Source organism: Stenella coeruleoalba (assembly GCF_951394435.1).
Source record: "Stenella coeruleoalba genome assembly, chromosome: 1".
Taxonomy (NCBI): domain Eukaryota; kingdom Metazoa; phylum Chordata; class Mammalia; order Artiodactyla; family Delphinidae; genus Stenella; species Stenella coeruleoalba.
In genome coordinates this window covers 124,506,677-124,573,535 of record NC_137169.1, presented here as the reverse complement: position 1 = coordinate 124,573,535, position 66,859 = coordinate 124,506,677, and the positions used below count along the sequence as shown (strand labels likewise).

At 62.7% G+C, this 66,859-nt stretch overlaps 4 protein-coding genes across 5 annotated transcripts; 2 read left to right on the top strand and 2 right to left on the bottom strand.

Annotated features, from left to right (window-relative positions):
- Positions 1 to 20,183: 20,183 nt before the first annotated feature.
- Positions 20,184 to 23,912, top strand: GPR37L1 (G protein-coupled receptor 37 like 1; the record flags this gene model as incomplete). Its single annotated transcript, XM_079940830.1, has 2 exons — positions 20,184 to 20,771; positions 23,087 to 23,912. 2 exons carry the CDS (start codon positions 20,184 to 20,186, stop codon positions 23,891 to 23,893), a joined length of 1,395 nt encoding a protein of 464 aa, XP_079796956.1. The 3' UTR covers positions 23,894 to 23,912.
- Positions 23,913 to 27,354: 3,442 nt separating this feature from the next.
- Positions 27,355 to 35,923, bottom strand: ARL8A (ARF like GTPase 8A). Of its 2 annotated transcripts, XR_013824809.1 has the most exons (8): positions 35,505 to 35,923; positions 31,241 to 31,321; positions 30,862 to 30,935; positions 29,439 to 29,532; positions 29,177 to 29,244; positions 28,875 to 28,945; positions 28,213 to 28,412; positions 27,355 to 27,770 (listed from the first exon to the last, which is right to left on the bottom strand). XR_013824809.1 is itself a non-coding variant. In XM_079902816.1 (7 exons), the coding sequence occupies exons 1-7, from the start codon at positions 35,625 to 35,627 to the stop codon at positions 28,363 to 28,365; spliced, it is 561 nt and encodes a 186-aa protein (XP_079758942.1). In that variant the 5' UTR covers positions 35,628 to 35,923; the 3' UTR covers positions 27,355 to 28,362. The 2 variants fall into 2 exon arrangements, 1 of the variants encoding a protein (XP_079758942.1); XM_079902816.1 differs by having other exon boundaries at positions 27,355 to 28,412.
- Positions 35,924 to 36,777: 854 nt separating this feature from the next.
- Positions 36,778 to 50,955, bottom strand: PTPN7 (protein tyrosine phosphatase non-receptor type 7). Its single transcript, XM_079902802.1, is given in 12 exon segments — positions 36,778 to 38,355; positions 38,515 to 38,655; positions 39,454 to 39,567; positions 40,873 to 41,030; positions 41,669 to 41,779; positions 42,097 to 42,234; positions 43,366 to 43,442; positions 44,585 to 44,669; positions 44,956 to 45,139; positions 45,548 to 45,624; positions 45,626 to 45,891; positions 50,777 to 50,955. Coding segments are annotated over 10 exon segments (1,086 nt in total). The 5' UTR covers positions 45,674 to 45,891; positions 50,777 to 50,955; the 3' UTR covers positions 36,778 to 38,355; positions 38,515 to 38,561.
- LOC307175082 (receptor-type tyrosine-protein phosphatase V-like) lies at positions 49,955 to 66,633 on the top strand (the record flags this gene model as incomplete). The annotated part of the gene is given in 45 exon segments (XM_079899927.1): positions 49,955 to 50,042; positions 51,744 to 51,811; positions 51,953 to 52,144; positions 52,316 to 52,474; positions 52,478 to 52,514; positions 52,705 to 52,989; positions 53,160 to 53,353; positions 53,357 to 53,423; positions 54,098 to 54,238; positions 54,241 to 54,323; positions 54,327 to 54,354; positions 54,452 to 54,694; positions 54,824 to 54,861; positions 54,863 to 55,077; positions 55,180 to 55,199; positions 56,051 to 56,121; positions 56,123 to 56,222; positions 56,225 to 56,329; positions 57,856 to 58,119; positions 58,279 to 58,377; positions 58,380 to 58,466; positions 58,737 to 59,018; positions 59,249 to 59,256; positions 59,258 to 59,393; positions 59,649 to 59,859; positions 60,304 to 60,368; positions 61,278 to 61,374; positions 61,451 to 61,498; positions 61,960 to 62,060; positions 62,063 to 62,079; positions 62,183 to 62,240; positions 62,243 to 62,272; positions 62,368 to 62,450; positions 63,261 to 63,395; positions 63,934 to 64,053; positions 64,498 to 64,842; positions 65,156 to 65,214; positions 65,310 to 65,421; positions 65,559 to 65,634; positions 65,726 to 65,802; positions 65,904 to 65,938; positions 65,940 to 66,024; positions 66,129 to 66,239; positions 66,323 to 66,395; positions 66,398 to 66,633. Coding segments are annotated over 45 exon segments (5,184 nt in total).
- Between the last annotated feature and the right edge of the window lie 226 nt (positions 66,634 to 66,859).

The following is a 66,859-nucleotide window of genomic DNA, read 5'->3' as shown; positions in this document are numbered from 1 at the left end:
CGGCCTCTGCTGCCCATGGGTGGTCCTCTGGCCAAGCCTTGGCCTCTCACAAGCTGAGAGATGCGGTGGGATGGGCAGGGGTCTAGGGGTCAGAGACGCTGATGGGAGGAGCGGGTGGGGGGCCCTGGGGGGGCCCAGGCTCTGGGCAGCAGGATATGAGGTCTGGCAGACCAGCGGGGGACTTTCTGTCTGGGGATGGGCAACCCTAGTTTCAGACAAAGAGGAAGCCTGGCTTCTACGAACCCCCGAGGGCCACCCTTCTCGCTGAGGCCGGTTGAGGGTGAGGGAGAGCAAGGGAGGGGAGGGGAGCATGGGAGCTTTCTCAGGGCCCCGGATTCCACCTTCGCTCCACACCCTCTCTCATCTGAGCCTCAGTCTTCCCAAAGGGACTTAATTATAATAAGAAAAATCAGAGCAGCTACTGTGTACTGAAAACCCACCTGGGCCGGACGCTCGATTACATGCCATATTTTAACTTTATCTCTAAAGTTTGCAACGACCTGGCAAGTTAGGTTTTTTTTTTAATATTTATTTATTATTTGGCTGCATCAGGTCTTAGCTGCGGCACGTGGGCTCTTCGAGGCATGAGGGCTTCTCTCTAGCTGTGGCGCACAGGCTGCCGAGCACGCGGGCTTAGTTGCCCCGCGGCGTGTGGGATCTTAGTTCCCGGATCAGGGATCGAACCCCGCGTCCCCTGCATTGGAAGGTGGATTCCTAACCACTGGAGCACCAGGGATGTCCCCAATTAGGTATTCTTGTACCCACTTTTCAACTGCGGAAATTGAGTCCCAGAGAAGTTATGTGACTTTCTCTCTTGGCCTAGGATTCCTTTAAAGCCCATGGGTCCTGGCTGGGGCTGGTCCTTCCCCCAAGGCCCGTCCATCCTTCCCGGCCGCACTGGGCCTGCGGGTGGCCACCCCCAGCTTCAGCTGCCCCGGCCTGTGTTCTCTCCCCGTGTCCCCATCCCCTGGCTGTTCTGAGCTTCCCCTCCAGACCACTGCTTCCCTCCTTCTAGGTCTTTCCATTTCAACAGCTGAAACTCTTGACCCCTTAACAGTCTACTTGCTCAACCCGCCCCTTCCTGAGGCTCCTCCCAGGACCTGTGGCCGCCCTGAGGGCCCCGCTGACCGTCCTGACCTCCAGGCACCATGCCCCACCCCCAACTCAATAAGTTCCCCCTCCCCCGCCCACGGGCCTCCCAGAGGCCCCTCCCCTCAGCTCTGCCATCTCTCCCCTGTTTGTCACCGCCTCCACCACCTGCTGGTTTCTTGGCCTCATTCTTTATGGATTTGGGGGCCTGCTCTGGGATCTCTCATCCTGCCATTATTTGGGTGATTTCATAGACCACGGAGAAACGCCATCCACCCAGTAACCTCCTCGTTCCTTGCCCTCGGCTCCGAAAGTCTTCCCTCCACCGTACGTCAGCCGCCCAGCTCCGGAACCACATCCTGTATTTTGTCATTACTAGGAACTGCCCTGCTGCTTAAATCTTGTATTCAAATGTCCCGTGACCACCCCTCCCCCACATAGTTCTGAAACCTCCAGACTCTGCATCTATCTGCAACTTTCTGCTTCTGTCCTTCCAAATCCAACGCAGACCCTCGGTCTGTCACTCCAGCCCCTCCGAGCCCCTTGTCCTCAGCTAGCCTTTTGCCTAAGTCTTAAGTGTTCTTAACTGCAGACAGTAGCATCCGTTCTATGTTAAGCAAAAGGGGATCTTTTGGCCGATAAAGATGGCTCCCAGGACTGTTGGGAGGGCCCAGATCAGAGTCCCGGCTCAGCTTCCAGGGAAGACCTGTCCAGAGCACATCCACGTATCAGGCCCTGTGGAGAAGCTGTGTCAGCCGAGGGCTGCCGCCTGCGGGGCCCCGTCTCCATCCACCAGCCAGCGCAGATCTGCGAGGAGCTTCTCCATGTCAGGAGAGGGACTGGCCCTCGGTCTTTACTTCAGATGCTTTAGTATTGCTCTGCTTTCAAGAACACGCGTTATTTTTATCATTAGAACCGATTTCAAGCAGCTTTGCCCGTTGTAACCTCTTTCTGTATCCAGTGCGACTTCTTCCGCTCGGCACTTCTGCCCAGCGCGCCGCGGTTGCCCGCTACCCGGTTTCCAGCCTCCAGCCACGTGCCTGTTCCCCAGTCCCTCCGACCTGCCTTCCATTCTGCAGCCCCCTGTGCCCCTGACCTCAGCACTCTTCCCTCGGGCCCTCTGCGGCTCCCCACTGCCCTCGGGACCGAGCCTGGATCCTGAGCGCCGACCTCTCTGGCCTCCTCCGCACGCCCCCTGCCATCTAACTCCTGGGAGCTTGTCGATCCCCTCTCCTGGCTCTGGGCTTTTGTAATTACATGCCCTCTGCTGGGAAGGCTCATCTTTGCCTGATGAATTCCTATCCTACCCTATGGAGGTGTCACCTTAGCCGGCACCTCTTCCAGGAAACACTCCCTGACCACACCCCCTGGATTAGCTGCCCCTCCCAGTTGTTCCACAGAGCTCCGTGCCTCGATGTTTCGTCATCGCCGGTCTCCCCAACCAGACTGCAAGCTCCCCAGTGTGAGGATTGTGTCTTGTTTGCTGCTTCAGGCCAACACCTAGTAGAGCCAGAGGACGTTCAGTGCCCGTGAAACAACTAAATTAACGAACGTGGCCCGAGTCTACCTAGGAAGCACCATATACACGTACAGCAGGTGCTTACCTTTGTGCCAGTTTTTGTTTTTAAACAATTTTATTGAGGAATCATCGACATACAATACTCTGCACGTATGTAAATTGTACGATTTGATAAGTTTTGACATTTGCATACACCCCTGAAACTAACAGCACGATCAAAAGAGCGGACACGTCCATCCATCCTGAAAGTCTTCCGCAGAGTGAGAGGCAGAACAATGGATTTTAATGTTCCAGGGCACAAAAAGTTCATCGATACGGTTTCCGATTCCTCGTCGCAGCAAACCTCTAAGAGACTCCGTTTGTTGAGTTTTGGTGTCGTGTCAGAGGCATCCACAGTGATACGAAAAGGCTGTTAAGATACCCCTTGCTTGTGAAGCCCCGTGTCCACGTGAGGCTGGGTTTCATTCAGACACACTTCAAACAGCCTATCGAATGCTGACTCCAGCTGTAATCTATAAAGCCAGAGACGAAAGAGATTTGGAAGAAATGTAAAACAATGCCGTTATTCTCACTAATTTTTTTGTTTGTTTGGGAAAATTTAGGTCTTTAAAAAAAAATGTTATTTCTGGGGCTTCCCTGGTGGCGCAGTGGTTGAGAGTCCGCCTGCCGATGCAGGGGACACGGGTTCGTGCCCCGGTCCGGAAAGATCCCATATGCCGTGGAGAGGCTGGGCCCGTGAGCCATGGCCGCTGAGCCTGCGCGTCCGGAGCCTGTGCCCCGCAACGGGAGAGGCCACAACAGTGAGAGACCCGTGTACCGCAAAAAAAAAAAAAAAATGTTATTTCTGTAACATAGAGTGGGTTTATTACTGTCATTTAAAAATGGATATTTAAAAAAATTCCTTAGTTCTAATTTGATAAATAGCGATAGCTGTAACCACATAAACAAAAGCTCTTCGGAGTCTTCCATAATTTTTAGGGGTTGTAAAGGGTCCTGAGACCAAAACGTTCGATAACAGCTGACATTCAGACCAGTACTTAGGAGAGCAGGCCCTTAGGCTGGGCTGCCTGTGTTTGAATCTGGGCTTTGTTCTTCAGAAGTTTGCAATAGAGGGAATTTGCTGGTGGTCCAGTGGTTAAGGCTCTGCACTCCCAGTGCAGGGGGCCCGGGTTCAATGCTGCAACTAAGATCCCGCATGCCGCAACTAAGACCCGGCACAGCCAAATAAACAAACAAATGAATAACTAAGTAAATAGGGTTTTCCCTGGTGGTCCAGCGGTAAAGAATCTGCCTTCCAATGCAGAGGACAAGGGTTCCATCCCTGGTCAGGGAACTAAGATTCCCACATGATGAGGAACAACTAAGCCTGTGAGCCACAGCTACTGAGCTCGCGCGCCTCAACGAGGGAGCCCACCTGCCACAAACTACGGGGCCCGCACATCCTGGAGCCTGCGCGCCGCAACTAGAGAAGAGGAAACCCGCACACCACAATTAGAGAGAAGCCCGAGCTCTGCAATGAAGATCCTGTGTGCCGCAATGAAGATCCCATGTGCTGCAACTAAGACCCGATGTGGCCAAAAAAAATAAGGGGGGAGAAAAAAGAGAAGAAGTGTGCAGTAGAATTTTGGGTAGGTTCGTAATCTCTCTGATCCCTACTTCCACAATATGTAAAATGGGGAGATTATAATGGTACCTACCACAGAAGGGTTTTGAGGACTAAATGCATTAATGCATAGAGAACATTTAGAACAGTGCCTGCCACATGGAAAGTTAGGAATGAGACCTAGAGATGTCTATGAGTGTTAGACATCTAGGGGGATCGGAACACGCCACCCCAAAATGTGCCACTTTGGCATAAAGATTACTTTGAGCTGAAGGCAATTGAAAAAAAGCAGACACAGGAAAGCTCTCTGCCTGTCCCCTGCCTGACATCGGGGCGTAAATTCCCCTGTGAAGGTGGCCACCTTGGTCCCAGGAAAGGAAGAACACTTTTAGTCGCTGGAGATGGAGATGGTGTCAAGATGCGTCTGCACAAACTAGATGACACTCATCTTCTGTTAGATCCCCGAGATTTACCACCCCGCAATTTACCTCTTTCTTCTGTCTTCTCTCTTCCCCACAATTTGTTAAAATGGTGTACAAGCCCCCAAGCTAACCACTTCTTTGCATCTTCACTTCTTTTTAAAATTAAGGCAGCTACTTTATTTTGAACAAGAAAGAGGCACGAGCAACTGTAAGCGTCTCCCTAATATGCCAGCTTGTCCACCACAGTGTCCCCCTGCCAGCCTCCCCCACATTTTGGGAGAAAAGCGTCTTCTCTCTGGCCAGTCCTGTTGTCCACTGTCACACATGCACACAAGGCAGGCCTGGCCTCGCCTGGTATCTGCTTAAAGTCCAAGAATCGGGTGCAGGGACTTCCCTGGTGGTCCAGTGGTTAGGACAGCGCTTCCACTGCAGGGGTCTCGATCCCTGGTCGGGGAACTGAGATCCCACAAGCTGAGCGGTGCGGCGAAAAAAAACGCCAACAACAAGAACAAAAAATAAAGAAACAAACAACCAAAAAACAACCAAAAAGCAATAACAGACAAAAACAAAAAAACAAGAATCGGGTCCAGATGGGGCAGCGAAGCGGTTGTGTCTGGGGAAACAAAACTCACTCAGTTAGAGCTGAAGGCGTGAGCTGACACAGGGCCACTGACCACTGATACCAAGTCAGAGAAAACAAGTGGATTCGTGCAGATTTGCACAGGGGCTTCCATGTAAATACAAACCAGCTTTATAGCTCCTTTCATTAAAACGTATTCTGATCAAATAATCTTGCGAAGGAAAGCTCACCTAGCCTCAAGCCTACAACATAAAAGCAAGGAGAAGATGACATATTTCCTGCGGCTACCACATTCGGGACCTTCACAAGGGGGACCGGGGTGTGCGAGGCCCCAGGGCACTGGCTCTGCTGTCCGTGCCAACACCCCATGTGCTGCCCCCGGGGCCTCAAACTGGTCAGCTAGCTGGCTCTGCGCCGTCCACACAAACAGCTGCATAACCTTCACGATGTTCTCATCCAGGTTGGAGCCGAAAAATCCCTGCAGGAAGAGCGACCATGTCTCCTTTTCCAGGAAAATCTGGATCTACTTGTCCCCTCATCTCTCACATCAAAGTATCCACTGCCATCCGAGATGTAGCGAGTGTCCACATCCAAGTGCCCATGCACCTCACAGAACATCTTACTCTTTTCTTCATAATTTGGTAGTTTATCTTTGTATATGGTTATTACGTCCACCCAAGAGTAGTTTCTATCTTTTCGGATCTTTTCTGGTTCTGGATCATCCCATCTGTCAGCGTCCAGCTTCCGGGGGCCGGGCTCTGTGCTGTGGGGCTGCCCTGGGAGGTCGGCAACTAGTCCGTGTACCAGGCCTGCACCACGGCTGAGCCTGGGACGCCGAGATCACCCTGAGCTGCGCCTGACTTGTACCTGTTTTGTTCGTTTGTTGGTTGGTTGTTGGTTTGGCTGCACTGCACAGCGTGTGGGATCTTAGTTCCCCAGCCAGGGATCATGCTCTCTCCCCCTGCGGTGGAATTGTGGAGTCTTAACCACTGGACGGCCAGGGAAGTCCCTTCACTTCTTTTCTATGAAGACCTTCATGCATATAAAAATTAAAATATTGACATCAAAGAAAAGCTGTATGCCTTTTCTCCCGTTAATCTGTCTTTTCCTAGTTTAATTTGCAGATACCAGTCACGGAACCTAAGAGGGTAGAGGAAGTTTTTCTCCCCCCGACACTCTCGCCGTCGGCAGCCGTCGTAGCACGCCAGACAGCCCAGAGAAGCAGACAAAAAGAGTCCTCGAGGTTTAAATCCTTTATTTGAAAGACCTCTCAGCAAGGCTTATCCTACCTGCTGTGGAATGAGAACTGCCCCAGTGACCGTCAAACAGAAGCACACGTTCGGTCTCTGTCTTCAAGGGGTTCGTAACAGGACCAGCCACACGCAGGACGGAGGGAGCCGGTGGGACGTGGACAAAGCTCCAGGACCGTCCCCCACTTACCGACTTGTGGCCCCTGCGGTGAAATGCCTTCATACGTGTTTTCTGACTGTACCCTCACAAGACCCCTGTGCTAGCTGGCAGGGACGGGGCTACGATCCGTATTTCCAGATGCAGAACCTGGGACCTAGCTTCTGGGACCGAACGTCAGTGGTAAAGATGAGAAAGGTCCTCAGGGGCCTGTATGGTGTTCCTTCTGAGACACTGGGTGATGTGCGTCACGCAGGAGATGGACGGTCTGAACACCGGGCTGAGAGCTGTCTGTCCTGACCGCAGGGCTGGGACCTGCCAAAGAAAGCCTGCTCCGCTGCAGCCGCCTGTGGACCCCACCAGCCTTCATCTCCCCAGCCCACCTCAGCAGGCACCTTCCTCACCCCTCTCCCTTCCCCAGCCCCTTTAAAGCAACCACAGGAGATGCCCGCTCTGCACGGTAACATTTTAAGTGTGGCTCACGAGTGCAATCCCGTAACCACCCCACCACGAGTTAGAGCATCTCCTCAGTTTCCCTGGCGCTCTGTCTCCCTGACGTCAGCCAGGGCACCTGATCCCGGAAGCCCAGGGTGTGACGTCACAGGGCTGGACCGGCTCTGCTGGGAGGACGGTCCAGCCTCTGTGCCCCAACGGCATGTCTCTCCCTCCCTAAACCTTCTCCTCCTCAGGCCTGAGGTGCAGGTCCGCTGCCCCCCGCTGCTGCTGCGTCTGGATTTGGGCGCTTCCCGGGTTCCCGCGAACCCCCAGCTGCCCTCGTCCCAGACCGAGGTCATCACTGCAGCGCCAGTCTGCCTGATTGGCTCCCTCAGGGCCACTGTCTTTTCAGTTTGTTTCTGGGGGCTTAGCCCACCCTGTGAGGCTGAATGATGGTCCTGATACAGAGCGAGGTGCCGGCGAGATTCGCCTCGAGGTCCAGGGTGGATGGTTGCCATGATGACTCATCCTCAGTCCCCCTCCCCCTCTCTCCCACCTCACGAAAGCCCCTGGGACAGGAAAGGCCTCCCCATCCGAGTGAGGACTGTGGAGCAGCAGGGCCCCTGCTCGGGGGTGCACGCAGCCCCGGGGGTGGGGGCGGCCCTGGGACACCGTGCACGTTTGAGGTTCACGTTTGTTCGTGTTTGGGAGGAGGGTCTCCAGGTCTCTGCCCCTTGACCCTGGGCACCTGGGGCTGGGGGTTCACTCCCTCACTCGCTCTGGGAGTAACAACCCACCCCTCCCCCCAGGGACTCTGAGACCCTGGGAGCTTGATTGATGGAAATTTCCTCCACGTTCCTATTGAATTTCTACTGAACTCATCTTTGTACATTTACTGCCCTTTGTTCTCGGCCCTCAGGGTCCCGGAGAGGAACTTTCCTCGCGGGGAGGCTCTGCCGCCCTCACAGCCAGCGTGGTCTTTCTCCCCGACAGGTTTCTCTCTCGCTGCCCACCCCCCATCCCCCGTGGCCCCCGCTGGAATGGAGCTCTCCATCAACACCCCAGAGCACAGCTGGGAAACGACCACAGGGAAGGGTAACACGAAATCCTTGGCTGGCGAGACAGGGCCTCCTGTCCAGGCCTCTCAGCCTTGGGGAGACTGTAACATTTATTCTTCAAACGCAGACACTCCGGCGGTGACAGGGACACTACGAATGACCAAGACAGGACAGCAGCACACAGCGCGGCTGTCCTGGGCCCCTGGGCTGTGCGGCCAGCCAGGCGCTCTCCCAGGCCCAGATCCCAGAGAGCCCACCCCTTCGTGCGTTCGCTCTGTGGACGTTTCCTCTTCCCTCTGCGGGGAGCTCAGACGCAAGAGGTCCCTGGCTCAGGGACGCCTGCAGTCAAACGTGGGAGGTGGCGGATGCTGGGATCAGAAAGGGGATAAGCCCCGGACAGACAGCAAGAAGGAAGGAGCAGAGAGGGCGGCTGGGAGCCCGCAGGAGGCCCTCACCCGCCGGGGACGGCTGTCCGTCTGGGTGAGCCCCCGGTACGAACTGTGAAGAGGCGCGGAGAGGAAGCGCATTGGTTTGGGGTAACACAAAGCTCCGTCCTTCTACTGCCACCCCGAGTGCCGTCTTCCAGAGGCGGTGGCTGAGTAAGCGGAAGGCAGGGACCCTACACTGTTCCGAGCTTTGGCTAATTAACGCTAGAGTCCCCTTCTGGGACATTCCATCGTCCCAAAATTGAGCCCTTGTTGCCACATGCCAGGCCCTGGGCCGGAGTTACACACAAGTCATTCCACTTGATCTTCCCAGCAGCCCTGCGGGGGACCTGTTTACACAGGAGGCTCCGTGAGGCCAGACACCTGCCCAGGGCTCGGCCGAGGTGACAGGCTGAGATCTGCTAGAATGACCCGAAACTCTGAATTCTCTGGATTCCACCGCTCCTAGCCACAATACCAGCAGAGCCAGGGAAGGCCGACTTTACGCTACTCCTGACTTGGCCCGGGAGCTGACTCAGTCACCCGTGGGAGCAGCCCCGGGAGGTGAGGGGAGCAGGAGGTGGGCAGCAGAGGTGCCTACGAAGTTTCGGGGGGCGGAGCTAGGTCGTGGGCCCACGCAAGCTCAGACCCGGATCCCTCGGCCCCCCTCTTCCCGGGTGGAAAGTTACTCCCGGCAGGGTTGGTCCAGCCCAGCCCGTGACGTCACACCACTGGGCGGGGCTTCCGGGGACGGGGGACACCCGGCTGATGTCAGCCCAGTGACCAGAGCAGCCCCGGGGCTTGACGGCATCTCTGCGATGACTGCAATTGCAAGTCTCTTTCCCCAGCGGGCAGCGGGTCTGACCCGGGCAGGGCAGGGCAGGCCTGCTGGAGTTCTGTTCCCGGCTCTGGGATCTGAACCCGCAGCTCAGAAGTCCTGGGACCACTACTATGCTGTGTGTCTATAGACAAGTCACTTGCCCTCTCTGGGCCATCTCTGGGGTGCAGCCGCCTAACTCGATGAAACAAAGAGGTTGTAGGAGAGATTTCTGAGGACCTTTCAGGAGTCCCAAAGGAGGGGGTGTGGGCCTGGTCCCCCACCCTCCCTCCCGCTCCCCTCCCTGGCAGTTGCGGATCGAGAACGTGACTCATACGCTCCCGGCACCCAGTTTCAGCCTTAGCCGCCCCAGCCCGGGGCCTTTCCTTTGCTGTTTACTCCAAGGAGCAGGTGTACCTGGGTCACCTCGCCGTGGGCGGGAGAGATGTCGGGCTCTGGGCCCCGGGGACATGGGCGCCATCTGACCCCATCCCTGCGGGTGGCCTGAGGCCGGCACGGGGGTCTGGGCTCCCCAACAAGGGGAGAGATGGGAGGGGCAAGCGGAGGGTGCCGCCCCCGCCAAGGTCCCTCGGCAGGTCTCACCCTCCACCCCCTCCCGCCCCTGCCCGGTACGGAGTCCCCGGCTATCTGCTTGTAATCTCTCCCCGTCTTCCGGCCTCTGTGGCCATCGTGGTTTCAGTTGTCACACGCGCAGGGACGCACACACACACACACACCCCAGAGCTGCTTCTCACGTTGAGCTGGGAAGGGCAGACCCACCCAGCCGTGCCAAGAAGGGAGGGCAGGGTGTGTGTGGGGGGGCAGGGGGCCAGCAGCCCAAGTGAACCTGGGGTGGAGGAGGGTCGGGAGAGGTGCGCTCCGGGAAGCCTGGAAGCTGTGGTCAAGGGCAGTGAGTCTGGGGCCTGGCTCGGCCACCACCTCTCCCTGTGACCTCGGTCACGTCATCGCTCGCTGATGCCTCATTCTCCCCGTCTGTTCGAGGCGGGGGCTCACTGGGTGAGCTGGGGGCGTGCACGGCCCAGAGCCAAAAGCTCCTCGTCTCTGAAGGGGGACAGACACTGTCGGCCGTCGCGGAACAAGGCGACAGCCGGCCCTTCCCGTGTGGGCGGCCCGAGACAACCCCCGCTCCAGACCACAGAGCGGGCGGCAGAGCCAGGCAGGTGGAAAATTCCCCCTGGCGTTCTGCCCAGACGCTGTGCCCGCCTGGCGGGCGGGAGCCGGGTCTAGGGCACCGGCGGACAGTCTGGCAGCCACAGGGAGCTGGCCAGGGCCTCCCCAGCTCAGCGGCGCCCCCCACCCAGACACAGAAATTGTGTTCTGCTCAGGTAGGCAGACGGAGGGCGAGGCTCTCGGTGGTTTGCTGAAACCTTGGAGCCTCTCAGAAGTTGCAGGCCGGAGTCAAGGTGGTTGTACGAGGTCCTCCCCGTTCCCAAGACGAGTGGCCCCAGGACCCTAATGGAGGCCTGGCGGCTGCAGCGGTTTGAGCGGCCAGGCAGACAGAGGGCTTTGTCAGGTGTGGAGAGGCGATGTCCCTGTGTCTGCTCCTACTGGCTGCCGGCCTCCACCTGGTGACCTTGGGCAGTGCACGTCCCTGTCGAGGCCTTGCTTTGTCCATTTGGGACGGGGGACAGCCGTCAGGCCTGCCCTCCTGGAAGGGCCTAGGAAGTGACGTGGGACTGGGAGGCAGGATGTGTCCCCTGGGCCGCAAGCCCAGGGGTCCCTTGTGTCTGAAAAGCCAGGGTGCAGGACCCTTGCACCTGCCTCTCTCCTCCTCTCTGCCAGAGCCTCAGAAGATTGCCGAGTTACCATGACAACACCTCCCTGCCCATCTCCCTGGAGGCCCTTCCCAGAGCCCGGAGCTGGTTTCTAGAATGTTTACCCACAAACATTTTTATGCTGCTGGTCCGTTCAGGTGGGTCTTTGGGAACTGAGGAAACCCCTTTGTGGCTTTGCCAGGTTTCAGTCAGCTGGCAAGCTGGCCCCTCGAATCGCTCCCATGCGAGGCCGTTGGACCCGGGTAGGCTGCAGCGTCAAGGCGCAGCGAGGTCGAGGTGAACCCACGCCCCGCCAGGAAGATTACCCAGAGGGCATGTCCCACTGACCCGGAGTCAGCAGCCCGCGAGTGTCACTGCGACACGGGGAACATTGTCCGTCTGCGCCGGCAGAGAAGGCAGTAAAGATAACGCAGGGCATGACCCCGGCTCCATGACAGCCGCTCCAGGAACCCAACCGCCGTGACTCACTGAGAGCCAATCAGGAGGCTGGGCCAGATGCCTTTTCCAGCCAGACACACCTGGAACATGCCAGCCATCTGTTGGACCACACCCCTGCCCCGGCCGTTCAGGAGAGAAATATAAATCTCCTTATACAGCTGCATGTGGTGAGCTCTGTGAGTCCGCCATGGAGGGCGACACACGCTGCCCCGTCGTGAGCACAGAGGCCCACAGACGCATACACGCGCACCTGCACAAGTGAGATGGGCGCTCCCTCCTGCCCCTGCCAGGGTTGCCGCCATCTCCATTTCCCTCCGCCCCCTGGTGGAGATGGGCAAAGAGAAAAGGTCCAGCAGGTTGCAGTGTCCAGTGCCAGCATTCTATAGACCGTTAGGCCAAAAGGGGTCCAGAATTCTCCCTCATCCTCTGAAAAAACAAAAAACAACCAACAAAAGCAAACAGGCAAAACGTCACCTCGGCGTCGTCCACGGAAGTTCCTCTGGGAATTCTGGGGTTGGAAGGGACTGAGAGTTCCCCTAGCAAAGCCACGTTTCATAGGTGAGGGTCGGGGGCCAGTGAGGGTCCTCCCCCCAGGGGAGGCAGGGGCCCGTGCTGTTGGCCAGGTGGTCTCGCCCGAGTTCCAGGATCCCAGCCAGACTTTGGCCTCGTGGGCCCACCCTGGAGGGCGTCCTGGGCCGTGGCGGTCAGACACCCCCAGAGGGAGACCTGGAGAAAGGCAACGCATCCTGGGACACGCCGAGGGCCAGGAGGATGGACCTCCTGTCGGTTCCGCCGTCAGAGGCCCAGGCCGAGACCAAGCGCTGCTGCTGGTCATACGAACGTGGCTGCACGCGGAGGGATGTCCGTACAGGGAGACGGCACAGTCGAGGTCGGTTTCAGAGTAACCCTGGAGGTTGAGGAAACCCGCACTCACCTTTTCAAGCCCCCGGGTTTTGGGGTGCTTTTGTTGTGAGTCCTGAGCCCTGAGCATGGCCTCGGCTGGAGCCAGCACGGCCCTGCTGTGTAGGAAGTGACACAGCGTCAAGATGTCAGGGGCTGTGCTGGGCCGGGTCAGCAGGCACCTGCCTCCCTGAGTCTGTGCTCATGTCGGCGCAGCAGAGGACCTCCTCCCAGCTCCTAAGATTGAGGACCGCAGACTTTGTGCTGGTCTGGACAGGAGAGGAAAAAAAAGCGAGTCCAGGGGGAATCAGGAGGGGGCCAGATTCGACCCCCGCAACCAGGGACGTCCAGAGTGGGGGGGTCTTGCGTGGGCCGGAAGCCATTCTCTTCGTCCACAGGTTGTCTCACCCCAGGTCTGGGGCAGCTGGCTTGGCCCTGCTTGTTCCTGCAAGCAGAGGCTGGGCTGCGATTCCGGGTGGGAAAGACCCGGCCGCGGTGAGGGCTTCAAGGTTGTCCCTAGCCTCCCTTGCATACAGGGAGGAAATCCACCCCGTCTTTCTCCCCTCCTTTGAAGCACTGCCCCCCTCTTCACCCCAACCTGGGCAATGACTGAGTAGGGCATGCAGTGACTTTTCAGCCTAGGAGGGGCCCTCAGGTGCTGGGCTCCTGGCCGCGTGGCCCCAGGGCCCTCAGCGCTGAGTCACAGCCCGTTTCCAGGCAGGCCGGACGGCAGGCCCAGGCCCTCCCAACACGGGGGCTCCGGGGGACCGCGTGCACATAAGGGTCCGGGGCCACCCGAGGGTGGCTCTTCGTGGGACCAGGGGATGAGGAGGGTGTGAAGGAAGAGGTGGGCGTTTATGAGGAGCCCACTTTGTGTCGGGAGCGCCCCTTAGCCATGCAGTTTGACGTTCAGTACAACACTTTGAGGGAGGGTTTACAGCCAGGAAGGCTGAGGGTCAGAGGTAAGGTGACTTGCCCCGGGCCACACAGCCTGAACCCTGCGTGGCTCCATCTCGGGCTGTGTCCGGACCACCCTCCGACCCCAGAGGGGGAGGAAGTGAGAGCAGCTCTTGGGCTCAGAAGGTCCCCAGAGCAGAAGCCCAGCCATCCTCCCTCAGCACCCCAGCCTGTGCCCTGATGCCAGCCAGGCAGGTGCCACCTGGGGGGGGCCGAGCCCTCCTCCTCGGCTCGGCTCCGTGTTCGTTTGTGCTGAGCCTGGCTGGCAGCTTGTGGCAGGACATCAGGGCGAGAAGGCCGAGAGGACACGGCCTGGGCACCTGGCACTGAATAATCTGCTCGTCTCAGCCCCGCCGCCTGAGGCTGTGTGAGTGGAAGGGGGGCGCCAGTGCCAGCACCTGGGGGCGAGGGGCGAGGGGCCTGTGCTGTCTGGAGCTCACCTGTCTCCCAGACCCTCACCACCCTAGCAGAAGCTGCAGTGGCTTCCTGCAGGCCCCCCTGTCACAGTCACAGCCGGGCCTTGGCTCTCCCGGAAGATTTCATTCTGACCCTCCCCGCCCACCCCAGGGCTCTGGAACCAGGTTCCGGACTCCAGAGAGCCCTCTAGCTGCCCAAGGATGGGAACCACGTAGAGGTTTCTGTAGGGAGAGCTACAGAATGCTCAGGGACTCAGGTGCCCTCCTGCCTGGGATCACTTGGGGGGGGGTGGGCAGACGGGGAGGAACAGGGTGGGGGGTTGCCCTGCATGGGCTTCCCAGGCTCCTCCAGCCTCACCCCACCCTTGCCCTGTCCCTCAGTTCCTGGTCTTGCAATGCTGGGAACCAGGCTCCCTCCTCCCGCTGGGTGGCCCTCTGCTCCACCAGCAGGTGGGATCTTTCTGGAATCACCCTTTCCTCCCCACCAGCCACCTTCCTGCTGGAACTTTGGCTCCACCTCCTTTCTGCCAAAGGAGCCTCCCCTCTTCCACCCAGACTCTGTTCCAGGAGAAACCCCTTCTTCTGCTTTTTTTGTTTTTTTGTGGTACGCGGGCCTCTCACTGTTGTGGCCTCTCCCGTTGCGGAGCACAGGCTCCGGACGCGCAGGCTCAGCGGCCATGGCTCACGGGCCCAGCCGCTCCGCAGCATGTGGGATCTTCCCGGACGGGGGCACGAACCCGCGTCCCCTGCATCGGCAGGCGGACTCTCAACCACTGCGCCACCAGGGAAGCCCATGGGAGAAACCCCTTCTAAGGCTCGTCTCTAGGAAACGTTCTTTGATTCCCCAAGACCGGCCGCTTGGCCCCAGCATTCCCGTTCTGGTCACCCTCACACACCTCCACCTGTTCTCCTTATGGAGTTGAATTTACGTCTGCTGACCGCTTCTCCCACCCGGATCCTGGGTGTGTTCTGCCTCCTCCAGGGGACACGTGGATTTTCCTGGAGTCACATTTCTAATAAAGGAGCAACTTCCACGTTCGAGCCGTCTAAAACTGGACGGGGCTGCCTGGGATGGAGGGACCTCTCTGTCAAAGGAGGCTTCAAAGGTGGCTGGTTGTACATTAGTAGCACGTGCTTTTGAGTCTGGAACATAGCAGGCATCGGTAAACATCTGTTAAATAAAGGCCAGCATCACTCACTCGCCTCCTACAGCGTATAAGTATCTCATAAAAATCTGGGATTTTGTTCTGATGGGGCCAGCCAGTTGGGTCCCAAAGTTATGCTGCTGTGGGAGGGTCCTTACCGGGAGACGCTAACCTGGAGGGCCGTCTTTAGGTAAGAGGACCTGACTTCACCACGGGAAGAGAGCCTCGTCTATGGTGAGCTCAGGGTGCTGAGTGCTGGCCGGAGCTCAGCGGAGGTGCCCTGGGGTCTGGAGGGCGGGATGACACGTTGCAGGCCAGATTAGCGGCTCCTCATAACAGGCTGTGCTTATCTCACCGTGGCATCCTGAGCCCTTCCCTGTGTTTGAACATCCCAGCCTCGCCTAGGCTGGGCTGTGGGAGACAGAGGGGAGGTGATGAGACCTGATTGGAACATGACAGTCTGGGAGAGCCAGCACCGTGCTGGGGAGAGTCCCAGGGAAGGAGCATCTTGGGGTGGTGCGAAGTCTTCCCACTGACCATCTGGGCCGCTGTAAGGCTTCCTTCTGTCGAGGAGGCCAGGGGTTTCCTTCACTGAGGGGACGTTGGGATCCCCGAGCAGGGAGGACTTGGTGAGTAGTTCTGTGCCTCTGCTGACTGTATGTTCTTTTTTCCTTACACACACGTTCCAAGCAACTCCTGGATGCCAGGCGCTGAGGAAGCAGACGGGGAGACAGGCCCTGCTCGTCAGAGTTGGGTGGGTCTGAGGTCCAGGAGCTCCCCACGTCAGCATTCCCTGTGTCTGCTCCCTCCTACAAGCTCAGCCTCCATTCCACCCTGTCTGTTCGATGCAGCGGGCGTTCCTGAGGCACTGCATCGACATCCTCTGGAGGCTTTGCTGAAGCGTGGGGTGCTGGTCCCGCCCGAGTGTCTGCTTGAGCCGGCGTATCAACCAGCTCCCCAAGGCGGGCGATCCAGGGACCACGCTCAGTACAGTGGAAACCTTGCCTTCACAATGCCCACATTCTACTGCAACAGCGTCCTTGTGAGACCTCAGGTCCCGGTGATACTCCTGACCTTTTACCCAAGAGAAGGCTGAAGGGCAGAGAGATTCCAGGATGCCACGGCACCCTCTCCTTTTCCCGTGTCCTTCCTCACAATTTATGGTTATGCTATTTGGGGGTTAGTTTGTTCAGTGGCCGCCTCCTTCCTTGAATGTGAATCTCGGGGGGGGCAGAGGTCATGCGCATGTTGTTCACTGTTTCCCGAGTGTCTACGACAATGCCTGGCGCACAGTAGGTGCTCAGCGGGCATTTGGACGAGGAATGATGACGGATGGCTGGCTCGTCCTAGAGTTGGGAGCGGGTCCTGACCATCTGACTTTTAGAAGCACACCTAACCATGGCCCTTCACCTGTCCCCCAGTGCCCCTGGGCCCCAGGAGCCCGGAGCCCAGAGGGCTGCCACAGTGGGGTCCCGAGGACACCCCGCCCAGGTCTGGTGCCAGATGGAGGGGAAGGTGTGCGGTGGGGGAGGACTTGTCTCAAATTTACCCCCCGCCCCCACCTCTTTGGCTGCCTCCTACCTCTCTGTCCTTCAATTTCCAAATCTGTAAAGTGAAGGTAATGACAGCACCTGCCTCGTGAGGCTGTGGTAATAAGCGAGTTACCATGGCAACAGCTTATCCTCATCTAGTGCTTCCTGTGTACCAGACACTGTTCTAGTGATGGACATAGACGAGCCCATTTAGTCTGTTACTGTCCCCTCGTTACAGCCGAGGCCCAGAGAGGTTCAGTACTTGCCCAAAGTCACACAGCTCGTAAGTGGCAGAACCGTTGAAGAAGTCATACCTGGACTGTGTGATTCCGTTCGCTGGACAATCCTGGCTAGTGGAACTTGTTCAAGAAAACGTCAACTCTGAACTGTCTTCTCAGGCGGCACCGCCCTGGCAGCCCCAAGGCCCTCAACGCGCTCCACGCCAGGGGACAGCCCCAGTCCCGCTCCCACCGCCTCCCGCCCCAGGACCTTCCCTGGCCAGCTCACTGGGGAATTCCCAGGGGGCAGGATGGGGAATTCCGGGGATGGAGGAGAGCCCATCCTAAGGGCTGGGAAATCTCCGCCTTCCACGTGGCCTGCCTCTGAGTAGGGGACCAGCTTGGTCCAGGACAGGAGTTTCGGCTGGGGAGGCCGACCTGCGAGGGGGCCGAGTTGGGCACCCCAGGAGGGTGGGGTGGAATGGCAGGTGCATCTCCACAGCCCCCGGGGTCGGCCCGGGGAACCCACCCGGTGGAGACTCCGACAGCCGCAGGGTCTGTGGGCAGGGCTCAGAGCGCAGGCAGTCCTGAACTTCCATCTCTGAACATTTGGTTCCACCTAGTGGCCTCTGACATCCCCACTGCCCCAAAGAGCCAAGGGAGCCCAGGACTGGCAGGCGGGGTGCCCTCGCAGCGGCCAGGGTTTACAGAACTCCTGCCCCGAGGTGCAGTCGGGAAGCAGCAGAGGGCTGACGGGCTGGGGTCGGCGCTGTGCTGGTGTGTGCCTGGCCCTGGCGCTCGATTTCCCTGGTTGCAGTTTCCACATCTGAAAAATACGAGAGGTGGTGTAGAGCCTCTTCAGGATCCCTTTTGAACTTCTGTCAGGCTACGCAAAGGAGTGGCTAAGAATTTCAGCTTTGGAGTTGGACAAACCTGCAATTTGGATCCCAGCTGTGTGTCCTTGGGAAAGTTACTTTCCCTCTCTGAGCTGGGGTAAGAATGTAAAGATGAAGTATGATGATTCTACCAAGCGTTTATGGTGGCCTGGCACTGGTGAGCGCTCACTAAATGGCTGGTGATGACTCTGTTTGCCCGAACCACCACGAGGCAGGTGCTGGGTTTCAAGGACAGCAGCTAAGTGCCGGGAGCCGCAGGTGTGAAGGCGCTGACTTGCTGCGGGGTGGGCTGGGGGGCAGCTCTCCAGGATTCGGGAAGCACATTCCGAGGGTGGACCCCAGGATGCTCAGACCCCGTGCATCTCCTGCAGTCCTTCCTCGGCCCTTTCCTGAGGCCGGAGAGGTGGAGGTAGGAGGCCTGGCCTCCCTCTGCCGTGGAGGCTGGGGCGGCGACAACGAAGGGGCCAGTTTGGTCCTTGTCTGATTTCTCGATGGGCCTCTCATCTTCGCTGTGACACTCTGAGGCCCAGACAAGCCCGGCCCTGCAGCCCCCATGTCCCTGTTCCCACACGAAGAATAAACAAGAAGAAGGCTGAAAGGTAAGATCTTCCAGAAGCCCAAGATGCTTCCCTTATCTTGCCTGAGGGTGCACGAGGTTTTTCTTCCTCCGCCTCCTCCGTCCCCTTTCCCTGGACCCCTGTTTTCACACAGCACGTTGGGCCTCTGTGTAGGACAGAGCTTTCTGGTCAGAAGGTCTTCTCGGAAAGTCAGTTCTGGGTTGGTCCCACTCCGGGAGCCCCGGCTGGTGTCTGCTGACGGACTGTGAGTGACCTTTGTCTCTGGCCACCCAGATGGCGTGCCTTCCCTCTCTGGCCTCGAGGGAGCGGGAACCCAGCCACTTCCTCTCCTCACTTTCTCTTCGTTTTCTCATGAGTGTGGGAGCTCCTGGGGCCTCATCCTGCGCCCTCCCCGCTAAGTGTCTGCACAGCCCTGGGCAGCCGCAGCCCCACCTCTACCCCCGTACCTCTGCATCCTGCTGCAGCCTTTCTCTTAGGCCGCAGGTGCCTCTTTCCTGCATCTCTACCCAGACCACTCACCTGCACAAGCAGAGGTTTTCGCCCAACCTCACACCAGACTCCTCACCTTTCCTGCCCAGGTGAGTGTCTCGCTGTCACCGCTTTGACCTGTCCCTCCCACGCACAGCCTTCGGCTTTCCTGGACTCCGCTTCTCACCATCTTCTAGACAGCTGCGTCTTGACAGGTGCCCCTGCCTCAGGCTGCGTGACCCCAGCCGTCATCAGGGATCCTCCCCAGGGACGTGCTCAAGCCACGTCCTCTGCTCCGCAAGCCGCAGCACCCCAGTTCCTCCAAGGTAAGGCGTACACCCCGGGCCTGGAGTACAAGGCCCTTCCCGGTCCTTCCTCTGCTCGCCTCCCAGGCTCCTTGCCCTCACGCCCCTCCCTGCTCCCTTGCTGGCCGCCTTGCTGTCCTCGAGCTGCACCCTGCTGTCCCACCCCCGTGGCTTTGCAAATGCTGCTTCTCCCTGAGCACCCTTCCTTCCCTGTTGTCTGTCTGGGGAGCTTGAAGCCGCTCCTCAAGGTCCATTTAAAAGTTGCCCCCTCTGGGAGGCCCTCCAGATGCCTCCAGCCTCCTCCGGGCTCCCTTGCCTTTCATAGCATCCATCCCTAAGCTATAATTATTTATTTACATATTTATTCCCCCCCCCCCCCCCACCCTGCACTGAAGGCTCCTTGATGGCAGAGGTCTTTTAGGTTTTTGTACTGAGTGTCTAGAACCCAGCAGGTGCTCAGGAAAGACCTGTTGCTGCAAACCTCCGCCCGCCTTGTGTCCGGATCAGAACGCGGTGCTTTAAGTTTCGGGCGGCCGTTCCTTTCAGGGGAACTTTGTGTGGTTCGCGGGAAGCAGGTGGACCCGTGCCCACTGAGAACAGCGATGGTCAGAAGGTCTGGAGTCAGGCCCAGGCCCCGGGCCAGCTGGGCCAGGTTGAGCTCTGGGTAAGTGACTGGCCACCTCTCCAGCCCGAGACACGGGAATGAGGGCGCTCGCCCCGCAGGGACGTGGTGAGGGTTCATCCGGAAGCCGGCTGAGTGTGGGATCTCATCAGGTTCAGTAAATGACAGCGACAGTGATTATCCAGCCTCCTGAGGAGGGGCCGGCGCCCTGCCTCCACCCCACCCTGCCCCCGCCCCCGCCCCCGCCCCCCAGGACCCCAGCGTCTGAGGCCGGGGGCGCCCGGCCTCTGGGGGCCCGCACAGGTCTGAGCGCTGCTGCCCGGGGGGCCCGGGGAGGCGTGTCCTGCGGATGGCACAGAGCGCCCTGTGTCCAGCAGAGGGCCCAGCCCTGCCCTGCCTGGTGGCTTAGGGGTGGGGATGGAGGGGGTGCCGGAGCCGGCTGGCAATGCCAGACGCCCGATGGGGGCGGGCCCACCGGCCAGCTGCCCGTCGAGTCGGCCCTGCACTCGGTCCGGCCTCGCCTCCGCTTGTGGGCAGCCACTGCCGCTCATCCGGCCATGCGGTGGCCGTGGCCTCTGGCCATCTGTCTCGCTGTGGCGTTAGCGGCGGGTCCCGGCAGGGTCCCCGGGGGCGTCCCCCTGCGCCGGGGCGGGCGTGGCACCGAGGAGGAGGCCAAGGGGGTGCAGCAGTATGTGCCCCAGGAGTGGGCTGAGTACCCCCGGCCCATCCGCCCCACCGGGCCGCAGCCCACCGAGCCCCAGGTGGCCGCCAGCGCCCACCCGGACCGGGCCGTGGTCCCTGGGGGCAGCAGGCAGGAGCCTCGGGGCAACACGACGGGGACGCCGGGCCGGCGGCTGCAGATCCAGAACCCCCTGTACCCGGTGACGGAGAGCTCCTACGGGGCCTACGCCGTGCTGCTCCTGGCCCTGGCGCTGTTCGCCGTGGGCATCGTGGGCAACCTGGCGGTCATGTGTATCGTGTGGCACAGCTACTACCTGAAGAGCGCCTGGAACTCCATCCTCGCCAGCCTGGCCCTCTGGGACTTCCTGGTCCTCTTCTTCTGCCTCCCTGTCATCATCTTCCACGAGATCACCAAGCAGAGGCTGCTGGGTGACGTGTCTTGCCGGGCTGTGCCCTTCGTGGAGGTGAGTGTGTGTCCCGCTAGAGCCCACGGGGTGGTGGGGGGGGGGCGCTGCCGGAGGTGGGCTGCGAGGGTGTGCGAGGCCCCGCAGGCCTGGGGCTCTGTCTCGCTGCTTCTCCCCCAAGACAAATGCAGGATTGGCTCCTGGGAGCTCTCAGGTGCCCGAGCGAGCAGGCGGGTGTCAGGGCCCTGGGGTCAAGTCTGTGTCCACTCCCGGGAGTGCAAACACGGAAGGAAGGAAAGACCCCCCCTCACTGCGACTCTCGTCGCCGCCATCGCCGTCAGACGTCTCCTCCATCCTCTGGAAGGAGAGAGCTGGTTCTGGGGCTGCAGCTAAAGCAGGGGCGCTAGCGTCAGCTTCTGTCCCTGGCGTATTGGGGCGTCCCTGGGCAGGTCACAGCTCCCCTCCCATTTCACTGTCTCCTGACCAGAGGGTAGACCACTTGGCCCTCCAGCTGCGGCTCCAAGGTGCCCACTGGCCCCACCTCGGGGAACTTGCACGCTGGGATGAGCACGTGGGTGTTGATAGATGTGCTGCTCACGCGGATCCAGCTTAATCAAAACAGTGCAAAGATACACCAATATGTGTGCATTTACGTGGGACACAGCGAGGCCAGCATGTCTGCCCAGGAACGGGAAATCAGCCTGCGGCATTCTGCATGTTACTTACGCTGTGGGAGGAGGAAGAATGAGCGCCGGGGTGACTGTGGCCTCCCTCCCCGCAAACACTGCTTTCCCCCCGAGACAATGGGAGATGCTGAGTGAGTGGGCAGCCGGCCTGGGTGGGGAAGGAATTAGGATCAGCGTCTGGACACTGTCCTATTCCCAGCTCTGTCCCCGTCCCGTGACTTAGCGATGGTTTCATATCCGGACAGACTGTCTGAGGCTCAGCGGGCGGTACAGCCCTTTCCTGACCTTCCCAGCCCAGGGAGACCACCTAACGGTGGCCCCAAGTTGCTCAGACCTGAAAGAGGCCCTCCGGCCGGGGACAGCCCTTGCATCTTAGTGACCTGGCACTCAGAGCCCAGGAGAGCTGTGGGAGGTCAGAGCCAGGGTCTTGGAACTGGGCAGACTGGGTCAGAGCCCGGGCTCTGCTGAGTGGCCGTGGTTAGCCACTTAGCCTGCCCAAACCTCTGCTTCCCTCTCTGTGAGTCGGGGCTGACCACCATCACCATAGCTGAGTGAGTCCCTGAAGGCTCACATGTGTGACGTCTACAAAGGGCTTAGGACTGAAATAATTCAGTACGTGGTGGATTTTACTGGGAAAGGTCTAAGACCCCTGTGAGCGCTTGTCTGCATGGAGCTGGCGGCCGAGGAGAGCCCGGCCCTGCCCCCTGCCCGACTGTGGGTCCCAACACACCTGATACGCAGGCTGCCGCCTAACCCCCTCCACGGCCTGGAGGACAGAGGTGACCCCTGAGCCCTCCCTGGAGGCTGGGGTGATGGGTGAGAATGGAGGGACGAATGCACCGCCCAGCACCCTTTTGTAGGGAGGCCCCAGGAGACCCCAGGAGGGAACAGGAGGCAGCTAAATACAGCTTGGGGCCATTTTTGAGATGCAGGAAAGGAGAGGGCGTGTTGTTTAGCCTGAGCCCTGGCCTGGGGCCTGCCTGGAGATGGGGCAGGAGCCAGCCGGAGAGGGGAGTGCTTGGACGGAGGGGGGCACTGAGCACAGCCCTGAGTGTGCCCAGCCATCATCTGAGCTGGGAGCACCGCCCCAGCCCCGTCACTTCTCTCTGCCACTTTCTTCCCTGCTGCTCTGGCTTCCTCTCTGCTCACAGGGTGGTTTTCCTGTGTGCTCTGTGAGCTGCCTGCGGGGAGTGGGCACAGGCCCATTGCATCCCCACTCGGGCTGGCCCTGGGCCTCTCCGGGCAGGGCGAGGAGGGTGGGAGATTGTATGCCCTGCACCCCCTGGGCCACTCCCCCCATGGACGTGGTGGGTGAGGCCATCCAAGCACCCGGCAGGCCCAGAAGCCCTACGTCTCCGTCCATGTTTGTCCTCAGAGATGATTTCCCAAAGTCTCAGGAGCACAAGGGGCTGTAGGGCCTAGGTCGCTCGTCCCTGGGCCCAGAGGCAAGGCAGTGGGCGCAAGAGTCGGGCGGCCGGCAGGGGAACCTCAGCTCTGCCGTCCACCAAGGCCCTGGTCCCGCCTGAGCCCAGTCTGTCCCGTCAGACCCTGGCCATGAGACCTGAAATGCCCCTGAAAGGCGGTGCCACCACTGTCCTTCCCACACCTGCCGTGCGCTTCCAGTCTGAGCCAGCCCCTCGGTTGCCTGGGGCTGACCCCCGCCTCTCCCTCCACCACACCCCCTCGCAGGTCTCCTCTCTCGGCGTCACCACCTTCAGCCTCTGCGCCCTGGGCATTGACCGCTTCCACGTGGCCACCAGCACCCTGCCCGAGGCCAGGCCCATCGAGCCGTGCCCGTCCATCCTGGCCAAGCTGGCGGTCATCTGGGTGGGCTCCATGACGCTGGCTGCGCCCGAGCTCCTGCTCTGGCAGCTGGTACAGGAGCCCGGCCCCGCTGCGGGCCCCGTGGATGCGTGCGTCATGAAGCCCTCCGCCCGCCTGCCCGAGTCCCTCTACTCGCTGGTCTTGACCTACCAGAACGCCCGGATGTGGTGGTCCTTCGGCTGCTACTTCTGCCTGCCCGTCCTGTTCACGGTCACCTGCCAGCTGGTGACGTGGCGGGTGTGGGGCCCGCCCGGCAGAAAGCCGGAGTGCCGGCCGGGCCAGCAGGAGCGGCGCGAGGGCCAGCTCAGCGGCACCGTGGTGGGCCTGACCGCCGTCTACACCCTCTGCACCCTCCCCGAGAACGTGTGCAATGTCGTGGCCGCCTACCTCTCGGCCACGCTCACCCGCCAGACCCTGGACCTCCTGGGCCTGGTCGGCCAGTTCGCCACCTTCCTCAAGGCGGCCGCCACGCCCGTGCTCCTCCTGTGCGTGTGCCGGCCGCTGGGCCGCGCCTTCCTGGACTGTTGTTGCTGCTGCTGCTGCGAGGGCTGCGGCGGGGTGGCAGCCACCGACGGCCCCGATGCCAAGCTCCAGACGGGGCTGTCCACCTCTGTCTACTTCCACAAGCCCCGGGAGGCGCCCCCGCTCCTGGCCCTGGGCACGCCCTGCTGAGGCTGGCCGGCCGTGGCAGGGGGAGCTCTGTCCAGAGATGGACTCGGCTCCCCCGGCCGGGGTCTGGGTATGTCGGAGCCCCCGGCCGAGCCCCTTCTCGGGGGCGGCCCGCCTGTCCTCTTGCTGGGGGGCGGTGATCCCCCAGGTCCTCAGAGCTGCCCAGAGACTCTCCATCCCACCAGCTGGGAGCCAGAACCTCACCTGGTCCCAGCCTCACTCTCCCCTCTCCATCTGGAGCCCGACTACACTTTACTTTGCCCCTCTCGGCATCGCCCATCCTGGACGGGGGCGTTAGGGGCCAGCAACCGGTCTCTTTTCTGCACAGGATGGGCCCAGCCCTGGACGCCCCCTCCAGGTGCCGTCTTTTCTCCAGGAGCATTTCTGTCTCTGTCCTCCTCCTTCTCTGACGTACCCTGGTTGCCCGGTCCCCCCCAATCCCGGTCAGGTGCTCCCCTGTAGAAGACCCTTCTTGGAAAACAATAAACTAGGTAGAACTACCCCTGTGCCCACGGGCCTTTCTTGTGCCACATCCCGGCAGTGCCCTCCTGGCCACCTTTGGCCCTTCCTGGCCTGTGGCTGGTGTCCTGTCCAGCCTGGGGTCCTGCGGCTTTGAGGGCAGAGTGGACGGAGGGGCTTGGGAGCTGGGGCACTGTGTCCTCAGGCTGGCCTGAGCCCAGCCGTCCCTGGGAAGTAGAAGGCTGCAAACTTATCTCCCCGGGAGCCCCCGCTGCTGTTCCTCCCTCCCCACAAAGCCCCCATTCGAGGGCAACCAGCAGCCTGGGGGGCTTCCAGCCTCTCTGAGAGCTGCCCTTGTTTGGCTTCTTAGAACAGACTGTTTAGCCTACAGACGGCCCAGCTGCCTGCCCCCCGCCCGCCCCCCCCACCCCCTTCCCGGCAGGCAGAGCTCCATCGACAGCCCCACAGAGCCTTCTTTCCTCTCTCTGGTCCCCCCCACCCCCCCCGACAGGGGGCCCTTCCAGAGGCCCCTTAGCCCCACCCGGGCCCAGCGAAGTTGGCATGAGGTCAAACAAAGGGACACCTTGGCCTAGGCCACAGACCACTCCCCGCCCCGCGAGCCCACCCTTCCCATCTGACGCGCAGCTCGGGCTCCCGCGGAGCTCCTGCTGCCAGCTCTGCCTGGATCACCTGCGCAGGGCCTCAGGAGGGTCCCCAGGGCAGGGTCGGGGAGGCACAGGCATTGCCCAGTGCCCTGGGCCCCATTCTCCTCTGCCCACCCCACCCATACCCCCTGGCCTCAGCCTGGAGCCAAGCCTCCTTCCCCCACTCCTGCGGATCTTAATGGCCTTGTTCTCTCCCCCTGGCACCCACCCTCAGGACGGGTGATGCCAAGAGAGAGGGAGGCCGTTGCTAGGCGATGGCGCACACTCTTTGTGCTGGAGAGACACCCACCCGTTTCTCGGCCGACCGCTGCCACAGTGACCAAAGCCCCCAGCTCTGTCTGCAGCAACTTAAGACGGTGGGGGGAGCAGGCTGGAGAGGAGACCAAGGGCAGGCTTGCGGTGCTGAGGTGACCGGGGCCCTTCCCTCTCCCCCCACCCCAGCCCCAGTCCCAGATGCACCAGCAGCCTCCTATGGGATGGAGGAGGGGGGCCAGGGTGAAGGCGGGACGCGCAGGCCGAGGATGGGAGGCTGGGGGCGGGGAGGGGGCACCGCCGCATCCTGTCTGGGGGCTCTGCCACAAAGGGGCCCCTGCCCCTCCCTGCGGTTCTGAGGCCCTGCCACCACCGCTGCCCTGGGCCCCGCCAACGTGAGTGGCTTGCAGGATTAGTCAGCAGGCCAGCGGGCCTTGGGAAAGAGCCACTGTCTCTCCGGCTAGGCCAGCTGGGGGAACAATGTGGCATTTGTTGCCTAGGGGTCCTGGGCTTGGGGTGGGGCGGCAGCTGGCAGTGGACTTGAGCTGGGTCTTTAGGGGACCAACCCTGAGCCCTGATGTCAGCCAGGTGGAAGGAGGGCCAACCCACTGAGCCGCCCTGACTCCGTCAGTATGCGCACCTTGCACTGAGAATTGCCTCCCTTGGGCCGGACTGGACGCAGTTACTGGACCCCATCAGTTAAACAGGAATAACCCCCCCCTCACAGAGGCCTGGAGTCATTGAATGAGACAAGATACATAAAGCTCCCGGCATGACGCCTGGCACCTTCCTTCCCTCCCTCCCTTTGGGGGTTCAATTCTCCAGAACTGCAGAGCAGGTTTGGCCAGGCGTGCAAAGGGCCCCCCCATGCTGGTGTACATATACGCAGTCTGTCCTGCGAAGCACCTGCTGTGTGCTGGGTGCAGGCACTGGGGCAGGAGGATGCCTGCTTGCTGGCGACCAGCCCATCCTGTCTTATCTCCTCAGAGGACGCAGGAGGCGAGAAAGGCATCTCATCCCTAAAACTCCCCATCCTGCTCGCCAGACCAGTGACTGTTGGTCCTGTCCCAGCCTCCCAGGCCGTGGTATCTCCAGCCACCTCAGCAGCCACGAGGGCCCAGGGGACAGCCCGGCCCCAGCTTCGACCTCCTCGACCAGGGGGCACGTGTCCTATCCTTTAGGGGTTGCAAGGAACCTGAAGTCATCTAGCTCCCTCCGCCAAATTCCATCTGCATTCTCTCCCCAAACTCCCCGGCAGTGGGGAAGCCCTCTCCAGGCAGGCCATTCCTCCCTGCGGTTCTGATGACCAGGAGGCTCCAAGAGGAAGCAGCGAGGAAGGGCCGGTGAGCTCAGAGCCACGAGGGAAGGCCCTGCTCCCAGGACGGTGCAAGTGGCTTCCTCCCTGCAGAGGTGCGGCGAGAAGGGGTGGAGCCTTCAGCAGGGCCGGACCTTCCGCAGGGCCGCTCCGTCTCCAGGCTGAGGGGAGCCAGGGGGCGGGGCTTACGGTAAAAGTGGGTCAAGATGGCCCCGGATTTGGGAAGCGGGGCGCAAGCCTCCGAGGCCACGGCTGCGGGCAGAGGGGACCAGCTCTAGGAGTGGAGTGGGCTGGGAGGGGCCGGGGGTGGGCAGGGAAGGGAGGGCACGGCCTCTGCCGGGAAGCCAGCAGCCTGGACACCAACAGAGGAGCCGCTAAGGGTGGTAAGCCGTGGGCTCTGCAGGCCCGGCACTGCCCCCGCGCCCCCCAGGACAATTCACCGGCTCCGCCACCTCTGGCTGCAGGTGGGGGCCTGGACAGACTCCAGGAAGCGGGCTCCGTCCCGCACACACCGGGTGCAGCCGGGCAGTTCCGGACACAGACCCCCTCCATTCCCCTGGCAGCTGCTGGCTCAGAGCTGGGGACACAGGAAGGTCCGACTAGAGGAGGCGGCAGGGCAGGAGCCGGCGCGCTCGCGGGGGCTGCTCTGTGAAGGGCCATTGTGCGCCCGGGCGAGCGCGTGCCTCCCTTTGGCTGGGTGCGCCCAGGGTCGGGAACCAGAGTCCCCAGCCTGCCGGGCCGTGGACGGAAAAAAAAACCGCACCGCGCACCCCCCCAACACAAAATTGTCATTTATTCTTGTTGTTGTTAGGAGGCAAAAAAATGTACAGTTACAAGAATCATTTTCCAAACAGAGGTTAAATATGAGCTGAAAAGTGTAAAAAAGGAAGAGGGACATCACTTTACAAATCATTAAACAAACAGAAAACAAAACCCAAAGAACCAACCCCCCATGCCGAGTTCTCTCCTTGTGCAACTCTGCAAAACGAGAACAGAAAATGAGGTGGCCCGTGGAGGTGACGGCCCGGAGCTGGGAGCCAGGAACAGGCGGGAGGGGCTGCTAGGGCGCTGGCCTCCTGCCCCTTCGGCCCCCGGTCTCCGGCGCCTGCTTGTGCCTGGTGGCCATGCTGAGGCTGGGGGCAGAGAAGGGCGTCTCCGGAAGCTCCCGTCAGCCTGTGACATTCAAACACTGCGGAGACAGGCCAGACTGGGAAGTGGAGACAAACGGGACGTGGGGACGGACACCCGCGCCTGGGCTGGTACCTGCCCCTGTGCCAGCCTCACCTTTCCTGATCTGAACCGGCCCCAGCTAACCCCGCTATTCTCCTTCTCTCCAGACCGCCCCCTCCCAGATCCTGACTGGCCCCTGCAGCATCAAATGGTTGATTTTAGTCTTTGCTTAAATTAAAAAATTAAAATATATATACATATATATACTGTACACACAGGACAATAACAGAAGTGTGGGAAAGGGAAGCAGGGAGCGGGACAGGAGAGGAGGCGGGGCTGTGGGGCGGGGCTTCAGAGGGGGAGGGAAGCAGGGCGGCGGAGAGACAAAGGGAGAGGGGAGGGGGGAGGTTAGAGGACCGGAGGGGAGCAATTTATTTTACAATAAAATCGGGAGTTCAAACCTCAGCAGAACAGGACTCTGGGACCCCCAGAGGGCCCCTCCCCACACCAAGTAAGGAGGGGTGGGCTTGGGGGGCGGCGGGGGGAGGGAGCGGGAGCTCGGCTTCAGATCCGGAGGGCGGTCCCTGGTCCGAGGGGGCGGGGCCGCAGTCTCAGCTTCTCCGTGACTTTGAGTGCTGGATAAGCCACTGTAGGGTGATGTCTGCGGGGCAAGAGAGGAGGTTACAGGGCTTCAGGGCTGGTTCTCCTGAGGGTAGAGCACACACCTGGCCGGGGCGGCGGGGGGAAGGGGGCGCGCTGCAGCTAGGGTCAACTCTAAGGGCATCACAAGCCCAGCTTCCAGCTGCCAAGCTCCGAACAGCCCCTGATGGGTGCAAGGGCGTCTGGCTGCGGTGAAAGAGACGGAGCCATAGGACGAGTCCCTCAGACCAGAAGGGTCCGACCCTACGACGTCACAGGCAGGGAGTGAGCCCCAAGGAGAGGGGGGATTTGCCCACGATCACACACCAGTTGACGGCAGAGCTGGGGTGATGCTCAGCATCGGGGCTTCCCGCTGCCTGTCCTGCCCAGGAGAGCCACGGCGCTCCGGGCTCCAAGGAGAGAGCCACCGGCTGCCTTCCCCTCCTGCCCCTCCCCGCGAGCGCAGCGACGCCCCCAGACCCACCGATGTTGTCCTTTTCTTTGCAGGAGATGGAGTAGCAGCAGATCTCTCGGTCCTGGATGGCAGACAGATTCCTGCAGGGGACCAGAGCTGTCTGCTGAGGTTGCCACTGAGCAAGGGGCTGGGGGCCGGGGGCCGGTCGGGGATAGAGGGACGGGGAGGGGGAGGGGCGAAGGGCGGGGCTCGGGCAGGCGCGCTCTAGCGGCACCAAGCGGTGGGCGCCGAGAGCAGCAACGAGCCCTCCGCTCTGGCGCCTGGGAGTTTGGGGAGCAGGGAGGAAGGACAGGGAAGAGTGGTCAACTCACATTTTCTCGATCAGCTCCTTCTCATCCAAGGCTCCCGGGAGGTCTCGCTTGTTGCCCAGGACTAGGACCTGCCGAGAAGGGAGGGCAGGGCTCGGTCCAGGGCAGCCACGGCCAGGCTGCCCCGAGAAGGGGGCTGGCTTCCGCAGCCCCGTTGCATCCACACCCCTCCCTCTCCCCACCGCCAGCAGTGTTTACCCCCACCTGCCCCCAGCGGTCCCCGGCCGGCCGAGCCCCCGACCCTCCCACTCCACTCGGGGCTGACCGGGATGCCCTGCAGCTGGGGCTTGTCCAGTAGGTTGTGGAGTTCATTCTTGGAGGCCTCAATCTTCTCTTGGTCAGCGGCATCCACCATGTACCTGGGGGGCGGCAGGTGGGGACAAGCTGACACCACAGGCTGCGGGGTTGGGGGGGAAGGAGCTGCAGCAGCTCTGGCTCGACACCCGGGGTCTCCGCCACCTGGGACGGCTCAGGCAGGTGCTCTGAGAATGTCTTCTGAACCGATGGGAGTGAGAACCTGCAGGGGCTGCTGCGGCCGGCCCTTGTCCCATCCCCCAGACCTCTGGAGAAGCTGCCGCTCCGGTGGCAGCGCTGGGCCCCATAGGATTAGACCTAAGTCCTTCCCAGAGTGACCCGCTTACGTTCTCAGGGCAGGGCTGGCTAGACAAGGGGGTGAAAACAGCAAAGGAAGCCCCAGAAGACTTTCCTGCATCAAAATGTTTTTTTAAAAATCAGGTTGGGGACTTCCCTGGTGGTCCAGTGGTTATAGGACTCGGAGCTTCCACTGCAGGGGGCAAGGGTTGGATCACTGGTCTGGGAACTAAGAGCCTTCATGCTGTGCGGCCAAAAATTTTTTTTAAATAATAAGAATAATAAAAACAAATCTGGTTACTGGGTGTAAGATAGGCTACAAAAACGTACTTTACAACACGAGGAATAGAGCCAATATTTTGATATAACTGTAAATGGAGTGTCACCTTTAAAAACTATAAAAAAATAAAAATACATAAAAATTTAAATTTAAAAATCAGATTAAAAACAACGAAAGCTGGGATTCCCTGGTGGCGCAGTGGTTGAGAGTCCGCCTGTCGATGCAGGGGACACGGGTTCGTGCCCCGGTCTGGGAAGATCCCACATGCCGCGCAGACTCTGGGCCCGTGAGCCGTGGCCGCTGAGCCTGCGCGTCCGGAGCCTGTGCTCCGCAACGGGAAAGGCCGCAGCGGTGAGAGGCCCGTGTACCGCGAAAAAAAAAAACACCAAACAACAAAAGCTAAATGATCTTTTGTTTGGGCATATATATACGTAGAATAAAATTATTTTTAAAAAGCAAGGGAGAGAATTCCCTGGCAGTCCAGTGGTTAGCACTCGGCGCTCACTGCCAAGGGCCTGGGTTCAATCCCTGGTTGGGGAACTAAGATCCCACAAGCTGTGTGGCACGGCCAACAATGAAAGGAAAAAAAAAAGCAAGGGAATGAACCACTAAATCATACAAAATTCAGGATAAGGGTGAGTCTGGGTTGGGGGTAGGCAGGGAGATGAGGAGGGACACACAGATGCTTCAGCATGAAGTGGTCAGTCCTCTGGTTCTCAGACTGGCTGGTGGGCGTCCAGAGCATGTGTCAAAGCAAAGGCAGCTGCACACAGGTGTGAGTCACCTGGCAACGACCATGGCCCTTCTGCACACTTACACGATGGCGCTCACTCCTCGGCAGTAGCGCTCCCACATGCTGCGGAAGCGGGGCTGTCCCCCGATGTCCCAGAGCTGAGCAAGAGAGGTGAGCGGGTGTCAGCAGCAGGCAGGCCCCCAGTCCATCCTGGCTCCCACGTGCCCCCCCGCCCGCCCCACTGGAATTCCTTCTCTCTCTACGTCCCCGACTCCTAAGCCTACCTGAGCTCTTTCCCCAACTATCCGGTCGGACCCAAGCCTCTGCTTTCCTCTAGCTTCTCCTCCGGAGGCCCGAAGCACACAGACACGTGCACACACGCGCACACGTGCACACGTGCACACGCACACACACATCCTCTGCGGCCGTGGGCCTGCGCCCAGGGGCCAGCTCGGCCGCGCACCTTGATGGTCACGTTCCCTTTGGTGATCTTGCGCATGTTGAAGCCCACGGTGGGGATCATGTCCTCATTGAACTGTCCCGACTGGAAGGAAGAGTCAGAATTGGAAAAGGGGCAAAAATCGCCAGGACCCAGATGCGCTGTCCGCGGCGGCCACGGACCAAAAGGCTGCGGGAATGAAGCAGAGAGGCCAGGCCGGAGCCTCTCAGGCGCCCCAGTGTCCCGGGCAGCTCCCGCGCGCCCCCTGCTTTCAAGCAAGACGGGCCATGACCAAGCCCGGTGTCCACCTCACACCCGAGCTCCCGTGACAAAGAGGCCCCTCGAAGTCGCCCGACCAGGATAGAGAAAGTCCTTCCTGAGGTCTAACCCACCTCTCTGTTGTTGGACCAGAGCCCCCTTTCTGTATCTAGCCTCCGGTGCGGCAGGTCACGTTAAACAATCTAGGTTTACACTTTCACGTGGTAGTCAATGTTCTCATCAGACCGAGGGTCGGTAAGTCAGCCAGGCCCCAAAGGCAACGCGCAGCAAGCAACTTCCGGGTTTCTTTGTACTGTACCCATTTGTAGGATGGGTACCCCTCACCGTGCACCCCGACTAGACCGAGAGCTCTTGGGAGAGGAGCCGTGTCTACACTGACATGGGTGAGTTCACCCAGTAAGTAGAAGTTAACCGTAATTCTGTTTCCCATAACCCACTTTCAGATTCTAACAATTCCCACGTCTCCCCTCTAAACTGTCTCTAAGATTGTTCTAAACTAGCCACAGGACTCTATTAAGGCCAGACCAAACTCTGCTCAAGGTCATCTCCACGTTCACATGTAGGACACCTCCGCTTCTCCCCCAGACGCAGGCTGAAGGAGCTGGGGCTTACTTAACCTTGAACCTGAGGGGACAGCCTTGTTCCCTTACGATGTCACTGTCTTCTACCAGGTGGGAGGAGTAATTTGCCTAAGGCCACACAGAGTGGTCAGGGGCTCTGACCATCGGCCAAAGTGTAGGACAGGATGGCCTCTCATTCAGAGCCTGTGAGTCTGAATGAAACCCCCCCTGAATGAGACGGATGGATTCCCTTTTATCTTCAGGAATCACCTGAGCTCGTTCACCAGGTCCCTCGGATGTGAGCACTGAATGCCCAGGACTGACGCTCAAGATAAGACGGATGAGGGTTCCTAACCTGGAGGCCGAAGGGGGGCTCGGAGACCCCCCGAAGGGGCGCACAGTCTGTGCACATTTCTGTTTGCATGTACACGCCTCTGGGGAAAGGGTCTCTGTTTTTATCAGATATCAAAAGGGTCCAAGAGCCTCTAACAGTGAGGAAAAGGGGGTGCCCTGACGAGGGTTTGCTTTTGGCTAAGCAGGGGGGACCACGTATGCTTTAACTCCACGAACCCCAACAGGGTGCAGGTGGAATGGGGCACCCACGGGGCCCAAGCCCACTCCATCCCCAACCGGGCAGATGAAGAATGTGGTCCTGAGGAAGGAAGCCCAGCTCTTGTTTATCCCTCATCGTGGAGGAGCTTGGACAAGACACTTGGACCTCTCTGGGCCTCAGGGTTTCCTTCTGTGAGATGGCAGAAAAGGGTTTTGGTTTCCTAAAAATTGGCAAATGGGGCTCACAAAGTGCTTGGAAATGGTTTCCATACATGAGGAACCATCATGCTCTTTGGCCACCCAGAACATTCCCAGGCTCCCATAGAAATGGAAAGCCCAGCCTGGCAGAGTGTGATCCTGGACAAAGGAGGGTTCCAGGAGGACCCTCAGGGAGCCAGGCTCCCCGGCCTCAGTATTTCCAGTTCAGCTGTGAATCAGAGCTAAGCTGGAACCAGTCACTACTGCATTTCCCGGCTAAGGCCTCAGATCTCACAAGCTCCTCGTTCAAGGTCAGCAGGCACCCTAACGTCATCTGGAGGAACCCCTGGCTCAGACTTGAATGTCCTCTGGCTCATCCCTCCTGGGTCAGCTCCAACACTCCAAAGTGCTTTCTAATGAGTCAAAAATCCACCTTCCCAGCTCTACCCCTCGGGTACCCCAAAGTTAGTTCTTCCCCTGGATGGCCTTTCACACTTGTGAGTATCTGAAAATGGCCTCTTGTTTCCCTCGGGCAAAACATCTCCCACTTTCTGGCAGCACAACTTTTTCAGAACTCAGACAGGAGTTCTGGGTTCTCAGATGCGCTGGAGAATCTCTTTGTGACGCTTCCCAGCTCACATTAGCCAGAGGAGCAGCTTACACATGAGCTCAATTTCCATTTACAGTCGGACTCATACAAGGAGTAGAAAAAACCCAAATGGGTAAAAGCTAAGACAAAGAAAGGCCACAAGAAGAGGCAAAGGGGATCCAGAAGGTCAGTGGTGGGCACGGGCCAGAGCCCGGGGTCCTGACTCTTCACTTCTTTCTGAAAGACACTCCACTGGGATCATACACTGGTGGGCGACAATGCCGTGGCCCTGGAGGAGCTGAGAACTCTGGACTCGGGCACTCCCACTGCAGCCCACGAGGGATGGGTGTTCTGGAGAAGCCTGTTTCGAGGGAAATTCACGCTGCACTTTCAGGATGTGTGAGTTGAGGTGGCAAATTTATGTCATAAACATGAAGGCCCGGCTGGGGGAGGGGAGCCCTCGCTGCACCCCTCGGAAACTCCTGACCCTGGCAGTGAAACCTGCGACTCTTGGATTCCGTTTCTGACCTGCCAGAGCATCCCATTCTCTGGACACGACCAGGACACGGAACCGCCTGGGTTCCTGTGGACCCCCGCCCAGGAACACAGCTTTGTAAACGCTCTAGGAGGAGAGACTCCCTGGGGACCAGAGGTGATGCCCAGGCTGAGCCACGAGAGTAGCAGCGGCACCGACTGGTCCCCTCTCGGCCTCTCCCTGGAGACAGCCCCCCGATCTCGGCACCTCGGAGCGAAGCCACAGGCCCGCAGGACCCGAGGCCAGGCGTTGCGCTCCTGCTTTTGGAGTCCAAGTCAACACCAGGTCTAACCAGGAGCCTGCGACCAAGGGCCAGCGCCTGGGCAGACAGGAGCCCAGGAACCATCGCGCCAACAAACCCAGCCTGGGCCCGAAGAGCCTGTGCTGCTGGGTGAGCGGCCAGGAGCCCCTGGGCAGAGGTCATCGCAAACACGTTTGGGAAAGGAAGCCAGTGCCCAAACACGCCATCATGGGGTACCTGCCCCCCAGTCTCCCTCCACCCTTCTCTTCGAGGGTGGGCAGGAGGCAGGCAGGGGAGGTACCCAGGCTGGCAGGTCACACTTCTCTGCTGACCCCTGTCATGTATGGCCGCTCCACAGCTCTCAGAAACCCCCGTCTGCGGACGAGGGCCGGGTCCCCGGACACTTCAGCTCTGCCCAAGCCTTCCTCAGCCCCACATGCCCAGCCCAGCCCTCTTGGAAATGCAGGCCGCAGCCACTACTGCAGCTCAGCTCAAACACCCAGGGAGCTCATCTTCCCCTTTTTCGAGGCAGATTTTAACTCCTCCCCACCACTGCCCTGGCGCTGAAAGGCTTACACTTGCCCACCTTGGTCTTGATGACCCAAAGCCCTCAGAGCCACTCTCCCCTGTGTCCCCAGAGTGGACCTGCCCCTCCACCTCCAACTCATCCTCTGGGTCCGAAGCACCTCCTTCTCCCCTGCAACTTCCGGGCCAGGCGGGGACTCCGAGCTCCCTTTAGGATGCAGTGCGTCCTCCCCGGACCCCCAGCTGGACGCCACGGTCGGGGAGAGGTTCCCCGTGGAGAAGGAGTCTGGGCTGGAGCCCAGGGCCTCTGCCGATTCCACTCCCCCCAGGGATCCCTCCCCCCACACACCCTCGTCAATAGCACCGGGGCTTCCTCTTCCGGCCAGGAGGGGTTAATCCCCCGGGGTGGGGCCGGGCCGGCCCGGGCCCCCTCCCCCAGCCTCGCGGGCATCCGTCCTGCGACCCTCCGCGCGCCGCACGGGCAGGCCCTGCACTTTCGCCCCGTCATGCGCCAGGGTGCGGGCGCCGGAGGGGGCCCGTCTCCGCGGGCGGCGGTCCCTCTGGCCTCGTGACACCCTCGGCGCCGCCGGTCCTGGGGCCCGGGCCGCGTCCCCTCGTCCCCCGCCCCTGCGCCCGGCCGTGCCATCCCGGCCCGGGCGCGCGCCGCCGGGTCCCCAGGGCCGTGCTAGGCCCCGCGCGCCCGGGCCCGCGTCTCCCCGCCGGCGCCAGCCGTGCCGGCCACGCCAGGCGGCGACCCGCTCGGCTGGGCGCGGCGGGGACCTGAGGCCCGGCCGGCCGGCGCCCCGTACCGCGATCACGTTGACGAAGGTGGTCTTGCCCGAGTACTGCAGCCCGACCAGCGTGAGCTCCATCTCCTCCTTCCAGAAGAGGGCCTTGAACCAGTCCAGCAGCTTGTTGAACAAAGCGATCATGGTCGCTGCGCCGGCCGCGCCCGGTGCCGGCTCCCCGCCGCCCCTCGTGCCCTCGCGCTGCGGCCGGAGCGGCCCCTCCCCGGTGCGGCCCGGCTCCGGACTCGGTGCGGGCGGAGGCTCGGCTGGAGCGCGCGGCCGCCGACGACTCGCTGCCGGATCGGCGCGCCGATGGGTGTGGCCTCCGCGCGTCCTTCTCCTCCCGGTCGCCGTCCTCCTCGCAGTCGTCCTCCTCCTCGTCCTCTTCCTCCGCCCGCGCGGCCGCCGGCCCTGCTCGCCCCCGAGCGGGCGCGCTCCTCCTGGCCGGGCCGGGCGGGCCGGGCTGCGGGTACGCTGGGCGGGGCGCCCGCGGCCTTCGGGGCGGGCCGGGCTGCTGTGCGCTAGGGGCCCTTGGGGAAAGAGCTCCGATTGTTTTTCGCCTTCCCGGGTTGCTGTGCCCCGATTGGCACCCGCTTCCTTCTTACAGGGCGGTGGGCCCGAGGTGGGCGAGGGCCCCGCTGAGCGGGACCATTTCCAGGGTGGAGGATGGTGCTCCGTGGCTTCCCAGGAAGCGGGGACGATGTCTCTAAGATCTTTTGTTCCCTAAGTCCTTGCCTCTGAGCATCTCTGGGTACCGGAGCCCCAGTGGAGGGGAACATCCACCTGTGAGGCCTCGTTAACCACGAGGTACCAGGGCCACTTGCTTAGGAAGCCTCTGGCCCAAAGTGACTTTTACTGGGACCACCATGATACTAAAGAGAGAGAGTCCTGTGGGGGGTTTCCCGTGAGGGAGGTTTGTGGCAAATGAAAAAAGTTGGCCTGTTTTGGTAAAAACCAAAGTTTTCTTCAGGAGAGCTGGCGGTAGGAGGTGTGGGGCTTGCAGAGATGCTGGTCCTGGGAGGACCCAACCCCGGGGCTGCTGGACCCCCTGAGCCCACACCCCGCTTTGGGCGTACCTTCCTACTTGGCCTCCACAGGCACTCACGTGGCGTCTGTGGCTTCAGTCAAAGGTGCGTAAAATTTCAATCTGAACCACACCTGCCAAGCCCAGCCGAGTTGACCCCAAATGATCTGTTGCCGAAGTGGAGGAATCACAAAGTCCTGGCCCCGTGCAGTATCCTGGGTTATTAAGTTACTAACTTACATGGGCTTTCTAGTCCTTGCCCTCTGTGAGTCCCTCTCTAGCGCCTAAGGAACACCTCTGCCCGTTTCCCAGACTGACTCCAGTGTCACTTTGTTTCACGCGGCCCTGGAAGGGCTGGAAAAGTGCACGTCTGGGGTGAAGGTCAGCAGCCTGTTCTTGGCCTGTGGATTCTCACTCTCTCTACTGATGTAAAGAGGCTCCAGAGGCCTGAGAGGAAGAGGGACAGAAGGAATGACTCAGTCATCCGCGAAGTCTTTATTTTCCCACCTGGTCACTCTTCAGAGCCTGTCCTCAAGTTCTGGGACGGGGTTGGGGTAACAGCACCCAGGGAGGGGAGGGGAGCCTGCCACCTGTGCGGTGGCTTTCCTCCTGTGGGGTCTGAGCTCAGGGAGGACCAGGCGCCTGACGGCCCAGCACCCAGCGCCACGGACCCCGGGAGTGCCTCTCATAGGGCAGGAAAGCTTCAGGAGGGTGTGAGCCCATTCCCAGGCGGTGAGGAAGGAGGAGACCAGCAGAAGCATTAGGAAGTCACCCTCGGTTCCAACGCTGCATGTTTTCCAGAAGCGCTGTCTGAGGGAAAGGCCAGCTGTTCTCCGGGACCCAGCTCCTTGGGGGGTTCCTCGGAGAACTGGCCCCGGCAAAGGCAGCCCCCAGGGGCCAAACACCTGGAAGGATGGTGCCTGCCTTCCCCCCATGGGCAGCCCATCTCGGATTCAAGGATGAAGGATTTGGACGCCTCCCTGGGGTGTGGTGGTCAGCCCTGACATAGAGCTGGGGGGCCCTGGACATCGTGTGGATGTGAGGTGCGGAGGGGAGTTAGCTCTCCGGGGTAGACTATGGGGGGTCCGGGTTCAGCCTGAGCCCCTGGGTCCACGTAGGTGCTTTAACCCGGGTCGCTCATGGCAACAGCCAGCCGTCCAGGTGTGCTCTGCAGGGAGGCGGCCACGGCGGGGCTGCTTGTCTAAAGTCAGGTAGCGCCCTCGGCCCCATGCTCGTCTCTTGTGTCCTCCCTGGGTACTCAGGGTCCCTTCTGGGGTCCGAAGGCAGGCAGAGGATGCTGGGCCTCCCTGGAGAGTAGCTGGGGTGGGTGGCCGGCAGCTACGGAGGCAGGGGCAGCCGTCTGGGCCTCCAAGGGGTCCACACACTTTCCCTCTTCTAGAGAGTTCAACTGTCCCACCAGGTTAGCTCCATAGCCTGCTCCCCGGACACTCGTGTGGGCACAGGGGCAGTCTGGTCCCTGCTCTCTTTGGGGGGTGTCCAGCCTCACGGATGTGGGTGAAGAGGCCCTGCTAGGATGCTGAGGACTTGGCCCAGGTAGCACCAGGCTTTTCCCAGCTCAGGTCATCGGCCTGTGCTCGGGCTGGGCCAGGGTGGGGGGCGATCTTGGGGTCACTCTCTCGCCAGCCCCAGGAAGGGGGTGCAGCTGGAGTGGCTTCTAGGTGCTCCTCTGGTGGTTCTCCCCCGGTGGCAGTAAAGCACCTGATGTCCATGTCCGAGGAGGAGACTGAGGCCCACGCGGCGTTGCAGGGACCAGGATGCCCGGGCCTCTTTCCCAGCTCTTGTAGAGGTCAGCCGCCAGCTTTAAGCTCGGAGGGACATGGGGGGCCTCTGCAGGGAGCAGGGGAGTGGGCAGTGCTGAAGGACAGTGTCTAGCCCTGTCCTCACCGTCCAGCTTCCTGTGACCCCAGACACACCCCGAGGGGCACCCTGTTCCCATGCCCACTCAGGGGGTTCCCCAGGTCACAAGGCCCACTCTCCCAAACCCACCTTCCCAGGCCCAGGGAGGCGGCCCTGCGCGGGGGAGGGTGCCAGGGTCAGGGGCTGGGCTCCTCTGGCAGCTGGGCGGCATACAAGGCCAAGGTGTGGTGCAGGAACTCGTACTGCTCCGCGGTCTGGATCATGCCCCCCCTGCGGGGAGAGGTGCACAGGCCGTGAATGGCGGTCCAGAGGGGAGAGCCTGAGCTTCCCGAAGGCCTGTCGGGCTCCTCCTTCCAGGTGCGTCCTCTCTGCAGCGGACCCCTCCCGCCGCACCCTCCCCAGCCCGCGGTGGGGGTAGGAGGGGCCCCATGCGGGCAGGCGTCTTCTCTGACCCTTCAGCTCCTGGGGAAGAACCAGCCCCTGAGTCCCCAGGCTGGGCCAGGAACATTCCTGACCCCAAGACTTCCTCTTCCCGGTAATCTTAGAAGTAATAATTCTATATATGTGTGTAGTAGGTGCTCGTGTTCCCCAAATACTTTCACATCAGTTAACTCATTCCTTACAGCAGCTCTCTGGGGAAAGGGACATTGTCTCTCTCTAGATAAAGAAATGGGGACCCAGGGAAGCACAGTGACAGCTCGGTGAGATGCACCCTGGTCCTCTCTCTCCAAATCCAGTGAGCTTCTGTGCATCGCCTGTGGCCACCTAGTTTCTAGAACCAACCGTACTCTTTCCCCCCACCTTTCCCCTGAGTAGGGAATTTGGAAAAACAGAGACAAGAAACAGAAGAGGTTGAAAGCTCGGGTAAATCCACAGGGTGGCCTATTTACCTCTAGGCGCCCCACCTCTGCCCCCCGCCCCGCCCCCCGCCAGAGAGCTAAAATTCTAGATAGAGATTCTCGCCAGGGTGTGAGCTGCAAAAGAACAGCTCTTGGAGCGAAAGGGGCCCCTTCCTCTCGCACAGGAAGTGCCTGGTGGTGAAGGGCCCCGCTCAGTCCGCAGACCCACCTGTCCAGCCGCAGCTGGCACACGATGCCCAGAATGTCCACTTCCCCTAGGGCCTTCAGCTGTTGGCAGCCAATGCGGGTGGCGATGAAGCAGCCAGTCCGGCCGATCCCTGCGCTGGGTCCAGGGGTCCAGGGAGGGGGCGGGGAGGTCACAGGGGGCCGGGTGGGTGGGGAACAGAAGGGAAATAGGGAGGCCTCCACGGGGCGCGGGGTGGCCACGGGGGCGTCTGCATCCCTCGCTGGCCTCCCCCTAAAGCCGGTCCGGGTCGCCCTCGGGTCCCTGTGGGCGTTTTGAGGCGCTCCCTCCTGGTCGGTGGGGGGCAGCAACTTCCTGCTGACGGTGCCTATGCTGGGCTGGATGACCCCGCGGAACGTCCTTCCCTAACCACGCCGCGTCCTCACAGCTGCTGGCGCCCGGCCCCCTTGCCCGCCTCGGTCCTGCCCACAGTCCTGTCCCTTCTGCTCTGTCCTGCCCTTAACTTCCTCCCTTCTTCAGGAAGTCTTCCCCTGTGAGCCCCGGACCTCCCAGCACTGCGTCTGGGTGCACCTGCGGGAGGGGTTTCCCAGCCCCTCTGCCTGTGCTTTTGGCCGCTGTGTTCTAGTTAGCATGTGCATCCCGAACGCCTTCCTTATTTTAAGTCTGTCCCCTGCATCACTCCACTTCTTACCCCGTGGCCTAAGTGTTCTTTGTAACTGGCAAATCCAGTTTTCCGAGCCAGTCCCGTGAGGCCCCTCGTCACTTATCTTCCAGGCTTTTTCGTCCTTGCCCCCTTCCCATGTGACTCCGGCCCCTACTCGCTGACTCTGCTCCCAGCATCGTGTCAGTTTCTAAACTGCACCCCTGGGCCTTTGCACGTGCTGCTCCATCTGCCTGGCAGGCTTCCCCGCCCACCCCCAACACCTTCGCTTGGCTAATCCACCTTTCAGGTCTTAGCCTGGCTTAGAGGTCATTGCTCCCGGAAGATGTTCTCTGGCCAAAGTCTGGGCTGGGCGACTTCGTTCTGTGCCCCCCCCACTCCCCATTATGTCCTCATGCTGTGTCCTGTTCGTTTCGTTGGCTGTCTTTCCCACCAGACCATAAAACTTGGCAGAAACCAAACCGTCTTGTTCACAGCTGTCTCATCTAACACTGTGCCTGGCAAGACCAGGTTTTCAGTAAACATTCATGAGTGAATAAATGCGCTTCCTGACAGCGGGGATCATGTTCGTCTCCTGCCTCAGCAGACTGGGAGCTGCCTCTCTGGACTGTGCCTGGGTGTCCAGCCCACACGTCCAGGTTGTGCAGCCAGAGGGAAGGACAGAGCGCTTGCTGAATGACCTAGAGTTTCCTGTCCAAGTAAGACCTGGGCCTGCTCTGCTTAGACTCCTTCCCAGGAGGGGCCCAGCGGGGAGGAAGGGCTTCGGGGGAGGGGGCACATACCTGCAGTGGACCACGATGGGCCCAGTGTTGGCAGCCGTCTCTGGGCTGTCCTCCACCTCGGCCACCAGGCGCAGCAGGGGCCCAGCCGACTCTGGGGTCTGGTGGTCAGGCCAGGCCGAGAAGAGGATGTGCTTCACTGACCGGCGCTCTTCCTGGTGCTGTGTGGGGACAAGGCATGAGAGCAGGGCACAGGATGAGGGCATCGCCCGTCCCCTTCCCTGGTGCTGGGGCTGGAGGGAGCCCGAGCAGAAGACGCCAGCCTGGTCCCGTTCATTTTGCTCCACCGCTCCCTCCTGGGACACCTCTGAGGAGGGCGGAAAGACCCAGGTTCCAGTCCTGGCTCTGCCTCCAGCCAGCACGTGACTTTGGGTGAGTCCCTTGACCTCACTCTCCTCACCTTGAAAATGGGACCATGATGCTCGGAGGATAGAGAAACGCTTTGGAGAGCAGAAGACGCTACACAATAACAGATGCGTTTTTAGGCCCTTTTACAAGTTATTAAGCATCTTGTCAAACGGCCCGCGGTTCCTCCAGCAGTGACTCCAGGACCCCGCTCCCTCCTCTGGGCGCTTGGCACAGACCGCTGGGCCTTCCTGGCGGTTCCCACCTGGATCGTTGGCGCTGCCCTACTGGACTAGAGGCTCCCTGAGGGCGGCACCCACATCCCTCTTCTTCTGGTCCCAAGCAGCTCTTTACATGTGGGTTCAAGCAGGTTTCCCTGAGTAAACCTGTGCCTCCCAGGGAAGTTCCAGAGAGTGAGGGTGGCCCGACTTCCCTGCGGACCAGAGAGCGGTACCTGGATGGTGAGCTGCCTCACGGCGTACTCCGGGCGCTCTCTCACGTCCTGGACCTGGATGCGGAAGGGCCCGTAGGTCCCCTCCTCCGTGGGCCAGTAGTGGACACACTTCTGGGGGGAGGGAGCTGGGAGTCAGGGGCCAGGGCAGAGATGGGAGCAGGGACCCCCCCACACACCACCTGCGGCATTTCCACCCTGCTGCGAGGGCTGGGCTGTCCTGAATTTGACACCTGCAGATAAAGTGTCCCCCCCCCCCACCCCTGCTTCTGGCTGGGGCTGGCCTCCCTGCCAAGTGTCTCAGGCACTGACAGGTGTCCTCAGCTCCCAGGGGAGGCCCCTGCCCGGAGCTGCCCCAGCAGGGGTGTGCTGCAGACGTGGGTGCAGCCTGTCCGTCTGGGTTCGCCAGGGACTGCACCTCAGCCTCCTACCTCCTTGCCCTCTCGGAGCTGTGTCAGCATGACGATGAGGGACGTCTCCTCCTGCCACACCATCTCCCAGAAGTCTGACACGGTGTTGGGCATAGGGCCCTGGGTGGCGATGTAGGCCTTGTCCTTCCCACCGTATCCCTGCAGGCGGAGGAGGCCGGGGAAGGGTGGGCGGTGAGGCCAGGGCCCTAGGGCGGCCAGACCTGCAGGTGCCGGGCTCAGGCTGCAGCCAGGGACCGTGCAGCCCGGACACACACGTCACAGACACACACACCAGACGCCACATGGTGGACACGACACGGGCTCTGAGTGAGAACATCCGGGTTCCAACCCCTGTTCTGCTCACTGCCTGTGCAGCCGGGAGCGAGTTTCCCAGCTTCTGGTCTGTAAACGGGGAGTAATGGCCATCCAGCAGCACGTGGTGCAGACCAAACTCTACGAAGTGTGTTGGGTTGAGTCTAGCATCTTTCAGGGCCTCTGTGACTGTCCCCTTCCTCCCCTGCTGCTCTCTATCGAATACTAGCGCAAAAGGCAAGAAACAGTTCAGTAGTTATCGAGCGGATGTTTCCCTACGTGCTACTTTGTGCGTTTAGCAGCGAGGCCTAGCACACTCCTGCCAGCCTTTTCTCTCCCTTTCAGGATCCTCAGCTTCTTGCTCCTCAGGGGACGGTGAAATCCAGACTCCCCAGACTCCCCATCACCGGGCCGCGTTTCCCCCCCGCAGGCGGCCCCGGGCTGCGGGCTGTTCACCGGGGCACCCGGCCGCGGTCCCACCCACTCTGAGCCGCTAGAGGGCGCAGTCTGCACCTGCCGCCTCCCACCCCTGCGGGCTGACGCTGGGGATGGAGCCCAGCTGGCCTCCCCGCCTCCCGGCTCCTCGACTGAAGCCGTCTCCACGAAGGAGGGGCTGCCTGGAGCAGCGAAGGCCAGAGGGGAGGGAGCCTGCCCAGCGCCCCCAGCTGGCGCTGCACCTTCCGTGCAGACCTGGGAGCCGCAGGCTGGGCCTGGCCCGAGCCGCCCTCCGCGCTGTGAGGCTGGCAGGGGCGGCGGGACGGGGTGCGCCCAGGAGACCGGGGTCTTCCTTCCGGCGTCTGACGTCTGCTCTGTGCTCCCGCCTGGCGTCCTGGCCTGTTTGCGCCGGCTTGGCTCGGAAGGGCTGTGGCAGCCGTGGTTCGGAGCTGGGACACCAGGTGCCCCAACCACCAGCCGTGCTAGGTGGTGTCCTGGGGGTTCTCTGGACACAGCCCCCCCACTTCTCCGCCGGCGACTCACCCGGATGTAGTTGGCGTTGATATAATCTCCATCCTCCCGGCTCTGCCCCCGACCCAGACAGACGCGGCTCTGGGGGTCTAGGAAGTAAAAATCAGCAGAGGCCACAGGTCAAAAGGTGACCAGCGAAGCAAACTCACGCAGGGCCAGAGAGAGGAGTCCTGTGCTTGTCACGGCACCTGCGAATAGCAGGTGGCCGATACCTATGGCATTATTTCATATGCACGCAGAAGGGAGCCACCGAATGTTCCTGACCAGCTGTGGGCCATGGTCAAAGAAGTAACTGGGAAGGTTCCCTGGCTGGTGCTGGGCAAGATGGACAAGCGAGGAGAGGGCCTTTACTGAACGACATTCTAGTTTGGAGATCAGTGAGGCGCAGAACAGGGTCATAGCAATACAAATGGAAAAAGAGATATTGTCTCCTGAGAGGCCGGACTGGAACTGAGGCTTCATTCCACCCCCAGGGCGAGTCAGCCTGGCTGTCCGTCCAAGGGGGCCTTTCTCCAACTCCAGTCCAGGCCGGATGAAGAAGCAGGCTCCCCAGGGCCAGTTGGTCTGGACGGAGGGTGCCTCGGGGCCAGGAGCAGGGCAGTCCCCCTTCCTTGAGTGCTAACAGCCCCTGGACTGGCCCAGGCAGGCAGAGGGCTGTGGCCTCCAGACTGGGGGTTCCTGGAGGTGGCCTGGCCAGACAAGGGTGCTCTGAGCGGAGCGGGAGGGGAGAGTGTCCCCAGGCCTCGTGCTCAGAGGGCCTGTGTCTGCCTCTGAAGGACAGGAGGCGCTGACCCCGGGACCGCCATCTGCAGCCTCCTCACCGCGTCCATCTGAGGCCCTCCAGGCCCCTCTCGGGGAGCCGTCCTGACGGGGCCTCTCCCCCCGCAGACCTGTGTGGGCCCTTTCCCACGTGGGAAGAAGAGGAGGAAGGAGGTTTGGTGCAACTGGCTGTGTGACCTCCAGCAAGTTACACAACTTCTCTGTGACCTGGTTTCCTCATTTGTAAAATGGGGATAAGAACACCATAGACCGGCTTCCTGGGGTCACACTGAGCAGCGCTGGCCTAGCATCACCCTGGCTGTGGTTACTTGCTCCCCTTCCCCGGCCAGGCCCGGATGTGGGCATTCCTCTGCCGGAAGAAGAGCCTCTGCGTACGGCAGCTCTCTCCTGGCTGAGGCTGTGTTCTACCTTCTGAACACCTCCAGCCCCAGGCCCCTGCCGCAGTCCTTACTTGGCAAGATGGTCTTGTATCGGTCCTTGGAGGCATGGCCAGGAATATCCAGGTCTTCAGGGCTGACAAAGTTTGAGGGGATCTTCTGGCGGGGGGAGGGAGCAAGTGAACAGCCAGCCCCCTTCCAGCCTCCTCTCCCTCCACCTTTCCTAGTAGAGCTGGGACCCAGCTGTTCGTCCTGGCATCAGGACGCAGGTCTAGATGTGGCGGAGGGCAGAGGAGGGAGGCTGGGCGGGTTCCTTCCTGGAGACCCCAGGGTTCTCTCTCCCAGGGGCCCAAAGGGGACAGGCCTGCAGGCCAGGGTAGAGTGGTACCAGCTGGCTCTCCTGATTCAGAAGGGCAGTGACGCGGAGGGGACCCCACGTTCTTACCAAGAATTCCTCTTCCAGCTGCTTGGGGCTGGGTGGCTGGTGTTGCAGGGCCCGGCGGGTGAGGGGGCGCCCGGCTGTGCGCAGAAAGTGCAGGGTGACCTCCTGGGGCGTGCGCACCGAGCAGATGGGCTCCACGGTCCCCAGGGACCGCACATCCAGCATCAGAGCCACATTGGAGCCGCGCCTGCAGCACAGACAGCCAGTGCCCCGTGAGCCCACGCGCACCGGCCTCTGATGGTTACGATTGTTACGGGCACCTCTGGGGGGCGGCTCCTTGTCTCCCCTTGCCCCAGAGGCCCCGGGCCCTGTGCACCTCCGCCCCTTGTCGGCCAGAGCTGGTGCCCCCACTTCCCGTTCCCGGCCCGGCCCCTAAAGCTCTGACCAGCATCCAGGCCTGGAGGCCCCGGCCCCCTCCAGGGGTGCTCAACCCCACCTGGGGCTTGGGGCGCAGGTGCGAGGCTGACGCAGAGCTTGTGCCCCAGACAGGTAAAAGGCATGCAAATGACATGCAAATGAGCACATCTGGTTTCCTTCTCCTGGAGAGGTGGCGAGGGTCCCGCAGGAGGGAAGCCCCTCCCGGAAAAGGTCTTACCTCTCCTGCAGGCGCACGTGCTTCTTGGCTGGCGCCTGGTCAGGTGGAAGCTGGGTCATGGCTGCCCTCAGGGGAAGGGGTGGCCGGTGGCTGTGCTCTGGAGTGCCCCCCGCGGGCCTGGACCATGCTCGGGCGGGGGGGCTGGGCCCAGGGGAGGCTCACTGGGCCATGACCTTTGACCTCTGGGCTGCCGGGCCGGCCAGAGGAGGCTCCCAGGCCCAGGCCGGCTTTCTGCTCTCTGGCACCTCTGTTTTCACTGGGGTGTCTTCCGTTCCCCAGGAAGTGGCGGTGTTTTCACCCTGGGAAGACCAGGATCTCTGCAGGGGCACCCAGGAGGCGGCAGCCTGTGTTTAGAGTGAGGGCAAGATGAAGGGTAGAGACTGTGGGTGAAGATAGGAAGGAATCGGGGGGCGGGGCGGGGCGGGGTGCTGCCCCAGCCCCACGCTGGAGGCCAGGTCAGGGAGGGCGAGGGGGGAACACAGCGGTTCTGGATGGAGGAAAGGCTCACACACACCCTTCCTGGGTGTACGGGGGCCTCCTCTGGACGGGAAGGTGGAGGCCTCCTGCAGCCTTGGAGCCGCCAGGGCCCCGGGCGCGCAGGCTGCTGCCGCTTCCAGCCCCAGGGGTGTCCTGGCTCCTGGGGTCTCTGTCCAAGGACGGAGGCTGGGGGTGTTTCCTTCCTCCTCTGCCCATCCCCCCCCAGCCCGCCTTGGTCGGTAACCGTCACAGGAAATGGCCTCACCAAGCCCTTGAGCGACAGCGCACATGGGGAGGCAACAGCTGGGGGCACAAGAGGGGGCGCAGAGGTGGTGGGGGGCCCTCCCCTGGGGTACGGTCCCCATCTTCCAGACCAGAGTCCCAGCTTCTGAGTCCGGGAGGAGCTGTGGGGTCACCGCGCCCGCAGGGGCCGAGTGGGCAGAGAGGCTCTCGCAGCAGGAGGGCCTCGTCTGCCTCTTCTCTCCCTTGGGGGTCCTGCCCGGCCCTCGGGGACGTCAGGGGGTCAGCACCCGCGCCCCAGCCGGGCGCCGTGGCCCCGGGCACCCTCCTGCTCATGCCCCCCCAGACGCCCTCCCGTGTCTCCCCAGGTTCCCACAGCCCTGGCCCGCGGGGCTCCTCCCCGGCCCGCCCAGGTACGTACTGAAGCAGCTGTGCCCCCAGCGCCTCTCGCCAGCTGTCTGTCTGTCTGTTGGTCTGTCTTTGAGGGCTGGGAAGGCTTCAGGAAGCCAGCTTCCTCCCTCCGCCCCTCCTCGCTGCCACCCACGCACGCCCCAACTGCCTGCTGCCACCACCAGGGGTCGGCGGCCTCCCGCCTCTGCCCCTGTGGGGGCCGCTGGCCTGTCCTGGCACCTTTGCCACGGGCCCGGCCCTGCTCGCTGGGAATGGCCGAGGTGCTGGGCCGTTCTTGACCACCCGGCCCCCTCCTCCAGGGCATCTCCTCCGGGTCCTGGGCGCATCCAGCCTCCGCCTGCTCGTGGGGCAGGGCCGAGCCGAGCCTAGCTCCAGGCTGCCCCGCAGAGGCCCGGGTACTCCGGCTCCCACGGACCTCGGCTGGAGACTGATTTCCACTTCTTTGCTTCTGCCTCGGAGCCTCGCCTGGAAGCCCTCGCCCCTTCAAGCCGCGGGAATCATGCCAGGCACAAACAGAAGTGGGCACAGACTGGGTGGGACAAGGGGAGGCAGGAGTTCTTGCTTCCCAAGGGGCCAGGCTCAAGGGTCATCCCAGGCCCTGAGCCGCACCCCGGCACCCAGCCGCCTCTGGCCTGAGCCAGGCCAGCTGCCCTGGGAGTCGGTAGTGAAGACAGCTTGGAGGGTAGGAGGGTCTCGGGGCTTTTCCCGTCCCCAGGCCCCCCCAGGCCTCCTCCCAGAGCCCTGACGTCTACTCAGAGACCCATGGAGAGCGGACAGCCTCTGGCTCTCACACCAGGGGACCCCCCCTGTGTCTTCTTTGCCGCTGGGGCGCCTGAAGCCTGGGCCTGGAAGGGGGGTGCCCAAGTCCAAGACCCCAGTGGCCCACCTCTGCCTCACCAGCGGGCCTCCTGTTGGCTCCCTGCTCGGCTCCTGTCACCTTGAAACAGTCCCCACACCCTCTGCTCCTGGCGCCCACAATCCCATCCTTCCCCTTCCACCCACTTCTCTGATTCAGCCATCCATCAAAGGGTGACAGCAGAAACGCGTGACGTACAACAGGCCCGGGGGTGGGCACGCAGGAGGGGGCGCTGGGGAAGGGCTGGCCTCCAGGTGGAGAACAGGATGGCCCTCTGGGGCTCGGGAGGTCCAGAGCTGAGGAAGCACTCGGCTCTGGTGCCCAGACGGGGAGGAGGGGGCAGGAGCCTGGGTGGACCTGTGGGGTGTGACCTCCGCCTCAACTGGCCCTCAGCCCCACCCGTGTTTCCACTAGTGGATGGCGGGGGCCTGGGGATCAAAAGGGGGGCAGGAGGGGATTGGAAAGAGGGCCACCCACTCTGGGGCAAGCTGTTGATTGTTATCGAGAACAGGAAGCTAGGGTACCGCAGGCGTGGGGAGGAGGAAGCGGGTGAAGCTCTCCCCAAACTGCTCTGCCTGCGCCCCCAGGCTCTTAGGGTCTGAGCCCTCTGGCTGTGAGCACGCCTCCCTCCAAGGTTTGAGAAGCCGGAGGTTGAGCTCTTGGGTGGAGAGCAAGGAAGCTGGGGGCCAGGAAATGGGGAAGGGGGGTGGGGGGCGGGTAGTGGTTGGGCGTTAAGCAAGACCCCGAGGGTCTCTCAGCTCCCTTTAGGTGTGTTTGGGGTAGGTGGATAGTCACCTTGCCTCCTGCCCACCCCTCGCCCCTTTCCGCTCAGAAACGCCTGGACATCTTTGGAGGTGCAAACACACCTGCGGGGCGGGGGGCGGCACCGCCACAGGCCTCAGAGAGGACAGAGCCCTGCAACAGCCCCGCAGCCTGGCCTGGGGGCCGGGGGTCCCGCTGGGCCTTGTCTGGGGTGGACTCTGCCCCATCCAGGCTGCTGGGAGCACGTGAAGGCCTGTATGCCCCAGGAGTGACTCCTGTCCCCGAGCCCCCCCCACCCCCGCTCCTGGCGTGAGCCTGCCCCCAACAGCTCTCGGGTGGCTCACTCCAACTGCTGACTTGCATCCAGAGCTGGGTTCTGGGGTGCAGGAAGCCAGGAAGACCCTGCTGAGCCCTTGCTGAGACTGGAGAGTTACTGCTCCTCCCTGAGGCTCGGGCTCCTTTGCAGGATTGCCGCCCCCCCCCCCCCACCAGGGGCCGAGGATCGCCCCTCCCACATCGGTGAGAAGGTGGAACCGGGCGCTCAGAGCTGTCAGCTGGAGAAGCGGCTCCGGGAGGGCCAAGGGCGCCGGAACTGTCCCCCTCCTCACTGCTCCCTTTCCCCACCTGGCCTTCACGCACTGGGCCGCACTGTTCCTCTGCAGCCGCTCCCCAGTCCCAGAGCTGTGAGCCCCAGGGTCCGGAGCCCCCCAGAGGGGCCGGTGTACCGGGAATTCCCACAGGCACTTGTTCCTGCCGCACCTGCTCGCCCCGGGGTCAAAGGCTGCCACCGATAAAAGCCCCGAGGCAGGGGTCTCGGGGACTGGGCCAGCTGCGGGGGCTCTGCACCCGGCCACGTCCTGCTCCCCTCCCCGCCTTCCTCTCCGCTCCTCTCTGGAGAAGCCCTGATCCCGGCACCCCACGAACAGCCCTCAGATCCTGGGCCAGCCCAGGCGGCTTCCATTCCGCGTGTCCCTGGCTGTGTAGGGGAGACAGAGACCTAGAGAGCTGGGATCCGCGCGGAGGACGCTGCAGAGAGCCCGGCTGGGAGGGCTGGTGGGAGTGGCTCTGGGTGCCCCCCAGACACCCAGCCCCCACCCGACCCAGTTTCCTGACACCTCTGGGTGCCGGCTGGTGCAGGGGACTTTCCATACTTTTCAAGCCCCTGGCTGAAGGACCCGCGTGTAGGCTGGCCCAGCCACCCTGGGACTCCCGGGAAGAGCCCTGTTCTTTGCTGGAACTCAGGCCCCTGTAGGAGGACTTCAGGACAGAACAGAGTTCTCTCCCTCCCAAGCCCAGAGCCAGCGAAATGGACATGTGTTCCCCAACGTGGCCTTTCTCTCCAGAGGCCTTCCTGCTCCTGCCCTACCCGGCGCCTGCCGCCTTGATGTCCCTGGATGCCACACGCGCACGTGCACCCGGGCAGGTGTGTGCACCCTCGTGGCTCACGAGTGTTGCCTGCGTACACTGTCAGGCCACATACATGGCCAGGCTGCCGGCACGCACACCCCCTCGCCCCACGCAACAACCTGGTCAGACGGACCCAGGCCTATCCCCTCCCTGGGGACCTTTGCCGGGGCGTGGGAGATGCCCAAGGCCGGCCTTCAGCGGTGGGAGCAGAAGGGGCGCCAGAACAGGGAGGGCTGCCGGGCAGCAGGGGGGAGATGGGCTGGTTCGCACGCGGGAGCCAGGAGGCCTGGACCTGTCCCCTGTCCGCCGCTGCCTCTGGCTGGCTCTCTCCAGAAGGCATCGGTAAGGTGCTCAGGGCTCTCCAGGTGGAGGATGTGGCTTTGTCTGTGGGAGGGGCTGCTGGGAGGAGACACAGCCCTTGTGGTGCTTCTTGGCTGAAAGGAGAGTCTTGGGTTGGGGAGACCGCTTCTACCGTCAGGACCTTCCTGCACCCTCTCCAGGCTGCCCCTGCCCCCCAGCCCAAGGCCGCCCCAGTCTGGCTGGGGGTTGACAGATGTGCCCCTATGGCCAGGTGCCTCAGCCAGGCCCCGTGTACCTCTTCCGTGCCCTGCTGTACCTCTTCTACCTAGATTCCAAATTAGGGTGTTTCCACCCCACGTCTCCAGCCTCTGCAGGTTCACCAAAGTGAGGTGCCCAGGTGAGGGGGAGGGCCAAAGGTGCAGCGTGGCCCCCTCCTCTTGGCCTGACTGGCCCCAGATCAGTTTCCCTAGTTGTTCCCCACCCCCCCCCCCCGCCCTTTTGAAAGAGCGCATGTGCACTCGCGTGCGCGCGCACGCACACACACGTGCGCGCGCGCGGCCTGGAAAATCTGATGAGGCTGCAGTGCTGAGTTTCCAGGCCCCCATCCAGAGGCCGGTGGGCGGCCCTGAGGTTTGGGGCTGGGCAGAGCGGGGACGGGCAGGTAGCCCACGGCTCTGGCCGGGGCTGGTCCCTGTGCAGGCCCGCACTCCCTGCCAGACAGCCTGAGAGAAGGGTCCTCAGGAAGCCAGTTAGCCGTTCAGACTTTATGTACCTACCTGCCTGTTTGCTGGGCGTCCGCCTCCCCACCTGCGAGCCTGCTCCGGGGCCCAGAGCTGCTTCCTTTCCTCCATCTCCCTTTCCTCCTTTCCCCGCGTCAGCTGCCTTGGGGTGGCGGCTCCGGGGGAGTGCTTCCAGGTGAGTTGTTGGCTCCAGGAGGTGGGGGGCCTGACCTCCAGGAGGCTGCCCGGGGCCTTCGCAGGCCTGCGGCCAGGTGGGGGCGGGAGGGGAGGGGGCGGGGTCTAGGTAGAGGGGGCGGGGAGGGGCGGGGTCTAGGTAGAGGGGGTGGGGCGGGGGCGGGGCGGGGGGGGGAGGCAATCACGCATCCTAGGGGGCCTGGAGCAGGAGCTGGAGGTCCCAGGTTCAAGCCCAGCTCCCCTCCTCACGCTGGGGCCTGGGCTCTTCCCTCCCTGGATATTTCTTCCTTATCTGGGGGTCAAGGGTGTGAAACCAGAGGGCTCTTCTAGACCTACCATCACTGGGACTCCAGGCTTTTGGGACAGACGCGCGCCTGTGTATGTCCACAAGCGACGCACACGCATAGCTGGTCCATCCACCCAGCACCCAGCCACACACACCCCCACCACGTCACCAGGACCCCTCTGCACAGGAACACAAAGGCCCGGTCCACCTCTGCGCGTGCAGGGTCAGACACCCCCTCCTCTCCTGGGGGGCGTGGCGTCGGGGACCAAGCTGTCTCTGCCCACCCGCAAGGCCGTCTCTCCTCTGGGTCTGGGTCTCGAGGGACAGTTTCCTGCCTGGAAAGCCAACAGCTGGAAGAGGGTGGAGCTGGGGGTGCAGGGGGAGATGAGCTTGCCTGCAGCCTGGGGGCCGCAGCCCTGTGCCCCTGACAGGGCCCTGCTGGCACAGGGTCTGGGCTGGGGAGGGAGCACCTCGCTCTCCGCCCGCTGACCAAGGGGCGGGTGGGGATGGGCTCCTCCTGCTACCGCCCAGCTCTCCCTGCAGACTCGGCCGGGATGGGGCCCCCATTCCCGTGCGCGGTCCTCCTGTGGCTCCCAGGCTTCCTGGCCGAGGTGAGGTGTGCCCCTGCTCTCTAGGGCATCCAGGCCTCCCCCCGCCCCGTGGCGCCGTGGCTGGGCTGCATTAAGCAGGGCAGGGGAGGCTCCTTCCCACCCCCCTGACGGGACAGCAGGACAGTCTGCTCCTGGTTCCAGGGCCTCTGCATCTCGGTGTCCTGCGGTGATGCCCTTCGGCCACGTCTGCGGAAGCCAGACGAGAGGACAGCCTTTTCTCTGGTCCTGGCTGGAGCCCAGAGCCTCTGCCCATCTCTTCCCACACCCTCGCCCCCTCCCTACAGGAAGACAAGTGCCCCTCCCTGGAAGGGGGTCCGCTCGGGGAGAGTGGAGGTAGGTGCCTTCCGTGGGGAGGGGGCTGGGCAAGGCTGTTTCTCTGCCCAGACCCCGCCTCTGCTCTGGCCCTTCCCGCCTCTCCTCCTCCTCTGGGGCAGAAGGTGTTAGGAGACTCTGACCCAGCCCTTCTCCCCCGGACCGCCTCTGAGGGTGAATGTCAGGGTCCAGGGGAGGTCTGCCAGCCACACCCTCTGCCTCAGCCGCCTGACCCCGCTGGGGTCCCCGGAAGAGCAGCCACTGCGGGCCCACACCAACGCGTCCAGCTTTGAGTTCCAGGACCTGGTGCCGGGAAGTTGCTATCAGCTGGAGGTGACAGCCCTGCGGCCCTGAGGGCAGAACACCACTGTCATCCGCACTGCCCACACAGGTGCATGGCCTGCGGGCAGGGGAGGGGCCGAGCAGGGTGTGGCTGCCCTGGAGGGTTGGCAGGGGGCGGAGCGGCCCGAGACGGTGAGGTCTCTGAGGACCACGCCTGCCGCAGTGACTCGTCAGGGGCACTAGAAGCAGAGGTGATGCCCCGGCCCTGAACTTGGTGCCTCTCTCTGCCTCTGATGCAGCCCTGTTGACGGTCCAGGACCTGCAGCTCCGTAGCTTGGGGAGCCCGTCCCACCTGGAGGCCTTGCGGGGCGCTGCCCCCGGGGGGCAGAATGGCTACCAGATTCTCTTCTACCAGATTCTCTTCTACCACCTGGAGTCGCAGACATTGGCTCACAATGTGTCCACGTTCCCAGGCACCCTGTCCGACAATTCTAGTGACCTCTTACCCGGCAGCGAGCACGCTCTGGAGGTTCCCACCTGGGCTGCTGACCTCCAAGCGAAGCCCAGCATCTATCAGTGGACAGGTAAGGCCAGCGCTCGGCAAGGCCCCGGGGGCGGCCGGTCTGGGAGTGGGGGGCCGTCCAGAGCCGCGTCCCGTGACTGGGCTCCTGGGCTGCTGCTGCTGGGGCGGTGCCCGGGCCCCGCGTCGGGCCCTCTCTCCAGCCCGGCTGTGCTCTCCCCACCCTTTCTCCAGCGCCTGTGCCCCCAGCTCAGCTGACGCTGCGTGCGCCAGGTGCCAGCGCCCTGCAGGCCTCCTGGAATGACTCTGGGGTCGCCGCCGGGCTGCGTCTCATGCTCACAGACCCCCTTGGCGGCTCCAACCTGACAGCGGGGGTCACACGGGGCATCTCCAGTCACACCTTCGCTCGCCTCTCTCCGGGAGCCCCCTAGGAGCTGACACTCAGCACTGTTGCCGGGCCCCATCCGGTGGCGGGGCCCAACGCCACCGAGTGGACCCGTGCGTGCTGGGCGGGTAAGGGGTTGCCGCAGAGGCTCTTCAGTCAAGCAGGCAGGAGCCAGCTGGTGGGGTGGGCTTCCAGGAGTCCTGCAGGGAAGGGGTGAGGCCTGCCTGGAGGGGGTGGCAGGAGTCCACCCGCCCCCACCACAGACGATGACGGTGGTGACACTTATCGGCACTGGTAGCATCCACGTGCCAGCCCTGTGCCAGGCACTTCTGTGTATCACCTCGTTTACCCCCCAGAACAACCCCTTAAGTTGTGTTATCTCCGTACGGTGGAGGCATCGGGGTTCAGAGAGAGAAGGACCAGGTCCCGAGGCTTAGGAGTGTCCAGCTGGGCTGAGCCCGCGGGGACTTTGCTGCACTTTTGCTCAGGGAAGTGCTGTCTCGCTGCCACTCGCTGGCTGTGGGTCTCGGGCAAAGTGCTGACCCTCTCTGTGCTTTAGCCGCTGTATCTTAAAGCAGGATGAAGATGGCAGCCTCGTGAGGAGTGTGAGGCCTGGCACCGGATGTGTTATCGTTTGTCACCACGTCCTCGGCCGGGTCCCAGGACTCACCCGGAATATGGCTCAGGGTCACCGCCAGCACCTGGATGAGGCCTGGTCCAGGGCGTGTGGGAAGAAGCTGACACGGGGGTCCAGGACCTTCTGCACGTGTGTCTCCCTTCCCCACAGATCCCTCAGTCCCCCTGGACCTGGTACTCGCTCCCCGGCCCCCAGAGCTCTGGGCCACCTGGAAGGCAGGGCCGGGGGCCCGGGATGGCTACCTGCTCAGGCTAAGTGGACCGGTGGAGAAGACCATCACGCTGGGCCCCGGGCCCTTAATGCCACGTTCCCGGGGCCCCTGCCCGCTGGACACTATGCTCTAGAGCTGAGGGTTCTGGCCGGGCCCTATGACGCCTAGACCCAGGCCAGTGCCTGGCTGGAGGGGAGTCTGCACTGGCGGGGTACAGGCTGGGGTCCTGCCCAGGGGCACCTGCATCAGGAGACGTGTGAGTCCTCACTCTCCAGGGACCACACCCCCTCCAGATGCTGCAGCCCAGCGCCGGAAAGGCAATGGTACTGAGCTGCCCCTGGACAGGCTGGAGGCCGGCAGGGATCCTGGGACCCAGGTACTGCCCTACACCCAGGGAGCCCCCAGCCTCCTCAGAAACATCACTGGGCCACCTGGTGCCACCCAGGTCACTCTCCGGGGACCTGGGGCCCACTCAGGGGACAGTGGACACTGTCCCCTCTCCAGGCAACACCCCCTGAGCACCATAAGTCACACAGGTGAGTGCCAGCCACCGCGGACCCTGGTCTAGGGCTGGGGGGCTTTGCCTCGGGGTGGAGATCTGGGTGGGGACATCACAGCCCCACAGATACTGCAGGGCCCCCTTACCAAGCCGCTCCTCTCTCCAGGGCCCCTGGCACCACAGTTACCGGAGGTCATTGGCAGGGGGCAGCCCCTCTGACTTGACCGTTGGCTGGGCCCCAGCACCAGGGCAGCGGGAAGCCTACAGGGTCAGCTGCTGCCAGGAGGGCAGCCAGAGCTCTCTGGGCGGTCTTGTCGCCTTGGGCCCCGATACTTCCGGCCTGACGCTGAGGGGCCCCGTGCCTGGCTCCTGCTACACCATGTGGGTGTGGGCGTGGGCAGAGGGCCAGCGCCTGCCCCCGTGAGTTCCCGGCTGTGGGCCCTGGGGGGCCAGCCTGGGCGGTGGCGGTGGGGACCGATGTCCTTCACACGCCGCCCTCTGTGTGCCGTGTTCCTGGCTCAGAAGCCGTGCGTCCATCCAAGGTGGGGCCGCTCGTGAATCTGTTTGCAAGCATTCTCCACCTCCTGCCATCTGGTCGGCCATCCATCCATCCTTCCAACAAATATTTAATGAATGCCTCCCATTCCTAGGTATGGGGTTAGGCGCTACAGCTAACGGTTATGAAGAAGACCATCTAGAAAGGAAAGCTGCCGAGTAAACAGACGGTTTATGTGTCTGTTGAAGTAACGCGTGTTGGTTTATACATCAGAGCGTAAGCTAGATGCACAGAGAATACTCACGGTGTATCTGAAGCACGTGAAGCTCTGTTCTCACGGGTTACAACTGAGGACTGTGGGGAATTGTATGTGGTTCCGGCTAATTCTTCAGGGCTTACAGAAGGGCCACCTTAAAGAGTCAGGGAAGGGTTCCCAGAGGAAGGAGGTGGGCCGAGAAGCGTGTGTGTCTGAGTAGGGTGAGCAGAGAGGGGCCTTAGCAAGGGGCAAGTGTGGACCCAGGCCCTCAGGTTGGGGAGAGAAAGAGAGAGAGAGGGAGACAGAGGAAGAGAGACAGAGAGAGATTGGGAGGTGGGGGCCAAACGTCAGTGGCTGAGCTGGAGCCCCGTGTCCCGGGTGCGAGGCACAGGCGCTGGGTGCTGGTGGGGACCAGGTGGACCAGACGTCATCCTCCAGGAGCTGATGGTCTGGGAAGCAGGTGGGGCGCAGGCATCAGGGCGGAGACCGTGTCATCCAAGAGGTTTTCCTGGGAGGGAAGGAAGGAGCGGGCTGGAGCCTGGTGGCTAGCTGTGCCTGGAGGCCAGCGAGCAGGGAGCAGACGACGCAGCAGGAGGGGTGGGCGCTGGGTTATTCCAAATCTGTTTCTTCCTGTCCCGCAGTCCCTGCGCCTCCCGCCAACCTGAGCCTGGGCCTGGCCGCCCAGCCCCCTGCCCTGCGGGCTGTCTGCAGCACCCCCCACCCCCGTCGGGGGCAGGGACGGCTTCCTCCTGTGGCTGTACCGCCTGAGCCCCCTGGCTCTGGAGGGTGAGGAGACCCTGGCCCCCGAGGCACAGACTTCTCCTGGGCCCAGCCGGCTCCGGGCACCGAGTTCCTGGCGTGGCTGTCCACCCTGCAGGGGCTGGACAAGAGCAGCAGCACCAGTGCCACAGGCTGGACACGTGAGTGCCCTCCGCATGGCCCTGCCTCACAGGCCACCCTTGCTCAGTGGGTCCCAGGGGCTGCACGGCGCCCTGACCTCCCTGTGGTCCGTGAGCAGGCCGCTGGGCTGACTACGGTTGCTCCCTCGGGCACCAGGACACCCCTTGCCCTGGCCGAGAGCCCCCGGGGCCTGGCCCTTCTGGCACCAGGAAAGCAGGCAGAACCTGGGCTTTGCTCCCGGGCGGTGACATGGGCTGGGCCCTCGAGCTCTCTAATGACCAGCGGCGGGGAGGTGGGGACTGGGTGGACCAGAAGACTGGCTGCCAGGCCCCCCGGGCCCCTTGCTCAGTGTTCCCTCACTTAAACAACATCCAGGAGGCCTCCGTCTCACGGAGGAGGAAGCCAAACACAGGGCAGGCTCTCAGTCCTCAGTGGGGCGTCGGGGTTCACGTGCGGGCCGTGTGGCCCAGGGTCCACGCTCCTGGCCACGTAACAACCCCAGAAAGAAGGGGGGGTTGGGGGGCCCCAGGAAGGGTCACAGTTCCTGAAGTACAGGACGGGTCACACGGTGAGGCCCGGAGGCCCAGAGCCGGGAGGCTGGGCCAGGAAGCCCCTCCCAGAGGCCCGAGGCCTGCTCGGTGGAGCCGGGCAACAGCGGGGTCTCCTTGCCCAGCGTCATCCTTCTCCAGTGTGGTGGCCCCCACTGCCCGCCCTGCCCTCCTACCCCTCCCAGGACCCTGAGACCTCGGACTGGCCTGGGAGGGGTGGGAAAGCTCCGGCCAGGGGCTCTGACTGGCTCAGACCCAGATCGGGCCTGTGCCTCTTTGAGCCTCAGTTTACAAAGGAGGGGTCCACCAGGTGACCCCAGGCCCTGGGCCCAAGGGGAGGGTGGAGGGGCCCCGCCTGGACCCCAGACACTGCCTGCCCTTTAACCTATCCACCCACTCGGGGGGCTGTCAGAGCTGGGGCTGGGCCCGGAAAAGGCTCTGCGTGTAACCCCCTGGCCGCCCCGTCTGGCTGGGAGAGCGGTGATCGATGCGCTCGCTCAGCATGGCCAGGGCTTGTGCTCTGCTGTCTGGGGAAGTCGGGAGGCGGTCTGCCTCCCCACGGGTAGAATCTCCTCTCACTGGTCACCTGAACCGGTGTTTCGCGACTGGGCCAAGGGTGGAGGGCCAAGTGGGGCCCTTTCGGGAGGAAGGAGCCATGATCGGGGCTGTGCTCTTCACCCCGCACTAGAGCTGCCCTCAGCAAGTCCCCAGTCCCCGCACGGGGGAGGCGTCCCCAGTTCCGTGGCCACAGGTCTGAGACCCAGGCTGGCAGAGTCCTCGGCGAGTGGACGGCTGTCCCTCAGTGTCTGCGTTCCAGCCCCTCTGGGTCAGGGCCCGCACCGATGACCTTTTACCTTCCTCACCTCTTTAGGGACCGAATCTCCAAATACAGTCACGCTATGAGGTCCTGAGGGTCTGGACTTCAACTTGAATTTGGGGGGACACAGTTCAGGCCATGACACCTCCCTTCTCTCCCCCTGACCCTGTTGTCCCCGCAGCCCCCCTCGCCCCCCCTCTGGTAAGTGTGGCCAGTGAAGGAGCCCCCCAGCCCCGGGCATCCTGGGTCCACACGCCGTGGGGCCGGGACGGCTACCGGGGGACCCTGTACCAGGCAGGCGTCCCGGTGGGCTCCAGCCCCGTGGGGGCCCAGGTGGATGGTGCCAGTCTCTCAGCTCTGACTCCGGGCACTGAGTACAAGGTGCAGGTGGTCGCACAGGCCGGGCCCCTCCGTGTGGCGACAGCCGGCGCCTCCGGCTGGGCCTGTGAGTAGCATTGGAACGGCCAGGGGAGGAGCAGCAGCAGGGCCGCCCCTGGACCCCTGTTCCCTCTCTCGGTGGCACTGCTGCCCCCCAGTCGCCCGTCCCACCTGCACCCCGAGGGCCCTGCGTGGGGTCACAGGCGTCCTGCTCTCCTCCCCACAGCCCCACTGGTGCCCACCAAGCTGCTGGTGTCCATGCAGGCGGGCAGTGCTGTGGTCAGCCTGGCCTGGGCCAGCGGCCGCCTGGGGCACGGAGTGTGCCGCGCACACCTGGACTCAACCTCTCCCTGTCCGTGCTCTGCCCGGCGGGGCCGCTCCAGGCCTCCACGCACCTGGTGCTGCTGCCCGTGGGTACGTCGGCGTCTGTCAGGGGGAGCAGAGCACCCTGAGCGCTGCCCATCCTGTCCCAGCCCTGCTCGTCTGGGTGTGTGCCGTGCCCACCCGCCCTCGGGATGCCCCTCGCTCTCCAGATGGGCGTCAGGTCCCGAGGAGACCTTATTTCTCCCTGTGGCCGCTGCCCCTTTCCAGGGACAGAAATGCCCGGTCCCTCTGCGCCTCTGACTTTGACCACCTCTTGGGCTGCGCTGACTCCCACGCGATGTGGAACCCTTGAACCCGCAGAGCCCGACCCAGTGGAGGACGTGCAGTGCCAGCCCAAGGTCGCCCGCCTGGCCCTGGCCTGGATGGTGCCCAAGGGGGACGTGGACATGTGTCCGGTGGTGACGGAGCAGCTGGCAGCAGGAGGGGACGCCCACCTCGTCTTCCAGGCCAACACCTCTGGGGATGCCCTCTTGCTGTCCCGCCTGGAGCCCGCCACGTCTTACCGCCTCAGCCTCTCCGTGCAGGGCAGGAACGGCCTGTGGGGCCGGGAAGTCACCGTGGTGTGTGCCACTGCTGCCGAGGGTAGGCGCCCCCTTGGCCTCAGGCTCTGCTCCCTCAGTCTTCCTCCCCCATCGCCCCCAGCCCCGGCCCCGACCCTGACCCAACGCCACACTCGTTTGACACCCCCTGCGGGGCTTGTGCCCAGCACCCAGCCCAGTTTGGATTCTGTGCGTCCAGTCAGCTGCCATTGCAGGCATGACCCTGCCCTTGGGGACTACTGTCAGGGCCTCACTCTCCCCCTCCGCCCCCAGCCTGGCACCCCACACCCCCGAGCTGGCCGAGGCCCCCAGCTGGAGCCTGAGATGGGGATGGACGCGCTGATATCCCGGGGCATGTTTGGCGAGGACGACGGGCAGATCCAGAGCTATGGCGTCATCGCCACCGCTAACGTGCCGCGTGAGTCCCGGCCCAGGCGGGTGAGGGACCCTGGCTACTGCCTGGCAGGGTGGCAAGGGGCCCAGGCGCTGACACGGGTGAGATGAAATGTCTGAGGCCGGCGGGAGTCTTGGCGCAGGAAGGGGGACTGGGACGTTCTGGCGGAAGGGCCTGGTATACTAACGGGGGCGGGCACGTCTAGAACAAGCCCCTCTGGCGGGGAGAGCCCCCACCCCACTGCCCACCTGCCCCGCCCCCTCCCCGTTCCTCTCCTAGCGGCACGGCCTCCCTGTGACGCCATCAACCACACCTGGTACGACCACCACTACGGGGGACGTGACGCCTACCTGGCCGCCCTGCTCCCCAGCCCCTTCTACCCGGGGCCCTGGGCCGTGCCGACGTCCTGGATGGTGCCTGTGGGAACAGAGGACTGTGGCCAGACCCAGGACGTTTGTAATGGGCAGCTCAGGCCGAGTTCCCACTATCGGTGAGGGCCAAGGCTGAAGGGAGGGGGAGACACTGAGAGTTTCATTGATGGGTTGTTTACACCTGTGTGAACAGAAGAGCTGGACTGATTCATAGAGAGAGAGCATGTGCTGGTCCAGGAGGGTCAGTAGAGCTATTCTGACTGAGCTTCCTGGCAGGCAAGGCAAAAAGGGGAATGCCCACCTGCCACATGGTTCTTTTCTCAGCAAAGCAGGGGATGGATTCTCTTTCACTTTGCTAGGGCTACACTGAGGATACCAGGCGCCTGTTTCTAGGGCTTCTTGCTCTCAGAATAGGGCAGTGGAGGCAGGAGAGAAGCCGGGAGAGGGTGGAGTTCGCTCTGAAGTCTCAGATGACTCAGTTTCCTGGGAGGGGCGCGGCCCTCTTTGCCTGCCACCGCCCCCCCTCCCGCCCCGCAATGGAAGGTCCTGCCCCTCTGTGACAGGTTCAGTGTTGCAGCCTTTACCAGGTACAGCTCTGAGCCCCTCATCTCCTTCTCAGCCTTCTCAGGTAGGTGGGTACCCAGCTAGGACTCCAGCTGGGTCCTGGGGTGGGGATTGGTGGGGATTGGTCCCTTCTGAGGCTCAGCTACCAGCGGGGACCTGTCCTGCCTCACAGAGCTGGGAGCCCCAGAGCCAGCGAAGGAGGTGCTCCTGGTGGCAGCCCCGACCTGGGTGGCCTGGGGGTAGTGGGCAAGACAGGCATTGAGGAAACGGTTTGCTGCTGCTGTGATCGCTCTGCCCTCCCGCGAGGCTTCCCTCCGCCATGCTGCTCCCGGTTGGCCACCGTGTTCTGGAGCAGCGCTGACCAGTAGGAACATAGGGCAGGCCACAAGTGAGAGCCACATCTGTGGTTCCCAGTTGCTATGTTAAAGAGAGAAAAATAAACAGGTGCAATTAATCTCAGCCACATTTTATTTAAACCAAGATGTTAAAAATATCGTATCAACACGTGATCGAGTTTTTTAAATGATTAATGAGAGGTTTTACATCCTTTTCTTTTCAATCAGTAAAACTTTGACATCCTGTGTGTAGCTTATGCTGTGGCAAATCTGAAATTGGAGCCGCGCCGGTTCAAGGGCTCAGTAGAGTAGCCCGGGGCACGTGGCGACCGTACTGGACAGAGCAGCTCCAGAAGGTGCGGGGCCAGGCCTCCGCCCTCTCGTCCTCAAGGGTGTTGGGGGGGCCCTGCTCAGGAGCTGGGGGCAGGGAGGGCTCACAGGCTGTTCTCGGTGCCCGTCCAGGGTGGTCCCCCGGCAGCCTTCTCTGGCCTCGGTTCGGCATCTGGGACTTCCTTCTGCAGGGTGAGGGCTGTCACTGCGCCCTCCACCCAGGGGGTCTCGGGCCCAGGGGAGGCTGGTGTGTCTCACGGGGTGTCAGGTCGGGGCTGCCCAGCTCACCCTTCCGTCTCCGTCCACAGAGCCCCTCCCAGCAGCGGTGGGTGTCGCAGCGGGCAGTGGCCTTGCGCTTGGCGCCTTGCTAGGCCTGCTGTGCTGGAGGCGAGTGCAGGGGCGGAGGTGAGCGGCGGGGAGGGCTGGGCCGGCGTGTTGGGGGAGCCCCAGGCTGCCTCCCAGGCCCCGTCACCCTCTGCAGGTTGGAGAAGAACCTGTGCTCCCAGGAGCTGGTGGCTTACAACCTGCGGTGAGTGTGCGACCCCTGTGGGGCGGGGCAGGCGGCCCGCCCTCCACAGGCTCGGTGATGACGGGGTCTCCCCGGGACTGCGTCCCTCGCCCCCCCAGCTGAGCCTGCCCTCAGCCGCTGTCACACCCTCGTCACCCTGCTCCCAGGGGCCCCCGGCTCCTCCCAGGCCCTCAGCCTCTGCCTCCAGACTCCCGTCCTCTCGGTCCCCGACTGACCATCTGGACGGTTGCAGGCCAAGTCGCTTCCGTCTCCTTCTTTCTCTCCGACGTTGGATTTCGCAGTCTTCCCAATATCGCTACTGTTCTTCCTTCTCTCGGCCGCACCCTGAGCGGCGCTGCGAGCAGCTGTGCCCAGAGCCATCCTCAGGACCCGGGGTCGGGGCCTCAGACACTCATGCCCACCTCCTCCGAGTGTGGTCCTGTTTGTCCTGCCCCCTCTCTCTGGCCCCTACCGGCGCCCAGGGCAGGACTCTGCACACCCTCTTCCCCCAGGTGGACCCACTGGCCCATCCCTGCCCACAGCTTCCGACAGGGCTACGAGGCCAAGAGCACCCGTGCCCACCAGGCTTTCAGGAGTTCGAGGTGAGGCCTCTGCCACCCCCAGGCTCTGGGGGGCCCCAGCTGTGCACGACCCCGCCCCTGGTGTGGGGGTGACATGGGTCTGCTTCGGCCCCCGTCTCTGCAGGAGCTGAAGGAGGTGGGCAAGGGGCAGCCTAGGCTGGAGGCCGAGCACCCTGCCGACACCAGGAGAACCGCTACCCTCTCGTGCTGCCCTGTGAGCATGGCAGGCAGGGGTGTGCGGGCCGGAGCTCGGCCCGGAGGAGGCGCTGCGTGTGCCCGCCCTGAATGCGCGGCTTTTAGTGTCTGCAGATGACCGCTGCCGGGTCAGGCTGACCCCGCTGGACGGAGAGCCTCACTCCCATTACGTCAACACCAGCTTCATCCACCAGCAGGTAGAGCCGCCTGCGCGCTGGCTGCGGCGTCCACTCGGGAGGGGCCCGGTTTGCAGGACACGCTGTCCTGCCCTAGCCGTCCACGAAGACCGCCAGCTTGTGTGTCTTGTGTGTTGGTCGCTGTGCTGGGACCGCAGGAGGCAGGGCTGGGCTACGCGGATTCCCACCTTCAAAGGAGCAGGAGTTGTGTGTGTGTGTGTGTGTGTGTGTGTGTGAGTGTGTGTGACACCTGCCACACGGCGTGACAGGTGCTGTAATAAGGGCACACGTGTGGTGCTCAGAGCTCGTGAAGAAGGAACGTTTAGTCCACCTAGGAATCAAGAAAGGCTTCCTGGAGGAGGGGGCATTTGGTCTCTTGAAGGATGAGCAGAATCCTGATAAGTGATGAAGGAGGGGCAGACATTGCAGCTGGACAGACCCAGAGAAGAGCCGGGCGGTGCATGTGGACAGTGGGGCGGGGTCATCGGGTGGAGGCAGGAGAGGCAGATGGGGCTGTTGGAGGAGGGACTGAGTGCTGGCCTCGGGGAGCTGGGTGGGCAGTGGAGCCCTGGGAGAAATGCAGGTGGTGTGGGTCGGGTGGTGAAGGGGTGGCCTGGGGAGGCTACTTCGGGGCCATCGGTGTCTTGTCATCGTCCCATCGAGGTGGGGCTGTCTCCAAGTCACCCTCCTGATTTGGGTCCTTGGCGCACGTGTGTTCACGTGTGTGCACACGTATCGACCTGCACACGAAGTCCTCACTCCCAGAGATCACCCGTGGGATGCGTGGCTGTGGGCTGGGGCCCCAGTTAACGTGATCCTGCCCGCCCCCAGGGCTACACCCGCCCACAGGAGTTCATCACCACCCAGGGGCTTCTGAAGAAGACCCTGGAGGACTTCTGGCAGCTGGCGTGGGAGCAGCAGGTCCGGGTCGTCGTCATGCTGACGGTGGGCATGGAGAGTGGGCGGGTGAGCGTGCCACAGCCCCCGGGGTGGCCACCAGGTGGCAGGCTCTCCCCACAGGACCAGCTGTGGGTCTGGGAGGCCAGGTGAGGCCTGGGGGTTGGTGGGGTCCCCAGGCCGCCCAGGATGGGGCAGGGAAGGAGACCAGGAACCCAGGCTCCCAGCTGGACTCGCCTCCATTGCCTCTGCTGTTTCTCACCGAGACCACCCTCTCCTGCTCCAGGCCCAGTCTGCGTCCTTGCTTTAAACACGCCTGTGCCCTGCTCCGTGCGGGGCCCTGGGATAACACCTTTGAGCCCCTCCAGCTGGAGCGGAGAGGCCAGGCCAGGTGGTCCTAAGTAAGGCCATGCAGTTTGCACAGGAGCCCGGCAGCTGCCTGGAAGTCCCAGGGGTCACACAGAGGTCTGGGGGTGGAGGTGCTAGGGCCGGGCCGGGGGAGAGAGGCTTCCGGACAAGCAGGGTGGCGGAGACAGACAGGTGGGTGGGAGGTGCTGATACAGCAGGGGTGGCAGTGATGGGGGGGCCCACATCCCTCTGGCCCTAGGTGCTACGTGAGCACCACTGGCCAGCCGACTCCACCCCTGTCACCCACGGTCACATCGTCCACCTCCTGGCCGAGGAGCCCGAGGACGAGTGGACCGCGCGGGACTTCCAGATGCAGCACGTGCGTACCTGCGAGCGAGGGGTTGTGACTCCTTAGAAGGTCAGCTCACCTCCTGGGCGCCTGGCCTCCCCCTTGCCCAGGAGGTTGGAGGTTAGGGAGGGTAGGGAAGCACAGGGAAGGCTAAGGGTCATCCGAAGTTGGGTGAGAAGGGACGGTTTCTGCCCTGCCCTGCACCCGGCTCAGGGCCCCCGCTCACCCCAGACCCCTGGGCCCCATCCGCCATCCCAGGCTGTGTCCTTCTGGGGCAGCAGTGCCCCCGTCCCCCTTGGGACCCCTGCAGGCAGACTTCCCGGGAGGCTGGAGAAGCTGAGGGGAGCATCCCAGTGTGGGGGGCACCACCCCGCCCTCAAGACCTGGTGACAGAATGAGGGCTGAGCAGAGGACAGTGGGTTAGGAGGGGACGGAGAAGCAGCTCCTCTGCCCCCCAGCCTCCGGGCTGCCCAGCAACTGCAGTGGACAGTGAAGCAGCTGCAGTTCACCACCCGGCCAGACCACAGCATCCCCGAGACCCCCAGCTCCCTGCTGGCCTTTGTGGACCCCGTTCGGGAGAGGAGGGGGGCCCGTTCCGGTGCAGGCAGGCGGGGCAGGTGGCGGGTGGCGGGGTGGGCTGGGGAAGGGCCCCGCTTCACAACCCTGGGCCCTCTGACCTGCAGTGCAGGCATGGGCCGCTCGGACACCTTTGTGGCCCTGTCAGGGCTGCTGCAGCAGCTGGGGGAGGAGGATACAGTGGACGTATTCCACACGGTGTGCTCGCTGCACCTGCACCGGCCCCTCATGATCCAGACCCCGGTGAGGGCAAGGCGTGTGGGCTGCAGACCCTGGGAGGGGGTGGGGCAGACGGCCGGGCCACAGGGTCCCCAGGGGCCAGGGAAGAACCCCGGGGGAGGGGCTTGGACACTCACCCTCCTATCGGGGCTTCTGTTTCCCTTTGTGCCGGGGGTGGGAGGTAGGAGGGCCCCTGCCAGCTCTGATGCAGAGGGACCCCACGGGAAGGCTCCCCAAAGCCCCTCCCCTGCCCCGGGCCATCTGGCTGGTCAGGGCCTGGAAGTCTCCCTGCTGGGCCACGGTCCCTCAGCCGACCGCCTCCCTTCCCACCCCCCAGAGCCAGTACATCTTCCTGCACGGCTGCCTCCTGAGCAGGGTCCTGGAAGGGGCTCCCTGGCACCTCTGAGTACGTGCAGCACCGGGAACCTGGCCCGGTGGGGGGCAGGGTCCCTGTCCCTCCCACCGACAGGCTGCCAGCTCCGTCCACGCAGGGCCGAGGAGACCAAGAGCGGGAGCTGGGCAGCCTCCGGCACCCCCGACGCGCCCTGCGCCCCGCGCCCCGCCCAGGCCGCAGCCCATCCCCGTGCGGAGCTTCCTCCCCAGGCGTGATCTGGCGACGCTGGCTTCTTGGGGGAGCACAAGGTGGCTGCGGGCCGGGCGGCACGACGACGCGGGGTCCCCTCATGCCACCACTTCTGTGGCCTGTCTCGTGGTGCCCCTCTGCCCATCACCCTCCCCAGCTTCCGCTCCAGGCCAAGGACCAGGCCGGCTCTGCGATGCCCTCTCCTGGCCGTGGGCAGGACGGCATGGCCTCCCGTGAGTGCCAGTGGGCTTGCGGGTGGGCGGGGCATTGGGCGTCGGCCAGGCTGGGACCTCCGGCAGCCTCACCCTTACCCTCGTCCCGCAGATGGCTGTTGTCACCGGCCGTCCCCTCCGGCAGAGGATGGCCCTGCTGGAGAGATGCCCGAAGCCTGGCTCTTCCCCGTGGGACCATGCCCTTGGGCCATTGGTGCTTCCTGGGGCTGGGGCTGGGAGGCTAGGGGTCCTAGAGCTGAGACGCGCAGGGGACACCCTGTGCTCTGCAGGGCGGGCCCTCTGGCCGCGATCACGTCATGCTGACCGGGGCCCACAGAGCTCTGGGAGCTGGTGTGGGAGCACGGGGCTCGCGTGCTGGTCTCCCTGTGCCTGCCAGACTCCCGGAAGAAGGTGAGGGAACAGGGGCAGAGGGAGGGATGCCTGGGGGTTGGGGTGGGGCTGTGGTGTGACTGGGGCCTGGGTGGGGATGGGCTGGCCGGCCGAGCAGCCCTGACCCGGTCTGGCCCACGGAGTCACAGCCCGTCGCCACGGACGCGGTGACCATGCGCTGGGTGGCCGAGAGCAGCACTGCAGGCTGGCCCTGCACCCTCCTCAGCGTCACATGTGTAAGCTAGGGCCGTGGGCTGGGGGTGGGCTCCGCGGAGCAGTCCCGGCCCCTCCAGGCACCGGTGCCAACGTCTTTGCCCAGAGGGGGAGCAGGAAGGAGGGGCCGGTGCAGAGGCTGCAGCTGCCGTGTGGGGAGCCGGGCAGGAGCTCCCCACCATGACCCTGCTGCCCTTCCTGGCTGCCGCGGGCCCGTGCTGCTCCTGGGGCTTGGAGAAGCTAGGCACGCCGCTCAGCCACTGCAGGTGCCGCTGGATGGGGCCCCGGAGGAGCAGGCAGAGACCCCGCTGCCCCGCGGCTCGGGGTGCGGGTCCGGACACAGCCCCCTCCTCACTCTGCCCTGACGTCGTCTTTCGGGAGTCTGTTCCCCGACGCCCGCCGGGCCCCGTGCCGTGAAGGGGCCGAGTCGGGAAATAAGGGATGTGGTCAAGCCAGAGGCCGAGTGCGTTCTGTCCATCCATGCCAGGGCCTGCTGGGAAACAGGAGCGGGGCCGGGGGGGCCTGGTGGGTGGCTTTCGCGGGGCAGCCCCCAGCCCCGCCCTCCAGTTTCCCCGTTCCTCAGATCTAGTTTCTAGTGTCCGGGGGGCGGCCCTGGATTCAGAGCGGGTTACTCGGGGCGAGG

Bases quoted from the DNA above. Each gene is read 5' to 3' on its own strand.
- ARL8A (XM_079902816.1), bottom strand. From the start codon at position 35,627: ATGATCGCTTTGTTCAACAAGCTGCTGGACTGGTTCAAGGCCCTCTTC. The intron at 31,322-35,504 runs GTACGGGGCGCC...TCTTCCTTCCAG, and splicing joins CCTTCGTCAACGTGATCGCG to TCGGGACAGTTCAATGAGGA. The intron at 30,936-31,240 runs GTGCGCGGCCGA...TCTCTTGCTCAG, and splicing joins AAGGGAACGTGACCATCAAG to CTCTGGGACATCGGGGGACA.